This window comes from Coenobita brevimanus, chromosome 14, assembly GCF_032717465.1.
Source record: "Coenobita brevimanus isolate Jiangsu-jjx chromosome 14, ASM3271746v2, whole genome shotgun sequence".
NCBI classification, from domain to species: Eukaryota; Metazoa; Arthropoda; class Malacostraca; order Decapoda; family Coenobitidae; genus Coenobita; species Coenobita brevimanus.
Window position 1 is genome coordinate 17,922,646 of NC_136967.1, and position 72,089 is coordinate 17,994,734.

Below are 72,089 nucleotides of genomic sequence, written 5' to 3' on the forward strand. Positions count from 1 at the left end.
TTTCCTTTCCCATTTCCTTTCCCTGTGTTAGTTCTTCCTATTTCTGTACCTCCCCTTCGTCATTCTCCCAACTCAGTGCTAATCTGTCTTTCCTTCTTTTCTCCTTAATTGTTTGTGTTCTATTTCATTTACGTACCTTTCTTCACTCATCCTTATTAGTTAAGTGCGTTCCCATTTCCTTCATCTAGTCCAATATCCTTCCTTCTTTCTCTTTCCATTTTTTATTCTTCTTCTCTTCGCTACGTTCTTCACTAATTTCTACTCACTTCCTTTTGTCTCTCTTTCTCTTCTACCTCTCTATCGCTCTCCCAACCCATTTCTATTTATTCCTCTTTCCTTCACTTTTTACTCAGTTTTTCCCTCATGTCTCCCTCCATTTTTGTATTATTTTTCCCTGCGTGCCCTTTTTCACACTCTCTCTCCTCCCTTCTCTTCATCTCAATCCCTTCACTGTCCCTATCCATTGCTATTTATTGCTGTTCCCCTCACGTCACCCACCGCCCCCCCTCTTTCTTCCCATCTATCTTTATACCTTTTTTCACGTCTGCCCCTCAACCCTCCCCTCTTCCCTGCCCTTCACTTCATCTTTCTCTATACCTCCTCTCTTTTAAACTCCCTGGATTCGCCTTCCCTTCATCCCAAAATTATATCGTTCTGTTCTTTCCATTTGTATTGCTTTTCCATGCGTACTCTCCTTCACTCTCTTTTCCACATTTCTTTCATCTCTCTCACTTACCTCCTCTTCTTCATTCTCCTTGTGCATTGCTGTTTCTTCCCTTTCCACATCATGTCTCCCTCAATCTTTCTTTTCTTTCCTCCAACCATGCTTGTATTCTTTTTCACTGCGTACCCTTCTTTCTCGCCTTCCTTTCCTTTCCCTTCATCTCTCACACCGCCTTTAATTCTTCACCTTCCCTCACCATTGCTATACCTACTCCCTGCTCCTCTCTCTCCATTTTCCATTACTCCCTGCCTCGCCTATTCACTCTCCTTGCAAATTCCTTTTCCCCTTCCCTTCTTACCCTCCAATTATGCTCCCTTACCTCCTCTCCTCTCTATCCTTCCCTTCTTCTCTGTCCTCCCTCCCATCTTTCTACCATTCCCTTCTCTCCCTCTGTCTACCCATCCCTCCTCCCCCCTCCTCCCTACCATCACCCCGTTCTCCCTCATCTCATGCCTACCCTTCTCTCCACCTCTTCATTCTTCTCTGTCTCTCCTACATCTTTCCCTCCATCCTATCCATCCTCCATTTCTTCCCTCATCTTACCTACCCTTCTTTAGTTCTCTTTGCTCCCTCCTCTCTTCTTTCCTTCCCTCCACCCTACTCTTCCCTCTTACTCTCCCACTTTCCACAGTCATACGTCTTCTCCCTACCCTTTTTTCCTTCTCCTTCTCCTCCTCCTCCACAGTTAATTATCTAGAAGAAAATAATTAAATATTCGCAACACGGATTCAGACATCGTCGTTCATGCTTAACTAGCTTATTGGACTTCTTCCATTATGTTTACTTTAATCATATGACGACTCAAGAGCAGTAGATATACCGGTAATTTATCTCGACTTTCAGTAAGAATTTCACAGTTCTTCACAAGCGTCTCGTAAGCACAACAGAAGCCTGTGTAATAAAAGCAAATACGCAGAAATGGTTACAACACTGGCTTTCAGACCGAAGACAGCGATTTAAGACAAACGGAAAGGAATCAAAGTGGCGTAATGTGATTAGTGGTGTTCCCAAGGGCTCAGTACTTGGACCGATACTTTCATTATCTACATAAACATACATATGTGCCAAAATTACTTAACTTGTGATGAGTTTGTTATAATATTGGTGGAATCGATGAGCCCTTTTAGTAAAGAATTAACTTCTTGAGTCCGAACTGGTGAGCAACTTTGGCTTTCTTCTCACCTCCGTCAGTCGTCCTTATTACGTCTAACTTTTGGGTGTAAGTTACCAACGGCTTCTTCTTCTTCCCGTCCCTCGAAGATTTTGTAGGCTCAGGAGGGTTATGATTGGCCATGGTAGCACTGAGCAGGTGGAGGAAGCACGAGGGGAAAAAAAAAAAAAACTCTCACCCCACCGGAACAGCAGGCCAACAACAGGGAGACGATCCGCTCAAGAGCACGCATCCTTCATGCATAGTGCGGAAGGGAAGAGCTGTGATTGGTTTACAATAAGTGTTATGCATGAATATGATTGGTTTAGTAACTGTCATGCTTCAATGCTTCACTACGATTGGTTAACACCCGGCTAGATGCGCGGGCTTGAGGTAATGGCGGCGCATATTACACGAGGTTTCGGAAAAGCATCACTTCTGAGGCTGCATTCGCAAATTTAGTGAAATTTCCACGAGCTGGTGATACTGCAAACTGTTGCATGATGTAGCCGCGTATTATAAATCTGCTGTTTAGGAGATACGACTGTAATGGAGCGGGGAGTGGTGTACTGTTATACATGAAGGTAAGATCTTATCCAGACATAATTCTTAGGCCCTCTACCAATAACACTGACATACGTACCTCTATGGTCTCACATATTTTTCTTCTGCCGTTCACACTCATCTCACACATACACTCCTATCATGTAACTGACATACACACACACTTACACAGAAAATACACACACACACACACACACACACACACACACACACACACACACACACACACACACACACACACAGAAATGCAAGCAAGCACTCAAACCTTTACTACAGTAACTTCTTTTTTTTTTTTCCCAAGTTGTCATTTCTTTTCGTGTATCATTTACAATTCTAGACTTTACTGTCATTGCATGGGAGAAAAACAATGTTTGCCATGTCTTCCCTGCTTGCCGTAGATTAACCCTTTCACTACGAGATGTCTTCCACAAGCTGAGTAAGACTATCTGGCGGTAACAAAGATAGAGTTACAAAGACGTCCCTGGCAAGAAGTCATCTGTGGAATTTGTTTGTAGCCCCTCTGCGAGATGTCTTCCTTAAGCAGAGTAATATCGTCAGACGGTAACCAGGATGAAATATTATTTAAGCGTCACTTTAATGAAGGGGTTAATGGACACTGTTATTACTGTAGCCTCCTCACTGCGAGAAGTCTCCCCTAAGCTAAAGATCATCTGGGAATAACAAGAATAGAATCTAAGAGTTATCGTACTGAGGAGGTTAACACGGTCGGGTTCGTATGGCCCACTCTCAGTTGAATAAAACTGGTTGTTGTACCTGGAATACAATAGTAAAGTTGCCCTGACTATGAGCTAGTTAATGAAAGGGGAGAGAGTGATATTTGCAGTTGCCCTGAGTTTATTCATGTAGTGCCATAAGGAGAGTCCAACGTGTAGTGTTAACAACCTCATTGCCTCTAAGGGACATTCAAAGGTAAAATTGGAGCTTTCACATTCTTTGATTTACGTTCCAAAAACAGCAATAAGATTTTTCTGCATGTCCCACCTTATGCTTCATACGGTGGGAAAACGAATTCTGATGATGATAAGGATGTGGATGAGGAGGAAGAGACGGAAAATTATGATAAGGATAATGTTGATCATGATGGTGATAATGATGATGATGATGATGATGATGATGAGGAAGAGGAGGAGGAGGAGGAGTTGGAAATGTAGGAGGCGGTGGCTCAATCGGTAGAGAGGTGGCTTGCGGTCCTACCGGACCCAGGTTCAAATCCCGCTGGTGCAGGGAACAGTTTAAGGATTTGAATTTCATAAAAATCAGGCTTTACTGATCTACCAGAAGACCCGCCGACATGTCGTAAAAATACCCCCGCTAATACCAATACACCAGTCCTGTATGAGACAGCCCTAGCATGTATTCAGTATCGACGGTGGGTGTTAGCGCCGAAGTGGTGACATGCAAAGGTGTGCGGTACGTAGGAGGACTACTGGGCCTTGATAGCAGGCTGTGAAGCCTATACCCAGAGTCGGTCACATAAAAAAAAAAAAAAAAAAAAAAAGGAGATGTAAGAGAAGGAGGAGGTAGAGGAGGAGGAGAAGGGTGACGATGACGACGACGATGCTCATAACAGTGATGACAACCAGTTCACTGTTTCCCACATCTGCTTTACAAAGTGCTACACAACACAGTGGTCTTCCTGTGCTTACGTGTATGCTCGTTGGTATGGCAGGCTCTTTGTTGGACGATTTTATTCAGTCGCCGAACTACGACGGCCTGCTTTTATCATTATAATAATAATAATAAAAATAATAATAATAATAATAATAATAATAATAATAATAATAATTATTATTATTATTATTATTATTATTACTACTACTACTACTACTACTACGACTACTAGTAGTAGTAGTAGTACTATTAGTACTAATACTACTACAACTACCACCACTATTACTACTACTACTTCCGTTATTATCATTACTATTTTTATTATTCCCAGACAGTTTTAATCAGCTTACAAGAGACTTTCGAGCTGGTTGAATGAAATACGAGTATACTCTAAGTCCATATCACTACGATGACACACTTTCTAGTTTATATTTATTTTTTCCAGACGATTTGATTCACCTCGGGAATATCTTTCAAACTGGAGGAGTTAGCTTTTAGACTTCACAAACCCCATTCATACGAGAGGTCTTTCATAATCAGAAGATAACAACAGTAAGATACAGTAATACGTCATCATACTAATGGGGTTAATAACTCCCTCAGTACCAGAGATCTATCGTAAGCTAAACTAAATCCTCCGAGTGCAACAAAAATTTAACAGAACAGACATCTCCTCCTCCTCCTCCTGCTTATCATCATCCACACCTCTTTTTCCACCCTTAAATGTGGTGAGAGAGGATTCAAAGAAAGAGAGGGAGAGAAAAAAAGAAAGCTATATAAGAAGAAACTAACCAAAGCAACCTGAAATGAATGAGCCATTCTCTCATTTACTCATCATTCAAGCCCTCGGACTCCTGACCACCTCACAGGCCTGCACATCCACACTTGGGCACTTCATACCACATATCGGTTAGAGTCATCCAGACGACTATCACTTCACCAGGACATAACAGAAGCGCCAAACCCTTGTCATAGACTGCTTCATACGAAATGCTTCCTACCAGCTCAAATCTGTCATTACCCTAGCCTCATCACTCTCCATACCACCCCTTCGCACACTGCCATGGGTAACTTATTCACTGGCTGTCTCTTGGGATGATTCATGTTTTTCACGAAACTTTTTAATTGGAATATTCACTGCCTTTTGGGACGATTCATGTTGTCCACGGAACTTATTAATTCGATTATTCTCTGTCTTTTGATTCACGTTGCCTTCAAAACTTTTTAATTCGAATATTCACTGACTGTCTTTTGAAATGACTCATGTTCTTCACGAAACCTGTTAATTCGAATATTCACTGGCTGTCTCTTGGAATGAATCACGCTGTCCAATGAATTTCGAAACGCAACACCATAGGAAAAAAAAAGTGTGACGCTGGTACTATCAGGCTCAGGACATGACAGATGCCACGACACTCACGATAATGGTATAAGGTATTAAGAAAGCCCGTGGGAACTGGTTAAGAGAAGATGTGGCAATGGGAAGTGTGGGTGGTTATTCTGGATGGCACTGGACATTCTCAGCGCCTCTTCTTTAACGATTTATTTCACACTTTGCACGTGAGTGTCCTCTCGAATATTACAGATGTGTGCTGTGTGGATGCTGAAATAATAAAAATGGCGTGCAAGGGAATGTCAAGGTGAAGAATCGAATATAAATCGCTAAAGAAGAGCAACGAAGTTCTTACATCACGTGGTCGTATTCTAGATGGCTCTGGAAATTTCGTAAGCTGGTAACGCTTGTTCCTCAGCGATTTGTTCTGACTATTACATCTTTTCATCCTCATGTATAATAACTGATCCATAAACTCTCGACACTAAAAACATATTAATATAGACCACATATAAGGGTAACTTTTAAGGCGATATGTATATATTCAGTGTGTGTGTGTGTGTATATATATATATATATATATATATATATATATATAAGACGCTGAAGAAAAACTACCAGGAAGTCTCCTACATGGCAATGTTAAGGACGGTACTTTAAGTGGAATAGGAGGCTTCAGAGTTCCTTTTCCATAGCGATGTATTTTGCACATTACACATTATCTCGTTTACTACTTTACATGGTTTTTATACTAACATAGTGTCCATCAGTAAAATACAAGTTAAGGTGTGATGTGCAAAATAAATCACTAGGTTAGAGGTGTTAAGAAATTTCCTAGGCCAGAGAGATACGCTGCCCTGAGAGGTGTGGCAATGTGTGATGTGACAGAGTGTGGTGTGATGTTTGTGATGTGGCGCTGTGTAGTGCGGCAGTGTGTTAGTGTGTGTGTGTGTGTGTGTGAGAGAGAGAGAGAGAGAGAGAGAGAGAGAGAGAGAGAGAGAGAGAGAGAGAGAGAGAGAGAGAGAGAGAGGACGATTATAAATCTCTATCAAATTAGCAGAAAATAAAGATTTATTCAGGGTTAGAAAAGAATGTGACAAAATTTTCCACGTATTGTGCCTTTAAAAATTATATGTGTAGCAGACAACTGTATTTATGACCCTCAGAAAAAAAAATGTAGATATGTACTTAAAGACCGAAATGTACATATTATATGTGTCGGGGAAAATGTATATATATCATTTTGGTGAAGACAAACGTTGGGCTACATAAATTACATAGCAGTCAATTAATTAGTTAATTAATTAATTAATTCATTCATTCATAAGACAGTAATCAGAAAAAGTAGGTACAGAGAGGAAAGACGGGAACTGGATAATCGTAGATGGGGAGAAAGCGAATGTGAGGCGGACGTTCAGGAATAGAATATACGTCACTGGAAAGAAACACTTGCACACTGCCCACCGCACTGGATGCTAACGTCACGCCCACAGATACCCGTCACGGCATCATTTTCACCTCGTCACCTTAAAGGACCCATCTGCAAATCATCATCATCAACGAAAGAAAATAGATAGACAGATTCACCGATAGAGAGGTAGACAGAGAGGTTACTATGTGAACGTATGTATGTGTAAAATAGTTCCCACACATGTATACATCCGCTCATGCCAATCCAAGTGTTTACAGAGGTCAAGTGTTCAGCCCGGTAACTCAGGTCAAGCAGTGTAATCAGTCTAATGAGCTAGTTAATGCCCCCTGATCAAATTAAGAGCGGTATTTAACTTAAGGAGCGGTTGTGGCACCTGGCGAGACCAGCTAATTACACCTGTTGCTCTCCATACATTAGTTGAGTCACACCTGGAGGAATACCTTTTGGGGAGTTAAGGCCAGGTAGAAGCAGGGAAGAGATGATTGAGAGAGAGAGAGAGAGAGAGAGAGAGAGAGAGAGAGAGAGAGAGAGAGAGAGAGAGAGAGAGAGAGAGAGAGAGAGAGAGAGAGAGAGAGACAGACAGACAGACAGACAGACAGACAGAGAGAGAGGGTGCGGGGAGGAACGAGGGGGGGGGGGATAGAAACAGGAAGGAGAGAAAAGGAGGAAAGAAGGAAGAGATATATTGGAGAAAGAAGGAGAAACGAGAAGAGAAGGATGGAAGAAACGAACATGAGAGAGGGCATCAGTCTTGCCATCTCACACACAAAGGTAAGTTCTTGCTTCAACTGTGGATATACAAAAATTATTTCCAAAACAGCTCATTACACTAGACAGGGGCGATTAAGAGATTTATCTAATGAGGCATCAAATTACTTACTGTACACGGCAACACGAACGGCAGACAAATTATCCACTACGCTAACGAGCCTTTACCCAATGAATTTTCTGGGCGAGCTAGTTGCTGAAATCAATATTTATGTCTTTTTAATGAGACCCAGATATGGGTAGTTTTTCTTCACTAATTAGCTACACTTTTTGCATCGTACGGCGATGCTAGTTGCCGATAGTGACCTTTTTTTTTTTAATGAGAGCTAAATATGTATGGAATTCTTCTCACGATAAGTTAATTGCTGTCTTTCTCTCATGATGCTTGAAAGATTAACGTTCAACCAGATTTATTACTGTTTTTCATAATCTAATGAGCTGAAGATGGGTGGTATCTCATCAAGATAAGTTAATTGCTGTCAGTGAATCTACATGTTTGATTAATTAACCTTGAACCTGCATTTATGGATAAGGTAATTGCTGCCAGTGATTATACGTGCTTGAAAAATTAATATTCAGCCAAAATTTATTAATACTGATTTGAGTTTGATATGAAAATGAAGGCTCTGAGTTTGAAATGAAAAACTGTATAATTCAGAGTTTTGGGGGTCTGATATAAGAAAGTCTGAGGCGGATGGAAGCTCACTCGCCAGCCAGAACGATATCCTCGAAGCTCATCCACACAGGTGAGGGTTGAATGTATCCTTGCCTTATAGGTTCAGTTTTCACATGATGAAATAGGGCCAACCAGTCTAGTTTTTTTTTAGCTGCTCTGGGTTGTCTTAGATTTTTGCGGTTTATTCTGTGATCGAAGTTGGGCATTTCAGAGATGTAAATTGTGTGGGTTTCAATCTTCTCTGGAGTGTAAGCACAAGGACTTGAAAAGGGAGTCAAGATTCTTTTTTTTTTTTTTTTCTTTTTTTTTTTTTTTTTTTTTATCAGATGTAGTATCTTCAGTGTTTGATCTGGAGGAAGAACAGCCACATGGAAAGCGCCATGGAGGCAATTTGCCTGTGGCCACCCTTTACGAGATTACCTTTTGCCAAATGCCTTGATTCTGCAAAGAGTGGCGACAAACAGATTGTCTCCTTGTCGCCCTGTCCTCTGCCATTTGTCTACCCTCTCCCTCTCCACCATATACCTCTCCACTCCATCCCTCCCTCACCAGGGACTGACACAGGATTTTTTTTTTTTTTTGGTGTTGCCCAAATTTTTGTTGGCATTATTCAAGATTCCTTTATTCTCAATAGCCTAAAATATTATTTAGGGGACTTGTGGACCCCCTTGGTTTTTCAGAAGCTGTTTCACAATGTTACTGAATAATGTAGTGAGCCACTTCATTCATTCATTCATTGCCAGACGCCATGTATCCCAAACGGGGTGGCCAAGGGCTTAGAGTTAATTGTTTTACAGGGAGGGGCACTAATCCTCCACCAACCCCACTTGACACGTAGGGAGAACGTTATGCCAACAGCATCTGGTGTTCCCAAGCGGTCACCCATCCAAGTACTAACCAGACCCAACGTTGCTTAACTTCGCTGATCGGACGGGAAGCGGTGTACTCAACGTGGTATGGCCCATTTGATTTTATTTACTTACTCTTGGATTAAGTAAAGCTCGAATGAAAATTTACACACCTGCGGTTTGTTCAGTGCAATACTCTTCATACTTTACATAGAAAAAAAAGAAACGTATGTTTACATTTGTGTATCATCGGGATAAAAACATACAATAATTCTCAACAGGCTGTAACAAAATAGATTAATAAGCCAATTACAATAATCAAAAACTGTCTTGAGCTCCATGTTATATGCTGAACGAAATAACATACAATTGGACAATTAATCACATTCAGTTATTTTGTGCTCACTCACTAGCATGGTTGGAGAGAAGATCCACAAATTGCATTGGTCGGCTGTGTTTCCTTGCAAACACACCAATGGCTTTTGGAATATCGATGGGTACACCATAGTGGATATTCATTACAGTAAGTCTGGTCAGGCGTTCATTTGTCATCGTGCTCCTGAGCCGGGTCTTCAGCCGACGCATGGTAATAAAACTTCACTCATTCTTACAGCTGGTCACGGGAATAGTACATACAAGGCGTAAGATGATCCTGATGGTTGGGAAAAAATCCTCATCTGCAAATGGCAAAGCATCTCGTGGATTGCTAGGTACCTCTTTCTCCCATGCTTTCCATTTCCTCATTCATATTCCTAAGCTCAACTTCTAGTGACGCTTCTCTTGGAGGTCATGGTTGTATGATGTTGCCAGCTGTTGAGTTAACGTCTTGGATCCAGTATCAGATTTCAGGAGAACTGCAAGTACAATCTGCATTCCCTGAATGGCATTCTTCTGGACTGAAGAAAACCTCTTTTTCAACTGTTGGTCTAAATGGTCAAGTAGTGTGATGGTAAAACTGAGTTTGTAGTAGTCTGTTACAGATTCAGTAGGAGCATTGTTTCGGAGTGTCTGTCTACCACACCTCCTGGGGTCTTTGACGTCCAGTTCGAATGTTCCAGCAATGTCTGTCGGTTGCTCAAAGCATCTTTCATGGAAAGAATTGACATCTACCGTCACTGAACTAACCAAGTGTTTGAAATCATCGACATGTTCATAAGCACGGATGATGTCAGTGGCTCTAAGTTGTAGTTTCTTACACAGTCCTTTCGTAGCAAACAACACTTTACTGGTTACAGTCAGTGAGAACACAAATTCAAACTGTGTAATAGACAGGCACAAGCTTCGAGTGGCACTGATAGAGTCCCTATTCCACTCATTGGGTGAGGTCATCATATCCTCCAAGCATGCGATGATTGTAGGTAGTAGATCCAGGAAAACTTCCCTAGCATCATAACATTCGATCCAAAGTGTTCTGTGAACATCGCGTTGTTTGGTTCGGTTGGTTTGGCAGTCATCAGGTCTCATTAGGAAGCCCTCTAGATGATTCTGGCGTTTTGGAGAGTTATTAACAAATATGCTCGCTTCACTGATGACAATCATCATACTGGACACTGGTATGACTTTGCAAGCCTTCATTTACATAAGTAGAACTAATGGGAGTTGCAGTGAATATAAATCTCCTCTGGCTCTGCTTCGAGAACTCGAATAGACTGTAGCACTAGTAGAGCAGGGCAGTACTCCCAAGGTGGATAGAACGCTGATGACAGGGAGAGCTAGAGCTCTCATTTCATCAGCCCTCAGGACTAATTTCTGACCATCACCATTTGCTGAAGTTTTTCAGTGTTTCAGTAACACAGAGAGTAGGCCAACATGCTCTCCAATTCAAGTTTCTCTATCTGTCAACACCAGTCTACATGCACAGTACACGCTACAGTTCCTTTTCAAAATTTAAAATATAAAGGAAAATGGCGCACCAACACCATGCCTCGGAGCCCCCGAGGGGGAAGAACATAAATGCTCCCACCATCGGTCCCTCTCCCGGTGACGAATCTTTGAGCTACCTGGATCCACTGCCTGACTCACTTCTTCATTTCTGCAACATTCACGGCCTTTCCTCTAACTTTGTCTCTGTCGAACATCACCTCTCCTCCTCTACATCTCACCTTCTCTTTCTTACCGAGACTCAGCTGTCTGAGGCAACTGATAGCAAACCCTTTTCTGTATCCTCCTACTTTCTCTATACTCATTTCAAAGCCGAAAGTGGATGTTGTGAAAAAGTATGCAACTACCTATCTTGCTCTCGTGTTCCTGAACTTGATTCTTTTAAATTCTCTACTCTCTGGCTTCGGCTTTCTTGTCTATCTCTGACTAAATATATCTGCACTGTTTCCTTATCCCCTAATTCTACTTACTATGAAAAATTATTCGACTATCTTACTTCTAAAATGGAGCACATTCTATCCATTTCTCCTAATGGAGATTTCAATGTTCTCCACCAACTTTGCTTCTCCTCTCCTTTCACTGATCCACCTGATGAAACAAACCTACATCTTTTCTCTCCTTAATGACCTAGAGCAGCTTATACAGCACCCTACCCATATCCCTGACCGCCTTGGAGTGAGCTCCAACATAATTGACCTCTTCCTCACAACTAATCCTTCTCCTTACACAATTAATCTTTTCTCTCCGCTGGACTCCTCCGATCACAACCTTATTACCTTAACCTGTCCTATCGCTCTGGTACGGCCTGAGGACCCTCCAAAGAAACGTTATATGTGTCGCTTTGGAGTTGCAGATTGGGAGGCCCTCAGGCAGTAATTCTTTTATTTTTCCTGGAATGATTATTGTTTCCATGGCCGGGAGCCATGTGAGTGTGCCTTGTCTATTACGGAGGTTATTCTCTCGGGCATGGAAGCATACACTCCTTTCTCATATCCTTTGACTAATGTAAGAGAGCCTTGGTTTAATCACGCTTGTTTTAATGCTGTCTGCAACAAGGAGAGGGATTATAAAAGGTACTGGGGTCAAACCACCCCTGAATCACATGATTTTTATGTTTCTGCCCGAAATTGTGCTAAATCAGTTCTTCGCTCTGCTAAAAATAATTTCGTCCATATTAAATGCTCTCAACTCTCCAACTCGAATTCTTCCCGCTACTTCTGGCACCTTGCCAAAAACCTTTCTAATAACAATACTTCATCATCCTTCCCTCCTCTCTTCTACTCTGATGGCTCTGTAACTATTTCTTCTACTGATAGAACAGATCCCTTCGCTCAGACTTTCTCCTCCAATTCCATCTTTGACGATTCCGGTGCTGTTCCTCCATCACTTCTCCCCTCTGACTTTCTCATGACTGACATTAAAATGTCTTCAGCGGATGTATTTTTTGCCATCACTGGCCTCGATACTAAGGCATATGGGCCTGATGGAGTCCCTTCAGTTGTCCTCAAGAACTGTGCTTCTGTGCTTACACTCTGCCTAGGTAAAGTCTTTTACCTTTGTCTTTCAACTTGTACCTTTACTTCTTGCTGGAAGATTGATCTCATTCAGCCAGTCCCAAAGAAGGGTGACCATTCCCAACCCTCTGACTATCGTCCCATTGCTATAACATCCTGTATCTCAAAAGTTTTCGAGTCTACTCATAATAGAAAAATTTTGAAGCATCTTTCCTACCACAACCTTCTTTCTGATCATCAGTATGGGTTCCGTCAGGGACGTTCCACTGGCGATCTTCTAACCTACCTTTCAGACTCGTGGTCATTCTCCTTTCGGGACTTTGGCAAAATCATCGCCATTGCACTTGACTTTTCAAATAACTTTGATCGAGTCTGGCATAAATCTTTAATTTCCAAACTGCCCTCTTATGGATTCTGTCCTTCTCTCTGTGCCTTCATCTATAGTTTCCTTTCTGGTCGTTCTATAGCTGCTGCTGTAGACGGCCATCGATTTTCTCCTAGATAGATCAACAGTGGTGTTCCTCAGGGCTCTGTCCTATCACCAACTCTATTTCTTTTATTCATAAATGATCTTCTAAGCTGTCCATCTAATCCTATCCACTCGTACGCTGATGATTCCACCCTTCACCTTTCCATTCGGTTTCCACAATGTCCAGTTCAGCAGTTACTTCAACAAACAAGGGTTGAGGCTATGGCACACCAAATGTCTGACTTGGCTCGTATCTCTAATTAGGGTAAATATAATCTTGTTGTTTTTAATGCATCAAAGACTCAGTTTTTACACCTATCAACCCGTTAAAATTTTCCACAGGAGTACCCACTAGTGTTTAATAATATCCAGCTCAATCCTGAATCATCCTTGAACATGCTTGGGGTTTTATTCAGACGGGACTTATCTTGGAAAGATTATATTGCATCTCTAGTAAGATCTGCGTCCAAGAGATTAGGTGTGCTAAGCCGACTCCGTGCCTTCTTTATCCATGCACAGTTGTTGACTTTATACATGGACTTTTTTCACCCCTGTTTAGATTACAACTCTCATGTGTGGGGAGGCTCCCCACATACTGCTCATCTCAATAGGGTGGAGTCAGAGGCTGCTTGTCTCATCAACTCTCCTCCTCTTACTGGCTCCCTTCAACGTCTGTCTCTTTGCCGCACTGTTGTCTCTTTATCTCTTTTCTCTTGCTACATCAAAGGTCACTGCTCCTCTGAACTGTCTGTTTGCATCCCTCCACCTTTACGACTGGCGCATAACATGCGTCTAGCAACAAACTCTCATACCTTTTCTGTCCAACTCTCTAATGCAAGAGTTAACCGTTACTTCCAGTCCTTCATTTCTGTACCAGGTCAACTCTGGAACTGTCTCCCTTTGTCTGTATTTCCTACTTCCTAGGATCTCCAGTCTTTCAAACGCTGTTTGTCCAGGCATCTCGAAATGAATGGACCTTGAATTTTACTCAATTCTGTATTGCTTTTTTTTTTTTTTTTTTTCTTGGAAGGAACGTTTTGCTGGCCCAGCCTTTGGTTCCTTCTTCCTCGCATTAAAAAAAAAAAAAAAAACATGTAAGTTTGCTACCATGTTGCCTGCCGCATCATAAGACTGCCCACGGAGATTCGCCATATTGAGTCCTTGTTTGTCAGTTATAGTGTACATTAGTTTGTCAACAATGGCACGTCCAGTTGTCCCAGTATCACACTCAACAAACTCCATGAACATTTCTTGGATGTTGTCGAGGGAATCCACATACCTCACAGCCAAGCTGAGCTGTTCATGGTTGGATACATCTGTTGCCTCATCTGCACAAATAGAGAAAAGCATTTTTGATGTCAGTGGTAAAACTATACTGTACTTGCCGACCAATGATAGAAATGAGTTCATTTTGGACTGTTCTCGATGTGTAGGCGTCATTCCCGCTGTATTTCTGTAAATGATTGGTGAGTTGATCGTCACAGTCTCAGGCTCGATGTCTCAAGAAAGAGATGAATTTTCCAGGATTTCGGTCTGGTTCTTTGAAGATATTTTTATTTTGAATCTACACGTCCACGAAGTGCCGCATTCTGCTTCCCACAGAGAATGGATGTGTCATTGATAGACTCCAACAGCTTCCTGTTTGTGGCAATGGTCTCTGCTGCGGCAGAATTCAACTGTGCATTACTGGCAGGTTTCCTCTGTTCCATCACACCGATGAAATCCTGAGCTCTCTGCTGGGTTTCCATGTGATATAAGAGGCCACTGTGTGCTTTCAAGTCACTGTTCCTCTTATGGTACATGTTCCAGTATTGTGTCACAAACTTTCCACCCACAAAAACCTTCCCGAACAAACAACAGTATTTACACAGAGCATCATCATCAGCATTAAAATACACTATCCAAGGGTAATTTATGGTCCACATATCCTGGAAACACACACACACACACACACACACACACACACACACACACACACACACACACACACACACACATACATGACAAGCATTCACACTATAAGACAAGAATAATGCCTGGTCCCCGTTAGAGAGTGAAACAGAAAATTTAGTTGGAATGGAAAAATCATTCCCACTGTGAAGACAACTAATCAGGAAAGAAGGATGTTGCCCGGGCAACTAGGGCAACACCCCTGCTTCCGTCCCTGCTCACCCTTGGGCTCCCCCTCCTCCTCTCCCCGTCCATCTCACGCACATATTGCTCTAGCCTGTCTGAGTCTCCATCCTCACCACCTATTATACCGTCCTTAAATCATTTCAGAAGTTGGTCAACAGTCAGAACAGCAACAAGGTAGTCCAAACCGCCAAGATGAAAGTGCTTCTCTGCCTGACCATCTTGTTGGGAGTATCTCAGGCTGTGGTGAGTCTTACACACACACACACACACACACACACACACACACACACACACACACACACACACACACACACACACACACACACACACACACACAGCCATTACATCGCTTGGGCTGTCACAAACATCACTCACTACAAACACTCCCCCTCTTATGCCATTCGTGCTTCGTCAGCATGAAGAAGGGTTCATTCTGGCTAACACTCTCCCTCCAAGGCTATGGTCAGGATCTGCAGTGAACCTTCTTATTTATAATTTGATTAAGTTATAGTGATGCTTTTGTCATTACTGGCGGGGCTTGTTCAGTTCAGAGATAAATTGTATCTTATTGGCACGTTGATGAACAGAATGAACTCAGACTAACTCCCCTAGTCAGATCTTACATTCGGATTCTAGAGTTACTCACATTCATTTATTTTATTCATTTATTACTTTGTTTAGTTCAGAGATAAACTGTGTCTAGTTACGAGTAGGATGATGAACAGATTGAACACAAATTTAATGCTGCTATTTTGATCTTAGATTTGCATTCCAGGGTGACTCATATACAGTATATATATATATATATATATATATATATATATATATATATATATATATATATATATCTATCTATATATATATATATATATATATATATATATATATATATATATATATATATATATATATATATATATATATATATATATTCTGTTTATTTATTTACTTCAATAACCCCGTCTTTTGTGGCGAAGAATCTCATGGCGATGGAAGAAACAGAAGCAGAATTCGAGGTGGATGACGACACAGTGTTGGGGCTTGAAGAGAGGGCGCTCCCTGTAGAACCATTGATTTGCTATAGCAGAAAGTAAGTGACATTAAACTCCTGATGGCATAGGACGATACGTAGCACCACGTAAGCGATTTGTTTTTCATATTTGATCTTCCGACTGTCTTGGATGCTATGGCAAAGGGTGAGTGATATTCGGATTCTTGTACGTAAGGAGCAAATGTGAGATCTTATGAGACTTCGCTAGTGAAGCACCCTGGCCCGTATTCTCGTCGGTTAAGGACGCTTTTCCGTAGCGATTTAATTTTGGATATGGTTAGTTAGTATCCTTTTGTACGTAATTTATGCAGAATATGACAATACTGAAAGGATTTATAGAACACACAAGAGGACAGTATGGTGAAATAAACAAAAAAGTAAGTCGCTTGGTAAAACTGTTAGGGAGTTTCCTTACCCGACGAGAATATGAGCCCTTGTGCATGAATTCTTACGCAGCTATAAGCGTCATACAGAGCTTCACTAGCACCTTCCATGTGATTATCCTTAGGGTGGGACTGACTGGTTGGGGAAGGAATGAAAGGGCAGTTAGGGAGGGTAAAGGACGGGAGGGCAGGGTAAGGAAGGAAAGGGTAGAGAAGGACAGGGTAGGGGAGGGCAGAGTAGTAGAGGGCATGGCGGGGGAGGGTAGCGCTTCAGGAGACACTCCCACATCAAAAACTAAATCATCAGGCTCAAGGACTCAGTAATTACGCAATCCTCTGAGCCGTAGAGGATTTTTTTGCATTTTATTCTCGTCATCTCATGATTTCCTTCAGCTTATAATGGACGTTTTGAAATGGGAGTTTAGATACAGCATTAATAAATCTCTTCAGTATGAGACGCTTTTCTCAAGGTCAGTAAAATCTTCAGTTAGGAGGAAGACTAAACTGAAGAGCACATCATCCTCAGTTGGCAGCAAGACTAAACTGAAGAGCACATCATCCAGGTTGAGGGGGTTCGCAGTATATCTTTCAACTCAGCTTGGAAGGTTTGATTGTGCTGGAGCCATTGGGCAGTGCTATCTTTGTGTCTGACCTCCTCCCCCTCAGTTCAAAAAGCCATTACTGAGCTGACTGAAAGAACCCATTAACTATTCACATAAGTAACCCAGCCTTCTTCTCAGCTTGGCAAATCAGAGTATGTTGTAGCCAACAGACAATGTTGTCTTCATGCCTAAACCCACCACTTCGATAAGCCCTTACTAAGATGAATAAAAGAACTCATAACTATTCACATAAGTAATCCAACCTTCACCTCAACTTTGCAGGCTTACAGAGTGTGCCTCGAGAGGGGGGACGTGCTATCCACGTTCACAGGTGGATAAGTACTGCAAGGATCTGAGGGAGGGCTTGTGTGATTATGAAGACTGTGTCTGCTGCCTTGGTGAGCACTTAACACCTTAGTTTCTCTGTCTCTGTCTATCTGTCTGTCTCTGTCTCTGTCTGTCTGTCTGTCTGTCTGTCTCTCACACGCACTGTACTGTATGTTTTTTTTTTTTTTTTTTTTTTACATCGAGAGGTGTACCTTCACGTGTTTGTATATTTGTCTCTGCCTAAAAAATGTATCATCCTTGTTAGAAAAAAAAAAAAAAAATAGCCTTCGTTTTCTTCCTACAGATTGTCCGCCAAATCAACTGTGTCCTATTATAACTCCTGAGAAGTAAGAAATAAGACCCTCCAGTCCTAATCTCCACGTGGCAATGACTTGTAAGCACAGTAGTCATCTTTTCTTTTTTACTCTGACAGAAAGAATCCTGTTACATCAATGTGGCTGTGAATATAACTACAGTAGAGAACTACATTATTTTCAATTATGCACAATGTTGTTATTTTGTCCCATGGCACATCTTAAATGTAAATTCAGTGAACTGTAGGTTAAAATTGCTCATCTTCAGTCTACCATCCTCTTTTTGAGGGGGTAAGGAAGAAGTTGAGGGACGTTTGCATAATCAAACGGTGTAGCGACATAGTTATTCTGGATCTGCCACATTTAACAACCACTAGTGTCAGTCTTCAAACACCCATTCACTACTAGGGTGCTCTATGCTGAATGTAAGGTTCTGGAAAAAAAAATAAGGTCTTCGGATAGAATAAGTTATTATAGTGCAAATCAAATTTTAATCTTGATTATCTTTAGTATTACATTGGACTGCTTCTGATTACAGAATGGTAGTCCTGAGAGCTGTTGTCACTGAAGGCTTGGACACCACGTCACTGGACATCAATACGAACCCAGTCACTGAACATGGATGATGGACATGGACCTAATCACTGAACTCAAATACAGACTTTTGACCTCTTCACAGTTGTACTACTCTTCCATAATTGCATCTGGCACTTCAGGAATTTTTGTTAAAAATTTGAAAAAAAAAAAAAAAAAAAAAAAAAAAAAAAATATATATATATATATATATATATAAATATATATATATATATATATATATATATATATATATATATCTAACAGGACCATTGTTTAGCTTTCATTAGGTAGTTCTTGCATGTATACATCCAGGTAGCCCTGTACCTATAAGTTTCTGTTGGCAATTTCTATACTGTTATCATAGCTATTATTCTCTGCCAATATACCACATATTTAAAAATTCAGACATTAAAAAAAACTTTCACTACAAGTCTGTCTCTCTTATTATTATGACAAGCTTTAATCTAATACTATCCAGAAAACCATTCAGAACATTGGTTAACTAATTTTCCGTTTAATATATTTTAGAGCAAGAGCAACAGTTATAATTTTCAGCATTGATAGTATGTTATTCTTCCAAACCATTTCTAATGTTAAAAAAAAAAAAAAAGGTACATGTATAGAAACTAAGGGGAGTGACAAAGAGTGGCTTGGTTGAGAACAAAAGAGCTAATAACAATCCTGTGTGGATGAAATTAGCGAGATGCACAGGACATAAAGCACACATGAATCACTAGTCAGCATTTACACTTGTTGTAAAAATTCTTTCCATTACCTGTACAAATACTTTTTTTTTTTTTTTTGTCCTACAGCTTCATTTGGGTATGATGTGAAAGTAAAGCTATAATTATTTAAACCATCTGTAGAACCAGCTCTGTGCAGACCTTGCTGCACCATCACAAGATAAAGTTTGCCTGCTCTTCTACAACATCTACTTCACACTTACAGAATGTCTATTATTTTCTTCCGTAGCACATCCTAGCCAAAGAAAATCCATGGGCAGAAAAGCAGACAAGTGTTTTTCAGCTTATTATTGTACTGACTCTGAGGATTTCCAAATAGCAGAGTAATAGTACTCTTCCGTTTATTTTCCCTCCGCTTATGAGCTAATGGATGCTTGTTTAACTTGGTAGCGACCTGTGAAGTAAATAAGGTAAAACTATACCCAAATCCACTCTAACCTTGCCACTTAAAAGTTAATTTACTCCACAGTTACTTGGCTTACATCATCTGACTGTCTGACTAGTTTCTTCCCAATTCTCACATGCTTACATTATCACTAGCAAGAAATCCTGGTAATTGAAATATGTTGATATGGCTGTCAAGGAATGACATTCACAAATAAAAAGTAATAGATTATCATTTCTTTATTTTTCTTGTTAATGCTAATATGAAATAAAAATTACAAAATACATTCTACTTCTTGAAGTATCTTGCTTCTGCCCATCTTACTGCTCTGCTGTTGATGTTGGATTGTTTTTTAGAGCACAGGGTACATGTAGAAAGTGACAGGGTCACAAAGTGTGTGGAAATGTGTGGTTATTTATATGGATGATCAAAGTTATATACGGTAGAGGGAAACGAAGGGATTGCGATTTACTTGGCATGGAAGGCCACTTCTTTCTTTCCATCCTTCCTCTTCTGTCTTTCTTTCCTTCATTCTTTCCTCTTCGTTCTGTCTGCATGTGACTCTACACTGAGTGACAAGCAAAATCGTTTTCTGTATCCCAGGACACCATTTACTACGCTTGGTAAACATATAACCAAAGCATGGCGCCTGGTGGTTTGGTGAGCAATTAAGGCGCTCCAATCGGATTGAGCCATGCAGGTTTATAACCAAGGAATGGTTGGGGTTTATTGCCCACGTAATGCCACTCAGGGATGAGTGAGGCTGGTCACTCTTATCTTAAATATCAGGACCAACTTGCCTAGCCCCGGACTCCTAAGCTCATCATGGGGCAACACAGGATTAGATGATGGATGGATGGATGGATGGTCTAGTAGCATTAAGGGAATAACTGTGGACTCAGGCATATCCAGTAATGCACAAGTAAACTGACCTCCATGTGATAAAAATTTTGATTAACCAAAAGGTTCATTACACAGCAATCAACTGTAATTGTAAATGGAATGGCATATTATCAGGATAATTTTGTAACAAACCTGAATTTTCATTCACAGGTGAAAATAACTCTTAAAACGCAAGTCGCACCCTGAAAGGCTTTAGGAAGACAGCCAGCTGAACAAAATGGAATCTTTTATTTTACTGAATACCAAGTTTTCTTCTCTGTAAAGTTGGGATGTTAAATTATTTCCGTTTATAAGACGTAATTAATGTTTGAATTTCATTTCTCCTGTCATCCAGCATTATTCTCAGCTGTCATTATCTTTTCGATTTCCTTGAAAAAAAAAAAAAAATCACCATCGTCTGACAGATGAACATTCTTGGTGTGATTCAATGTGTGCTGAGCAGTATCACTTTTACTACAAAAATAACTTACACACTGACCACAGTCTAGGTTCATCCTACCAGGGTGAGTCAGCATGTTTCTTGAGGTCTCGTTTCCTAGCATACAGTTTTCCACACTTAGTATATTTGAAGTTTCTAAATCTACTATGGGTCAATTGGTGCTCATCAAGGTAACTCTTACGAAGAAACTCCCGGCCACACTCACTACACCTAAATCCTTTCTGTTCTGAGTGAGTGTCTATTGAGACTACACTTCTTTGCAAACACTTTCACACATTCCTCACATCCATAGCTATACTTCAGGGCAGAGTGTGTCAATAAGAGCTCATCTAGGTTACACTTTCTTGCAAACAGTTTACCACATTGATTGCAATGGAAGCTTTTCTCTTGTGTGTGAGTGTGACTATGCTTGAACAGGTCTCTTTTCTTAGCAAACAGTTTCCCACAGTCATCACACTCGAATCTCTTGACCCCCTGACGAATTAGTAAGTGCTCATGTGCCAGGACTCTAAAATGTCTTAATACATAATAGCTAGCAACATACATATATAGTCTAGAGGGTAGGTCAATGTCAAACCTAGAGGCCAAAAGGAAATGACGTTAGCGCCTCTCCAGAATGCCTCTCATCACCAAATAACCCACGAACAGTGCCTCGTGACCATACACACACATACACACATACACACACACAGGCTTTTAGAACATTTCAACAACAGTATAGCACACGGGACACTGCCCCTGCTAAAGGAGAATGTAGGAATCTGAGCTCAGAAGGGGACTGGCCATAGAACCGGCAGGTAGTGGAAAGAGTGAATAAGAAGAGGGGTCCAAGTAGACTTAGTATATTAAGTCCCTGTATAATACATACGCTGCTCAACTTAGACTTTTTCTGAAGATAATAAATCAAGATCAACTCCCTGTTTTCATCTTTAACTCCTCCTGCTCTTCAATTACCAAAATAACTTTAACCAAAACTCAAGACTCACCTATTACAAGATTAAAGACTTACATATATATAAATGTTGGCTACGAAGCTCTAACATTAAATGGTGGCAATAACGATCGACTCTACGTCTATGAAACATCATTTCTACAGAAGCAGGCAAAACTGTCAGCTCTAGTTCTACAGCTGCTTCTTCATTACTACAGTTCTATGATCAAGTAACCACAAGCGAGTATACAATAAGAAGAACGAGTCTTCGAGTCTACGAGTCTACGAGCATACAGTAGCAACGACAAGTTACGAGTGAGGATCAACAAGCTCTATGATTAACTACAAATAACAAGTCTACAAGACAACTCTGTAATCTTCTTCACGAAACTTCAAGCAGCAGCAAGAAGAATAAAAAACAAAACAAGTAAAGGAAAAGAACGACCAGAGCAACAAGCACTAAAACCCCAACACTCTCTCCTGCCTATTTCCATCGCTGACGCAGAGGTCAAGACACACGGCAAAACACCAGAGCCACATTTATAACGCATCTTACCTTTCCTCACTCAGGTTACTCAGTGCTACTCAGTTACACACCACAGCTATCAGTGCGGGAAGCCGATGTCACCATGTATATCTGCTGAGACGACATCACCATGCGTGTTTGCTGAGACAATGCCACGCCAATCAACGTGTGACTGACACCAGGCACTTCTCACCCACTACGCATTACTCATTATTTACATAGCTTCTACTCATACTCATTTATTTCCTCAGTATTGAGTAGGAATTCGACGTTCTACTTGTATGGTGAGGTTCGCCTGTGACTACAGCTGTTAACCACTACATTCATCAGGCCATGGAATTTCCTGAGTAATATCGTCCATCAACACAGCCCTAGAATTACTGAGAGGAGATCTTCATTCAACTCTGCATTTATCTTCCGAGATCGACAGTTGCTTCGGCACGCCTCTCCAATCTATATCAAGTGGGTGTAATTATACTTACTCATTTCTTCTCAGTGCTTAAATTAGGTAAAATCAACTCCTTTATTTATTTTTTATATATACACTTATACACTCACTATCTACCATTTATTACAACTCATTTACTCATCTATTCATTTGGGACATAAACAAAAGACGTATTTCATAACACCATACCTCAGCAACATGAATTCTTTTTAGCTAAATGATATGACAGGAATATTTTTGCCTCCACCCATGTTAATACCAGATGATACACAGTTAGCGCCCACTGCAGATACACAATTAGGAGAGCACCAGGGCAACACACCCATCCTACAAAATTCATCACAAACTAAAGATAAAGAAACAAATACGTCAGTTCCAGATGATGAGTGGCAAACCCCCTGTGATGTAGTGAATGAGGACTTATAGTCTCTGCCTTGCATACCTATGAAAATATGCTTGATATAGTTCATCGTTCAGGGAAAATCTGTTCCACTATTCCCTCACACAACGATAAACAAGTCCAAGTTAAATTAACAGAGTAACCAGTGAAAATGAATACCACAGATCAAGCTCAGATATTCGTTTATCATGAGGATAAAAGTGCCCCGAACTTCTCTGGCACAGAAAAAGATCGCACTGACGTCATTTCATTGATCAATCATTGCAAACAGATCTTCATAAAAAGGCACATTAAAGATGACCAAGAGAAGATTGCTGTTTTTTCCTCTTGGATTAGTCAGGAAAGATGTCCAGCAGGAGACTTGCTAAGGTCAGATAAGCTCCTCAGAGCTAAGACATATGATGAATTTAAAACTGAATTTTTGAAGAAATTTTCTGGAGGTATGAACTTTTTGACAGGTATAATTCCAGAACTACATAAGATTGTAGATCTTGTGAGGGAGCACACTACAAATCATGTGCTCAGTGAAATAACTGCTGATGTCTCCACGATCAAAAGAACATTATTAGCTACCTTATAAAATTCAAACTGGATAACATGAGATGGAAAGATGTCCCCAGACCTCAACGTGGACATCATTGGTTATGTAGCTGCCTTGCGTAAATTACCTGATAGGGCCTTTAAGATCGCCAAGAAGATCGCGTACACCCCAGGCGTGTGCTTACTAGACTTAATGAACGAGGTAGAGATCCAGTGTAGCAAAGCAGGGATGATCGAAACACAATCACATTCTGGTAGAATGAGAGTGCCTGAGACAATATCAGCTGTGAAAACAGCTACAACTACCCCAAACAGAGAACAAAATCGATCGCGAACCGAAAGCAGGCAGAGCAAACAACCAAACATGTCAAGGGTACGATCACAAACACCAAGCTACAGGCAGTTTCATAAGTTTCCACGCAGCCAGAGCAGATCTTGCGCCACAGACACCACTAAATATGGGAAGTCATCTCACAGATCACAATCAGGAGATAGGTCCATTCTATGTCATTATTGTGCAAAACCAGGATACACAAAGAATGAATGCTTTATCAAAACAAAAGAGGATAGACAAAAGACACAAGGATTTGGTCGCTACTGTAGACATCATCGTGCCAAGGTTACTGGACCAGTAACTGCAAAACGGTAGAAAAATTAGTGTCTATGTTCAGATCGGGGGAAGATCAAGTCACGAGAAAATATGAACAAATGTAAAGAAAAGCAAGTCTAAAATTCACATAGGAGGCATGTTGAGAAATGAGTGTATCTTGATACCAGCTGTATGTGAGGATCAAAAAGTTTCCTTATTTTTTAGACACAGGCTCTCCAGTGAACTTAATAACACAAAAAGAAATAAATAGAATTTTTAGAAATAAGAAAGTAACTTTTCTGGAAGAATCTGATTTAGACTTATATACAGTAGATGGCAAACAAATAACAGTAAAAGGTATGATACAGTTAAACATCAGTTTCACAGAGACTACAAGACCATTCTCTGCATTTTTTATATCGTTGAAAACTTAGCAGTTAAAGCTCATATGTTATGAGAACAAAGAAAATAACTTTACTTTCACAAATGAATGGAATAGACTTTGACAATGAATTCATAGAGGTAATACCATCAGAGTCCTCACTGATTAGTAAAAGAGAACCAAAAAAGCATTGGTAATATTAAAAGCTTAAACAAACATACACAAACAGATGAGTGTATAGATCCAATTACACCCCCCCCTCCCCAGCCTCCAGGACTAGAAACCCAAGTAACGGTACTTATTTATCAGTTTTTCCCGCCCATCTCACCAATGATTTAGTTATACCACTTAATTCCTATATGAAAGTTACCATAAAAAACAAGTTACGGAATAGTACTGTTCTTGTCTTAGAAGAATTATGTAAAGGGAGTGTCAGTAGAAAACGCATTATGTCAGATGAATGAAAAAGAACAAACTCAGAAATTCATTATTAATCACATGAATGGGGAAGTACAGTTGAAAAAGGGGACTTGTATAGCTAATAGTGAAAAATGTCCTACCCCCTGTGAAGGAAATAGCTGTAGCTGGAGTGACAAGTGAGATAAAATCTACGGATAGAGAAAGCATAAAAGAGAATTTAATTCACTCAGGTGAATTTGATGAAGAAAATGATTTGTTAACCCTGTTGGAAACACACAGGGACACCGTAGCATTACCCAGAGAACAATTAGAGTGTACTAACCTGATTAATCACAAGATTAATGTGCACCCAGATACACCACAATTTTCGTACCGGCCTACCGGATCCCACAATCTCAGTGTACACTCGCAAACCAGAATGTCGATGAAATGTTAAAACTTGGAATTATTGAGTCATCAGTCTCCCCGTGGAATGCCCCATTATCCTTCGTGCCCAAACGAAATGGAGAAATGCGTGCGATAGTAGATTACCGAAAACTAAACAATCACACTGTCCCAGACCGATTTCCCACGCCATTGCTAAGTGACATCCTACAGAATATTGGACCAGAAAATAATGTATTTTCCACGATCGATCTGGTAAGTGGTTATTATCAAATTCCTGTTGAACAGGAGTCACGTACATACACTGCCTTTTCCACAAATAGAGGACACTATCAGTATAGAAGGATGCCCATGGGACTGAGGACAGCCCCGGGCACATTCCAGCGTCTTATGAATTACGTATTGTCCGGAATTTCAGGACAAGAAATATTTGTTTATTTTGACGATATTATAATCGCAACAAAAGATATCACAGAACATCTCCAGAAATTAATCCTACTCTTACAAAAGCTTGGTGATGCTGGTTTAAAAATTAAGCTCTCTAAATGCAAATCTTGTTTTAAGGAAATAAAATTCTTAGGCTACAGACTAGGTGCTAATGGTATTCACACCACAGATGACAAAATACAAGCAGTGAGAGATTTTCCTGAACACACTACGAATGACGAAGTTAGACAATTTTTAGGTCAAGCTGGGTACTATAGGTCATTCGTACAATAATTCTCTCATATAGCCTTTCTTCTATTCCAACTACTCAAAAAATATGCTATATTCCAATGGGAAGAAGAAAAAGAAACATTTGACAAAATAAAAATAAAACGAACATTTGCACCATGTTTGGCATATCCGGATTTCACAAAACCATTTATTATTTGTACAGATGCATCTCTTAAAGGATTAGGGGCTGTACTCTTGCAAGAAGATAAAAGAGGACAGAATCAACCAATTGCATTTGCCAGCAGACAAATAAAAGATGCAGAGAAAAATGATTGCACTACAGACTTAGAGGCACTTGCATTAGTTTTTGCATTACAAAAGTTTCAAGATTTGGTATATGGTTACGAAATACACTTATTCACCGACCATAAACCGCTAGTGGGTATGTTTAAAGAAAAACTCCTATCTGGGAGAAGAGCAAGATGGAAATGTACGATCGAAATCTATAATGTACGTACATATTCATTATATACAAGGCAAAATGAATCTAGTAGCCGACGCATTATCTAGGAAGCCGAACACAATTCGGGTCGCGGCATTAGATCTCAAAGGAGACATCCAAACCATGATGAGATCGCAAAAGCACAAAGACTTGATCCAATATGGTCTAAAGTTATATACAAGTTAGAAAGCGGAGATGACATACAATTACCCAAACTACATGTACCACTCGAACAATTCACAATAGTCAATAATACTTGATACAAGATCAACCCAGGACAACCAAAACGCCAAAGAAATAATAACCAATTGGTAGTACCTAATGACATGATACCCCAAGTATTACGAACGATACACGATAGCCCACATGCAGGACATCCTGGAAAGGATAGGACATTCAAACAAGCCCAGTTGTTATATTACTGGCCATCATTACGAAAAGATATAAACAGTCATATAGACAGATGCGAATCATGTGCAAAACACAAAGGATACCCAATTTCACCTGCACCGATGAGTAATTACCCTGTACCACATCAACCATGGAACGTTGTCGCGGTTGATTTACTCAAGATGCCATTATCATACAATAATAATCAATACCTATTCGTAGCAACGGATCATTTTTCCCGTTATGTAATTTTAGCCCCAATTAAAGATGAAACAGCAGAGACAGTAGCAAAGGCAATAATAGATAATGTAATATGTCACTTTACTACCCCAAAGGTACTAATAAGTGATAATGGAGGAGAGTTTAATTCTGATATCTTACAAGAAATATGTAAACAATACAATATCAAAAAGGTTAACGTTTTAGCCTATCACCCAGCATCCAATGGGTAAGTAGAGAGAAAAACAAAAAAGTATTAGATCTGCTACGACACATTCTCAATGAAAAATATGCAAGCTGGGATGATTGGAATCCCAGAGTAGAAGCCTCAATTAATGGATCTATAAATAAATCCATAGGTGACGCACCACATTTCATTATACCTGTATATGGGACAGATATAAAACTACATATGAACTCTTAGAAGGTGACAGCCTGCCCATATACAATTACGATGATTACTCTAAACTCCGTTTACGTGAATTCCAGGACATACATAAAAGAGTCAAAAAACAATTAACAAGGTCCAAGGAAGAAATGACGGAGGCATTTAATAAAAAGGCAAGAGACTCGCCTACCAACTTAGGAGACATTGTTTATGGTATCATTCATACGAGAGACAATAAATTATCCCCAAAATTTGAGGGCCCATACAGGGTAACATAAAAGCAAACAAAGTTTTAATTAGGTCACTGTCAAGTGGCGAAGAGAAACAAGTTCATACTGACCATTTAAAACAAGTTTCGAGGGAACTATCCAATAATTATTCAGCCTCGGATACCACCGAACAACCGAACGTAACTCATGAAACCAGTCAAGAAAACAACAATAATTACAAAAATAAATTAAGGTCATTTAACAAACAATCAAACATAGGTGCAGCTGTTCCAATAAAATCTACAGTACATCATTTACGAGATTTAAATATCGATTTAAACTCCTTCTATAAATGAAATAATAATAAAGTTATTGTTCTATGTTACTCAACCGTAACGCACATCATCACTATCATCGACAATAGCATAACCATATTAGAAAATTATTTTGCCGATAGGTAATCGATAGGTAACGATGAAGCGACTTATGCTATGGATTCTCCTCTACATAGCAATAGGAAATGCTCACTCAGACCACCAACACTAACACCAACATCAGTAGTAGTTCATGTACCATTTATAACTGACGACCTGTTCACAGTATACGAAATACATCCCTTCCCTTCTAAGACTAATAACACTTTGGTCATCATCAACATCAACACAGACACCGAACTCATCATGGTCTCCAAGAGACGGAACACTGTCACTTTCGCAAGTGATTCAACAATTGAACGAAAGTGCCGCACATCCTTATATGCTGTTCACCTTTGCCCTGCGTACATTTTCACGTTTCAGCCTACTGAAACAGTCCCTTGTGAAATGGTTATCATAAGAAATCACAATATTCATAATCACTGCAACTTCACTTTTGCTCCAGATAAGCTTGTACACCATCAACACATCGGACACTCACAGTTTTTTTTTTTTTTTTTTTTTTTCACTCATAACACATCAGTTTACATAGTCTGCCCAGATATACAACCATCTCATACTTCAGCATCAGGATTTTACATAGCATCAGACTACTGTGCGGTATTTACACCATCCATGTCCACTTTATCCACCATCAATCACTATGCCATCCTCAATCATACACACAAACATTTCCACCCACTGCCTAATATGGACTTAAATATGAGCACAAGTATTAAGCTGACGTCACCTAAGTCTGAAACTATGCAACTGATCAATGAAACAATGAAGCCCTGGGAAGATTTGAGTTTTGAGTATGTTTAACCCATATTATGTGTATAGCCCAGCACCTACTGTCTTTATAATCTTCTGTATTGTATTTGCAGTAGTGCTGTTTGCAATGCACTGAATGCATGCAAGAATTGCAAATTTGGAGTCAGTATTTAGTAGGGGTAGAGAAAGCATCCAAGTTAACCCCCCTGAATGAAGTGTACATATTTTGTATATAATATTAATTTCATAAAAAAAAGAAGAAGAATGACACATGATATAGAAATATACCAGAATCATTATCTCAATATGAAATATTAGTAGCTCTTACCATAATCTTAACTTTGAACTATTTTTTTGGAATATATGCATTTTACTATTATACATACACATCTTATATAATGTCATACAATAACCAATTTAACCATACGCATTTATTCAATTATGTACACAACTTGTTTAAAATGTAATATTACAGGATGATTGCAATATTACCAGGAATATTATATCTGTACAATATTATAATCAATATTATGCATGAAGAGTGAAGAAGAAGAATATTATGTATTAGTAGATTAGCATATGTCAATGATGATTGCTTTCGGAGGATCGCCAGCTGCGTGACTGAGCGATGTCAGGACTCTAAAATGTCTTAATACATAATAGCTAGCAACATACATATATAGTCTAGAGGCTAGGTCAATGTCAAACCTAGGGGCCAAAAGGAAATGACGTTAGCACCTCTCCAGAATGCCTCTCACCAGCAAAATAGCCCACGAACAGCACCTCGTGACCATACACACAGGCTTCTAGAACATTTCACCAACAGTATAGCACACGTGACATGGCCCCTGCTAAACGAGAATGTAGGAATCTGAGCTCAGAAGGGGACTGGCCATAGAACCGGCAGGTACTGGAGAGAGTGAATAAGAAGAGGGGTCCAACTAGACTTAGTTAGTATATTAAGTCCCTGTATAATATATACGCTGCTCAACTTGGACTTTTTCTGAAGATAATAAATCAAGATCAACTCCCTGTATTCATCTTTAGCTCCTCCTGCTCTTCAATTACCAAAATAACTTTAACCAAAACTCAAGACTCACCTATTACAAGATTAAAGAGTTACATATATATAAATGTTGGTTACGAAGCTCTAACACATGAAGGTAACTCTTGCATAAGTACCCCTTACCACATTCTTCACAAACAAAGCTTTTCTTTTCTGTGTGAGAGAGTATGGTTCGAGAGAGGCTACTCTTCTGTGAGAATTTTTTTCCACAATGATCATAAGAAAAATTATCTTTGACTGCTGAGTGTGTCACCATGTGGTCAGTAAGATTGCTTCTGCGAGACAATCTTCCACAGTCATTAAAGTGGAAACCTTTCACTCCAGTGTGAATAAATGAATGTCTGGTAAGGCTGCTCTGTTTAGTGAAAAGTTTTCCACACACATTACATGAATCTGAAGGTGCTCAACGAGATTGTTCTTGCAAGCAAGCCATCTTCCCCAATGATCACATTCAAAGTTCTTGCCTTCTGTGTGAAGAAGTGCGTGCCTGCTAAGAGTCGTTTTACTAATGAACTGTTTTCCACAATGATGACATTTAAATTTCACACACTGAGTTTCTTCAGCTCCAGCCATCACAGCACTTTACCTTACTGGCTCATAATTTCATCCCTGAATAAAAGATAATCTTGACAGAGGAGGGCAATAATATGAATCTATGTGTCTCATGTCAAGATAGTACAATATCATAAATACATGGTATGGACACATGACACCAGAACCATAATAATACAAATTCACTTATGGAACTACAACGTAGATGTACAGTGTAAATATTTGCTGTACAAATGTGGATGCTACCGGTATACAGATTTTACAGTCAGGGGCGCTACACAGGCACAGTGATTGAAGCATGAGACGAAGAAGTGAAGAAGAGCCTTTCTTCTCATGATGAAGTTATATAGGTAAACAGAATGACTTTTTTTTTGCCTTCTGCATCTGCTCCCTTCCTCTTGGAGCGCAGGTTATGGTCTGCACCTGAAACAAAGCCTGTCATTAACTTCAGTCTTCACACCATATATCATACAGTATTACCATAACATCCTCTTGTCACTGTCCAGGGACTCCACAATTACCTCCATATAAGAAGACTGACAGTTACAATACAGCCTGAAGGAATATAAAATTTGTTCTTGTCTTGCACAATGAAAAGCCTATCAAATGAATGGTCTGTTTATTGATTGTCCAACAGGTTTTGCATGATCCAGCGTTTGTATCAGATTCATGAACAGATAATTAGATGATGATGCTGGAGTGACTGCAGGCTGCTACAGGACTACTTCAGATAGGTACAGTACCAGAATGGGGTGACATCAGACAAGGATGAGATGACTGGACAGGTAAGGGGTTGCTTTGGACAGGTGTAGAGTGGAGTGATTGGATAGGTATGAGGTGACTGGACAGATACTGGGTGACTCTGGACAGATATGGGATGAGTCAACAAAGGTGACTTCAGACAGGTATGGGATGACTTGAGACAGGCATGGCATGGGGTGACTTTGGATAGGTATTGAAAAAGTGTGTTTCCTAATTCATTGGCTTCATTATAAACAGCCTGTCCCAATATTCTAGTGTTGGCTTTGGACACCAGTGAACTTACAAAAAAAATTGCAAAAACCTGCAACAACCCACTATAAACACATTGACAAATGTGAAAATACTATAGCTATATGAATATATAGTATATTAAGCTTTAAAATCACTACACTATGAAAATAAATTATATCATTCTGTTTAGGACCCTTCATGAATAGTTGTCTGGGCCTCTACACTGCCTCCAAGAGAGAGAATAAAATATAAAAAGGCTTTAAATCAAAGTAGTGACAGATGGATAAAAGCAAAACATACTGGAAGAGTTTGGGTTAATAAAATGAAACAGGATGGATATACTGTATATTGAAAATCTGTGGACAGCTTAGAGAGAGTGTTTGGTACAGACTGGAAAAGGATTCGTGGTACCGCAAAGACCTCAGTTAATAAGATAAGTACAGTAAGTAGGTATGTGATGATAGAAAGAGAAGTGGAGGAGACAAGGAAAAGGTGTACAGTATGGGGTGGTTGCAAGAAAGGAATTTGGATGAAAGAACAAAATATATATTTCTATGCTGAGATCAGTAAGCCTAAGGAAATAAGTAAACAGAAGGAAGGTTAAATGATGAACATAGAATGGAAATTTCTCTTATCATAAGAAACTGTGTTAGCAAAATGTGTGAACGCATATAAAAAAACAAAAAAACAAAACAAAAAGGGAAAACTCCCACAAGTTGGAAAGGCTATTTTTCTTTTTTAAGTTAAAGTTTTGGGAACAAGGTTAAAAGCTGATGAAAGTTGCATACACTGTTGCTATCCGAACTAACAGGTTATCAGTGCATTACTAAAAATCTAGTAGGCCTAAACATCATACTTGGTCAGTGGCCAGAGAATTTATGTGTCCAAAGGTATCCCATCGTAGATGCGCCTACAGTTGCGTATGGGGTGACATCCAACAGCAGTTATTCCAATGGCTTTACGCCGTAGAATATAATCGGATATTCTGGGTGTAACTCTGGACACCAGTGAACTCACAGAACTGGGAAAATCTGTAACAATTGAAAATACAAATAAGTCGGCTTCGAAAAGCTTTGGTTAAAACTTCTCTGTCTGGTAAGTTAATATGATAATGCTTCCAACAACAGTTTAACATATTTACTACTGTACAAGTGATTGCCAAGGGAAGTGCTGCAGCTCCCTAAAAATGAATGGGACTTCAACTTCAAAATTCAGTCTGGTGAAATTATACAATTACCATTTTGTCTTCAATGACATTAAAATTGTCTGAGCCAGTAACATTGCAGTACTACTTATGGACCCCGTGCAATGACTTCATCGCGCCAGAAAGGCCGCAAACATGATACACAGGGGCACAGCAGAGCACTGGGGTGTTAGCTGTATTGGGGCAGTCTGTGAGCAGAGAAAAAAAATCATATAAGAATTATTTCCATCAGGTTAGATTTCTGACCGGACTGGCGCTGCTATCAAAGGTGTCCTTTGTCTTGTTATTTATCTTCATTTTTGGACCAGTAATATCTCTTAGACCGGGTTTTCTTGAAGGAGTTTAGTTGTCAAAGATGTTCCTACTGATATATTCTTGTACAGCACATTCCTTGAGTCTGAACGATGGACACATTCAGCCTTGTTGTTCTCTTCTTAAGCCATGTAATTCATCAATGTTGTATGACTGTTTTTTTTATTTAATATTAATGCCGGACCACCTAAAAGTACTGTAAAATCTATGCTCTCTCTCTCTCTCTCTCTCTCTCTCTCACACACAGACAGACAGACAGACAGACAGACAGACAGACACACACACACACACACACACACACACACACACACACACACACACACACACACACACACACAAACACACACCAATTCCATATCTTTCTCACCCCTCTCTACCTCTTATTCTTCCTCTCCCTTCCTCATTCCTTCTCGCTTCTCCTCTCCCCTTCTATCACACCTGCCCACTACCTCTCACCTTCCCCTGTTCCTTAGACTCCCTCTTGCTCCTTCCCCCTCTCCTTATCTCCCTTTTTTTTTTTTTTATGCCTGCTCTCTTACTCTCATTCTTCTTCCTCCTCAGTCTCCTTCCTCCTCTCTTCTTCCCTTCCTCTCTTACCCCTGACCTCTGCCTTTCACCCCTTCCATGTTCTCACTCTCCCTTCCTCTTCATCCCTGCGTTATCACTGACACTTTGCTTCCACCCTTCAATCCTCTAATTTGCCTCCCTCCTTCCTCCCTTTTTCTACTTTGCTCTCCCTCTGTTATAATTTTCTCCATCACCCACCCTCGTTGCCCCTCATTTTCCTTCTCCCTTCCTTGCCATCATTTTTCTCTCCGTTCCTTCATCTTTCCTTCATGTTTCTCCTTGTCTCCTCTTTCTTTTCCTCTTTCCATCTGTTACACCTGCTCTTCATCTCTCATCCTTCCATACCCTCATTCTCCCTCTCCTTCTTCCCTTTCCATCATTTTCCTTCTCTTTTCCTTCATCTCTCCCTCCTTTTATCCCTTCCTCCTATTTCTTTCTCCCCCTCCCTGTGTTACAACTGCTCTTCTTCTCCTACCCCACCCTGCTTCTCACTCTCCTCTCTTCTAAGGAAGCTTCCCTCTGCTCTTCCCTCTCTTATACCTGTTCCCTGTCTCTGTCACCCTTTCCTGCCACTCTTTCTCCCTCTTCTTTCCTCCCTCATCATCAATTTCCCCTCCTCCCTTCCTTTTTTTTTTTTTATGTGAGGAAGAAGGAACCAAAGGCCGCGAGCCCGCCATTATTGTTCCTTCCAATAGAAAAACAATATACAAGACATAGCCAAATTCAAGATCCGATCATTTCGAGATGCCTGGACACAGTGCGTTTGAAATACTGGAGGTCATAGGAAGCAGGAAATATAGACAGAGGGAGACAGTTCCAGAGTTGATCTGTTGCATAAATGAAGGACTGGGAGTAACGATTAACTCTTGCATTAGAGAGTTGGACAGAGATGGGATGAGAGTTTGCTGCTACTGTAGACGGGTGCTACGCGCCCATCATAGAGGTGAAGGAATGCATGGAGACAGTTCAGAGGAGCAGTGACCATTGAAGTAGCGATAGAAAAGAGATAAAGATGCAACTGTGCGACGAAGAGACAGAGGTTGAAGGGATTCAGTAAGAGGAGAAGAGTTAATGAGACGAAAAGCCTTTGACTCCACCCTATTGAGAAGAGCTGTATGTGGGAAGCCTCCCCACACATGAGAGTTGGAGACCACACAGGGGCGGATAAACCCCTGTATAGAGTCAACAATTGTGCAGGGGTAAAGAAGGAACGGAGTCGGCTTAGCATACCTAATCTCTTGGAAGCAGATTATACAAGAGATGTAATATGATCTTTCCAAGATATGTCCTGAGTAAATGAAACCCAAAGCATGATCAATGATGATACAGGATTAGGTTGAATAATATTAAACATTAGTGGGTATACCTGTGGAAGATTTTGTCGGGTTGATATGAGTAAAAACTGAGTCTTTGATGCATTAAAAACAACCAGATTATTTTTACCCCAGTCAGAGATACGAGCCAAGTCAGACATTAGGTGTGCCATAGCCTCATCCCTTGTTTGTTGAAGTAACTGCTGAGATGAGGATTGCGGAAACCGAATGGAAAGGTGATGGCTGGAGTCATCAGCGTATGAGTGGATAGGGTTAGATGTACAGCTCAGGTCATTGATGAATAAAAGGAAGAGAGTTGGTGATAGGACAGAGCCCTGAGGAACACAACTGTTGATAGATCTAGATTCTCTAGAAGAACGATGGCCGTCTAAAACAGAGGCTATAGAACGACCAGAAAGGAAGCTAGAGATGAAGGCACAGATTGAAGGATAGAAGTCGTAAGACGGCAGCTTGGAAATTAAAGATTTATGCCAGACTCGATAGAAAGCCTTTGAGATGTCAGGTGCAATGACAAAGCTTTCACCAAAGTCCCGAAAGGAGGATGACCAGGAGTCTGAAAGGTAGATGAGAAGATCGCTAGTCGAGCGTCCGTGACGGAACCCATACTGACGATCAGAAAGAAGGTTGTGATAGGAAAGATGCCTTAAAATTTTTCTATTAAGAATTGACTCGAAAACTTTTGAGATACAGGGTGTTAAAGCAACTGGACGATAGCTAGAGGGATGGGAATGGTCACCGTTCTTTGGGACTGGCTGAATGACATCAAACTTCCAGCAGGAAGGAAAGGTAAAAGTTGATAGACAAAGGCGAAAGTGTTTGCCTAAGCAGGGTGTAAGCACAGAAGCACAGTTCTTGAGAACAACAGGAGTGACTCCGTCAGGCTCATATGCCTTATTAGTATTGAGAACTGTGATGGCAGAAAATACATCAGCTGAAGACATTTTAACGTCAGCCAAGAGGAAGTCAGAGGGGGTAAGTGATGGAGGAACAGCACCGGAATTGTCTAAGGTGGAACTGGAGGAGAAAGTCTGAAGGAAGAGATCTGCTTTATCAGTAGAAGAAATAGCTACAGAGCCATCAGAGTAGAAAAGAAGAGGGAAGGATGATGAGGTAAAGTTGTTAGAAAGGTTTTTGGCTAGGTGACAGAAGGTGCGGGAAGAATTCGAGTTGAAGAGCTAAATAATGGTCCCTCTCCCCCCCTCCCGGGGGACTCCGAGGCCCTTCCCAAGTCTGTATCTCTCCCTCCCACCCCCCATTTCTCCTGCTGTCCATTTTTCACCCCTCTATTCCTACTCTTCTCCCCTCTTCGTGGCAAACTCCCCCTCTGTTCTCCCCTCTACCTCTCCTTCCGACATCCCCTCCCCTCACTCCTCATGATTTTTAGCTCCTCATTGTACCTCCCCCTTCCCCATCTCTCTCTCTCTCTCTCTCTCTCTCTCTCCATTTTTGTCTTTTTTTCCCTTTACCTCCTCTCCCTCACCCTCAATGCTGTTTGCCCTTCATTTCACTCCATATATTCCTCTGCTCTTGCCTCCCTTCCCTTATCCACCTTCCTCTCCCTCCTTTTCCACTGCTGCCTATCTTTCCTCTATATCTGTCTTCATATGTGATTCCTATCCCCTCACTACCCCTTCTTCCTTTTCCTTTCCATATGTGTTTCCATCCCCTTTCCTCTCCCCTGCGTGTGTTTCCTTTAACATGTTTCTTATAAACTCATTTGATATTCCTCTTTGCTCATATTCATCTATTTTTGTATTTTCCCTTGGACTCCCCTCCTTCACCCTCCATACCCATTACTCATCTCTTCCCTCCATATCTATCTCCACCTGTCTCCCCTCCACTGTCTACCTTCTGTCTCTCCTTTCACTGCTCTTTCTCTTTTTTCCTTCTCCCCCGTCACCAGTGCATGTTTTCTGCTACCTTCCTTTTTTTTTTTTTTTTTATAATTCTCCTTGTTCACTGCTATTCTCTCCTCCCATCTCTCCCCCCATCAGCGTTCTTTGTCATTCCTCTCTTCTTTCACTCTCCCTCTCCATTATTTTCCATTTCCTTAATTCTCTTCCTCCAGTTATTTTTTTCGTTTACCATCATTCTTACTTTACTGTTACTTCCTCCCCCCCCTCTCTCTCTCTGTCTCTCTCTCGCCATTTATATTGCCTTGTACCCTTTCCACCCCTTCTTTCTCATTCTCACCTCGTACTGTTCTCCTCCCTTCCGTTCTCCTTCCATCGGGTTCTCCTTTCATTTATTTATCTTTTTCTCACCCCCTACCCACTGCTATTCCTCTTCCCTCCCTGTCTTTATCCAATCTTGCCTCCTTTCCTCTCTACCTCCTTTTCTTCGCTCCCTCTCCGATTTGCTTTTCCTGACCTTGTCTTCTGTAATTGTCTCCTTGCTTTCCCTGCACTCTTCGTGTTTGCCTATAGCTATTGCACAGCACCCCCCCCCCTTCTCTCTCTCTCTCTCTCTGTTATGTCTTCCCTTGCCTCCCCTTCTTCACTACCCCTGTCGATCGCTGTTTATACCCTTTTTCTTATTACCGTCTCTCTTTTAGCGTGCCCTTTATTTATTTACTTCTTCTTCGTCACTCTTCATAATCGTTGCTAATTTATCTTCTCTCCTTCTCTTCCTCCATTCTTTTTCCTTTTTACTATTTATTCTCATAGCTTTCATCTTTTCCAATATTATTTCCATCTTTTCTTCCCCATGTCTGTTTCCTCATTCTCTCTTTTTATCTGAATCTTCACTCGCTTTTTCCACATTTATTCCCTTCTCTCATCTCCCTTTTCATTGGAATTGCTTCGATCGCTGTTTCTCCCCTTTTCACTGCCCCTGTTTATTCCTATTTGTTTTCCGTCCCTTCATCTTTCCATCCTTTAACGCTTGTGTTATTTTTACATTTCCATCATCACTTTCGCTCCATGCGTCACTGTTTCCCTTCTCCACTTTCCTCTCTTTTTTAAATAACAGAACAGAGGAAGGAAAAACAAATGAATAAGAAAAAAGTCCATGCACCAGATTGCTGGTGTCCTCCTTTCATGAAATATCTGTAACAGTTAGAATTGAACAGCAGTAGGTTTAAGTTTGGAGGGAAACAACTCTGGGGAAGCGAGTTCCAGAGAGATGCAGTTCGGGGAATGAAAGAATTCTGACAATTCTGCAGTATGGCTGAGTGGCATTCCAGTCATGAGCGCTGCCAGCTGCCCGTGTAGCACGAGGGAAGGCATGGAGAGGTGGCACCAGGGATGCAACTTCGTCTGAGCACCTGCTGTAGAAATATCTGTGAAATAACGCAAGGGAGGCAACATTCCTTCTTACTTGTAGGGGAGGTAGTTTATTAGTAAGAGCAGGGTTATTAATAATTCTAACAACTTTGTTCTGAATTTTGTCTACTTGTTTCAATGCAACCTCTCCACATCCGCTCCACAAGGGCAAGCAGTATTCAAGCTGAGAGTGCACATGACTCTTATAAATTATAACTAACTGCTCGTCAGTGAAGAAGTTACGGACTCTGTACAATAATCCAAGTTTCTTTGAGGCGGTTATAGCAAGTGATCTAACATGAGGGGTCCAGCTGAGGGCATTGTTAAGCGAGACGCCGAGAATCTCAATACTTTTGGAAATGGGAATATTTGTAGCATTGAAGGTAATATACGATTTTGGCAATACCTGTCTATTAGTAAATTGTATATATTTAGTTTTACTAGCATTAAATGAGACAACGTTATTTTGTCCCCATTCACTGATCGTGGATAAGTCTTGCTGTAAAAAGATGGCTTTACTGAGGTGAGAGTTAGAGATATCGGACTTTGTAAATGGATGTCTGAGTGTGAATGAACTATGAAGTGTTGAGTCATCTGCATATGAATGGATGGGTTTGTGGGTGACAGAAAAGAGCTCATTAATATGAATGAGGAACGGGGTTGGAGCCAGTACTGATCCATGCGGCACGCCGGCGTTAACTGAGTGGAAAGTGGAATATACATCATCTACTTTTACTCTTATTTTTCTATTGCTGAGATATGAGCAAATCAAAGGAACAAAAGAGTTTAGTCCATAGCATGGGAGTTTGGACAACAGGGAATGGTGTCACACTGTCGAAAGCTTTAGAAATATCCAGGGATACTGCATGAGTTTCATCATATAGGTTAACTGATTGATGGATGGTATGAGTCACGAGATTGAGTATGTCAATGGTGGATCTTTCTTGGCGAAAACCATATTGTCTATCACTAATTAAGTTGTTGGATTCAAGATATTTAACTATGTGCTTATTAATTACAGTTTCAAAAACCTTACCAAAAGAAGATGTGACAGCTATTGGTCTGTAATCAGAGGGGTCAGAGGAACATCCTTTCTTTGGAATTGGGTGGATATTGGCTTCTTTCCATGAATTAGGGAATGAAGAAGTACGTATGTATAGTCTGAATAATTTTGAGAGAACAGAGGCCAGTTCTGGGGAACACTTTTTCAAAACAATTGGCGGAATTCCATCTGGGCCTGGAGCTTTGTTGGTAGGTAAATTGTCTAGGATGGATTTTACATACTGCGTCTGTATTTTAAGTGGAACAATGTCGGGAGAGTCAAGTTCTAGTGCTGGGACATTTTGGGTGGCTTCCTCTAAGGTAGAATTTCTGGCAAATGTACTGGCAAAGATATCTGCTTTCCCACGCGGGTCATTTGTAAGGTTGCCATCTGGAGATTTTATTGGGGGAATGGATGATGACTTGTTAAAATTATTATTGAAAGAATTGAGAGCTGACCAGAATATTCTATTAGGGTTGTTAAGTAGTTTTGATGCTTGGTTTTGAAGAAAGTTTGATTTAGCAAGATATATTACAGCTTTTGCATGGTTTTTAGCAATTTCAAATTAAGAGAGGGATTCAGATGTTTTTGATTTCAAGTAATACTTATATGCTGATGACTTTTGGTATTCTCAAGTCTCACCTTCTTCATCTTCTTACACAACTCCAACAATCGGTCCCTTAATCACAGATAACAGAGAGCACACTGATAATGAAACTATGATGACGAAAATTCTTAATACTTTCTTTGTGTCAGTATTTACAACAGACAATATAGATATGATTCCTGCTATTTCCCAAGCTCCTTAAGAAGAGGGCAACATAATCACTGACATTACTGTTAGTGAGTTGCGACATACTACTTCCAATTAGTAAATTAAAAGAGAATAAAACACCGGGACCGGACAAAATATCTCCACGTGCATTAAAGGAATTGCAGAATGAAATATCAAAGTCTTTATCTGAGCCTTTTAACTTATCACTTAAGAGCAGTAAGGTACCACATGAATGGAAGCTTGCTAACGTAACCCCAATATTCAAAAAAGGCAACAGAGCACAACCAGAAAATTACAGCCCAATAAGTTTAACATCGGTGGTTTGCAAATTGCTTGAAACTATTATCAGAGACAAGTTTGTGAAACAAAAACAATCTCATTAACGATTCGCAACACGGTTTTCGAAATAATCGCTCTTGCCTCACGAATCTGTTGGACTTTTCCAGTGATATACTGAATATGTATGACGAGACTAAATCTGTTTATGTTGTCTACTTCAATTATCAAGACTTCTGACGAAGTTCCACACAAAAGACTCCTCCAGAAGCTAGAGGTACATGGAGTCAGTGACAGTGTTCACGGGTGGGTAGAAGATTGGCTCACAGGACGAAAGCAAAGAGTTTTAATAAATGGAAAAGAGTCAGACTGGATAAACGTTACAAGTGGAATGCAGCAGGATTCAGTGATGGATCCTATTCTTTTTTTTAATATATATAAATATAAATGATACTGATGAAGGACTATGCTGTAAGATTTGAAAAGTTGCTGACGATACCAAAATAGGTAACAGAGCAGGTAGCACTGCAGAGGAAGGCAATTCAGAGATATCTTGATCAACTATTTAACTGGGCCCAAGCATGGCAAATTGATTTCAATATCAATAAATGTAAAGTGCTAAACATCAGCAATAATAATGTAAGAGCTAGTTATAGCATGAATAATGTCCAGCTTGATAAGGTAAACCATGAAAAAGACTTAGCAGTTATAATAACAAACGATGTGAAACCAAGCAAACAATGTACAGAAGCTGTGAGAAAAGACAATAAATTGATTGTATTCATATGTAGAGCATTTGAACATAAATCCGAAAATATCGTCATCACTTTGTATAATTCCTTGGTACTCCCGCACTTGAAGTATTGCGTCAATTTTGGTCACCATATTATAAAAAGGATATGGAGAAACTAGAAAGAGTACAGCGAAAGATGACAAAGATGATACCTAGATTGAGAAATAAACCATACGAGGAACGTTTAGAAACCCTGAATCTCTTTATTCTAACTAAGCGGAGGTTACGAGGAGATTTAATTCAAGTATTCAAAATATTCAAAGAACATGATAACATGGCTATCGATTAATGCTTCACAGTTGATCACTCGAATTACACTAGAGGCAATGGGCATAAAATACGGGCAAACGTTTCCAGTCGCATGAAGCTAAGCATTTCTTCTTTAACAGAGTTGTGAATGTATGGAACAAATTGCCGTCCAATGTGGCAAATTGTAATAAAGTACTAGCCTTTAAATGTCACTTGCATAAGTATCTGTCGTCTCACCCCCAGCTTAATATGTTCACTCCTGAATAAAATGCTTTCTTCCCCCGAGCCTGGATCAATTTAATGAATGCAAATATAATATGAGCACAGACTAGGATATATATATATATATATATATATATATATATATATATATATATATATATATATATATATATATATATATATGCTCGACTCCGGACATGGGCTTCACAGCCTTCTCCCAAGGCCCAGTGGTACTCCTACATACCAGACACTTCTACGTGTCAGATAGCCCTAAGTTACTGGTCACTACTTTTACTTTCGACCTGTGATGGGCTGTGAATACTGAGGGTCCCTGTTAGTGAAGTGACCACAATCGAGATTTTTTTAACGTACCAGGTAACGTCTGTGCTTATCCCGCATAGGAAAGTTCCTTGTCTCAGTGAAGTGAACAGAGCTGGGACCTGATTGACTGCTGCTACCTTAAAAGCGCCAGGCAAGGCTGCCGCACCATCCCTGAACATCCACACTGTGCACTGTGTAATTTCCATGCTGTGTCAACAGAAGCCCCGTTAACTCAACGTACTCGTACATAATGTCATGCGTTATTTATTTATTTATTTGGTTATTCAATTTACTTTACTACTTTCTTTTTCAGGTTATTGAAGCTTGTAGCTTATAGATGAAGTATTATAGAATGTAACTTTTTCTTTGCAGTCTTTCCTGTGGCGGGGGGGACACAACCTGGCCGCACTATGGGGTGGTACTACTACTCTGCGGCCAGGTTGTGTTAGGAAGAATACTGCCACCGTATTCCCTGCGTGTCGTAAAAGGCGACTAAAAGGGGCGGGGTGAGGGGACTAGGGACCCCCTCCTCTGTTTTTTTAGTTCCTAAAAAGAGACAGGCCAGAGAAAGGGATGGGGGATGGAGTTATCCCCGTACCCTGAAGATTGGGTCTATGAATGTGCGTGGATGTAGTACAATTGAGGCTAAAAGGGAGGAGATTGGGAGAATGTTTGTGAGAAGAAAGTTGGATGTGTTAGCTTTGAGTGAAACGAAGATGAAAGGGAAGGGGGAATCTATGTTTGGAAGTGTGAATGGAAGATTGTCAGGTGTTGATAGAGGAAGGGCAAGAGAAGGTGTGGCCTTGTTAGTGAGTCCGGAAGTACAGCAGTGTGTGATTGAATGGAAGGAGGTGTCATCGAGACTGATGTGGGTGAAAGCGAAATTTGAACGTGAGTTGTGGGTGTTTGTGAGTGCATATGGGCCTGGTAGTGAAAGGGATGAACAAGAGAGGGAGTCTTTCTGGAATGATGTTGATGAGTGTCTGCAGAGTTTTGGAGCGAATGTGAATGTGGTAATGATGGGAGATCTGAATGCTAGAGTGGGAAATGTAGCAGTTGAAGGCGTAGTTGGTATGCATGGTGTGCCTGGAAGAAATGAAAATGGGGAACGAATGATAGCGATGTGTGTTGAGCGAGAGATGGTGATTGGGAATACGCTGTTTGAGAAGAAAGATATTTATAAGTATACATGGGTGAGACAGGAGGGTGGAAGGGTTGTTGATAGAGCCTTGATGGACTATGTGGTTGTGTCTAGGAATGTAATAGGAAGATTGTTGGATGTGAGAGTTCTGAGAGGGGAGGGTGGAGGTATGTCTGACCACTACCTGGTGGAGGGAAAGTTAAGAGTAGGTAAGAGATGGGTGAGAGCTAGGAGGGTTAGGTGTGGCAGGGAGGTTTTGAAAGTGAGTGAGTTGGATAAAAGAGAGAAAAAGATAGAGTATCAGGAGAAATTGAGAGATGAGTGGAACGCAGTGAAAGATCGGGAAAATGGCAGCGTGGAGGAGGAATGGCAGTTGTTTAAGAGTGCTGTGGTGGGGCATGCAGAAGAGGTGTGTGGTGTGAGACATGTGGGTGGTGGTGTAAGAAAAGGAAGTGAATGGTGGTGCGAGGAAGTAAGTATGGCTGTGGCTGAGAAGAGACGTGCATATGAAGTGTGGCTGCAGAGGAAGGATGAGATGTCATATGAAAGGTATAAGGAAAAGAGGAATAGAGCGAGAAGGGCTGTGCGTGATGCTAAAGTGGCAGCAGATGAGAGGTGGGGTAGGCGGCTGACAGAGAATTTTCAACAGAATAAGAAAATGTTTTGGAAGGAGGTGAAAAGGGTGCGAAAGGGAGAGTCTGGGAAGGAAGAACGAGTAAAAGCAGAGGATGGAAGGATGTTAATTGAGATGGATGCAGTAAGGAAGAGATGGGCAGAGTATTTTGAAAGATTGTTAAATGTAGAGGAGGAAAGGGTGGCTGAGATTGTGGCAGATAGAAGGGTGCAAGGAATAAATGTGTTGGGAGAGTTGAATGATTCTTTGATCACGAAGGAGGAAGTGGAGAAGGCAGTAAAGGAGATGAAAACAGGGAAAGCTGCAGGTATGGATGGGTGTGCTGTGGAATGCCTGAAGGGTGGTGGAGTGAATATTGTTGACTGGTTAGTAAGATTATTGAATGTGTGCTTTGAGAAAGGTATGGTGCCAGTTGACTGGGCAAGTGCTTGTGTGGTCCCGTTGTATAAAGGCAAGGGTGACAAGTATGAATGTACTAGCTTTAGGGGTATAAGTCTGTTGAGTGTTGTAGGTAAAGTGTATGGTAGAGTGTTAATTATGAGAGTTAGAGAGGGTACAGAGGGAGTGATTAGTGATGAGCAGTGTGGCTTTAGGAGAGGGAGGGGATGCGTTGATCAGGTGTTTGCTGTGAGACAAGTGTGTGAAAAGTATTTAGCGAAAGGCAAGGATGTGTTTTGGGCATTTATGGATTTAGAGAAAGCGTATGATAGAATTGATAGGGAGGCTTTGTGGACTGTTTTAAGATTGTATGGACTTGATGGTAGGTTACTAAAAGGGGTGAAAAGTTTTTATGTAAATAGTAGAGCGTGTGTAAGAGTGGGAAATGCTGTGAGTGATTGGTTTCCCGTGAGAGTGGGGCTGCGACAGGGATGTGTGATGTCGCCTTGGTTGTTTAATATTTACATGGATGGTGTTGTAAGGGAGGTGAATGCAAGAGTTTTAGGTGGTCTGAGTCTGGTAAATGTTGATGGAGGAGAGTGGAATCTGAAGCAGCTGCTGTTTGCAGATGATACTGCACTGGTGACTGATTCAGAGGAGAGATTGAGACAGTTGGTAGAGGAGTTTGGAAGGGTGTGTGAAAGGAGGAAATTGAAAGTAAATGAGAATAAGAGTAAAGTGATGAAGTGTACGAGGTTGATAGATGGTAGGGGGATGAATATAGTTTTGAATGGTGAGTTGCTTGAGGAGGTAGATTGTTTTAAATATCTAGGGTCACATGTTGCTGTGGATGGAAGAATAGATGCAGAAGTGAAGTTTAGAATAAATGAAGTAGGAAAGGTGCTGGGAGGAATGAAAAAAGTGTTTAAATGTCGTTCGCTTAGAATGGATGTAAAGAGAAGGCTGTATGAGGGTGTTGTGGTACTGACTGCATTATATGGGGCTGAAACATGGAATATGGGTGTAGGAGAGAGGAAAAGTTTGAATGTAATGGAGATGAGATGTCTGAGGAGTATGTGTGGAGTGACGCGTATGGATCGAGTGCGAAATGATGAAGTGCGAAGGAGAACTGGAGTTGTTCGGGAGATGGCTGGTAGAGTTGAGCAGAGGGTGTTGCAATGGTTTGGGCATATGGAGAGAATGGATAATGAGCGATTGGTGAAAAAGATAACTAGATCTGATGTGAGAGGTGTAAGACTGAGAGGAAGACCACGAATAGGATGGATGGACAGTGTGAAGAGAGCCCTGGATGCGAGAGGGATGTCTGTTGAGCAAGGAAGAGTGGCTGTGCGTGACAGAAATAAATGGAGAGAAATTGTGAATGAATAAGTGATGACGCAGCCCTGAGGGGATATTCTCCCGCTTTTGGTCTGATCAGCTAGTCAGGTCAGGTGCGGGTAAGGGGATGGGTCTGTTATGATGTGGCAGGGGTAAACCAGTTCTGCTGTCGGGCCCTGCTGTGGATGTCACTGATTGCATTGCGCAGTTGACCCTTGTGCGTTGTGATGCAGTGAGGATCTGTCCGTTCTCCCCTTTGGGGCTAAGATGCGAATAAATGTGTTTGAATGGATGAGTAAATGGAGAGTGAGTCGTCCTGTCTCGGCTACCTCCCTTTCCTTGGGGGAAGCAGCCTAGGTATATAGATAGATAGATAGATAGATAGCATGGTGGTGTTTCTCACTTTTCCTGCCAGTTTTAACTGGATGGTTTGGGGGCGGGGGGAGCCTTCTTGCATTACTATCCTAATCCTTCAGCATATAGAATTAGATCTCGTAGTCATAGTCTACTCTGTAACAATCACCCTCAAAAGGACCATAAGGTCTGTTGGTGTTTGCTTTCCTTTGTACTCCTTTGTACTCTGTTTTTTCCCCTCTCATCCTTCTTTCTTTCCGTTAGCTATTCCTTTTTCTATGCCTCTCCTCCATCACTCACTCTGTGCATTGGTAATCTTGCTTCCTTCCTTCGCCCTCTCCATTTTTATATACTTTTTTCCCCCTCACACGCCTCTCTTCTTTCACCCTTATCTGTAACTATTTGTTCCTCTTTCCTTCGCCTTCTCCATCCTTCCATTCTTCTCTCCGTCCGTGTTAGGTCTCTCTTCCTCAGTCTCCCCTTTCCCACCCCTCCTGTCTCTTGTCATTCCCTCCTTCCCATCTCGCTCTCCATTTTCGTTTTGCCTCTCCCTGCTTCCCCTGTTCCTCAACTCCTGCCGATTACTGTTTATATCCCGTCTCTTTTCCTTTCCCTGTTTTAGTTCTTCCTTTTTCTGTACCTCCCCTTCGTCATTCTCCCAACTCAGTGCTAATTTTTCTTTCCTTCTTTTCTCCTTAATTGTTTGTATTCTATTTCATTTACGTACATTTCTTCACTCATCCTTATTAGTTAAGTGCGTTCCCATTTCTTTCATCTAATCCAATATCCTTCCTTCTTTCTATTTCCATTTTTTATTCTTCTTCCCTTCGCTACCTTCTTCACTACCTTCTACTCACTTACTTTTGTCTCTCTCTCTCTTCTACTTCTCTATCGCTCTCCCAAACCATATCTATTTATTCCCCTTTCCTTCACTTTTTACTCTGTTTTTCCCTCATGTCTTCCTCAATTTTTGTATCATTTTTCCCTGCGTGCCCTTTTTCACACTCCTTCTTCTCCCTTCTCTTGATCTCAATCCCTTCACTGTCCCTATCCATTGCTATTTATTGCTGTTCCCCTCACTTCACCCACCGTCCCCCCCTCTTTCTTCCGATCTATTTTTATGCTTTTTTTTTTTTTTTCATGTCTGTCCCTCAGCTCTTCCCCCTTCCATGCCCTTCACTTCATCTCTCTCTATACCTCCTCTTTTTTAATCTCACTGGATTCGTCTTCCATTCATCCCAACCTATATCGTTCTGTACTTTCCATTTTTGTTGCTTTTCCATGCATACTCTTCGTCACTCTCTTTTCCACATTTCCTTCATCTCTCTCACTTACCTCCTCTCCTTCATTCTCCTTGTGCATTGTTTTTTTTCTTCTCTTTCCCCCCCATCTCTCCCACAGTCTTTCTTTTCTTTCCGCCAGCCATTCTAGTATTCTTTTTCACAGCGTACCCTTCTTTCTCGCCTTCCTTTCCCATCCCTTCATCTCTGCCATTGCCTCTTACCCTTCATCTTCCCTCACCATTGCTATTCCTACCCCCTGCTCCTCTCTCTCCATTTTCCATCACTCCCTGCCTCGCCTATTCAGTCTCCCTGCACATTCCTGTTCCCCTTCCCTTCTCACCTCCAGTAATGCTCCCTTACCTCCTCTCCTCTCTATCCATCCCTTCTTCTCTGTCCTCCCTCCCATCCTTCTACCATTTCCTTCTCTCCCCTCTGTCTACCCATCCCTCCTCCCTACCATCACCCCGTTCTCCCTCATCTCATGCCTACCCTTCTCTCCACCTCTTCATTCTTCCCTGTCTCTCCTACATCTTTCCCTCCTTCCTATCCATCCTCCATTTCTTCCCTCATCCTACCTTCCCTTCTTTCGTTCTGTTTGCTCCCTCCTCTCTTCTTTCCTTTCCTTCACCCTACTCTTCCCTCTTACTCTCCCTTTTTCCACACTCATACGTCTTCTCCCTACCCTTTTTTCCTCCTCCATCTCCTCCTCCTCCACAGTTAATTATCTAGAAGAAAATAATTAAATATTCGCGATGTGGAATCAGACATCGTCGTTCATGCTTAACTAGCTTACTGGACTTCTTTCATTATGTTTACTTTAATCATATGACGACTCAAGAGCAGTAGATATACCGGTAATTTATCTCGTCTTTCAGCAAGCATTTAACAGTTCATCACAAGCGTCTCGTAAGCACAACAGAAGCCTGTGTAATAAAAGCAAATACGCAGAAATGGTTACAACACTGGCTTTCAGACCGAAGACAGCGATTTAAGATAAACGGAAAGGAATCAAAGTGGCGTAATGTGATTAGTGGTGTTCCCAAGGGCTCAGTACTTGGACCGATACTTTCATTATCTACATAAACATACATATGTGCCAAAATTACTTAACTTGTGATGAGTTTGTTATAATATTGGTGGAATCGATGCGCCCTTTTAGTAAAGAATTAACTTGTTGAGTCCGAACTGGTGAGCAACTTTGGCTTTCTTCTCACCTCCGTCAGTCGACGTTATTACGTCTAAGTTTTGGGTGTAATTTACCAACGGCTTCTTCTTCTTCTTCCCGTCCCTCGAAGAATTTGTAGGCTCAGGAGGGTTATGATCGGCCATGGTAGCACTGAGCAGGTGGAGGAAGCACGAGGGAAAAAAAAAAAAAAAAATCCTCTCACTTCTCCGGAACAGCAGGCCAATAACAGAGAGACGATTCGCTCAAGAGCGCGCATCCTTCATGCATAGTGCGGGAGGGAAGAGCTGTGATTGGTTTACAATAAGTGTTATGCATGAATATGATTGGTTTAGTAACTGTCATGCTTCACTACGATTGGTTAACACCCGGCTAGATGCGCGGGCTTGAGGTAATGGCGGCGCATATTACACGAGGTTTCGGAAAAGCATTACTTTTGAGGCTGCATTCGCAAATTTAGTGAAATGTACGAGCTGGTGATACTGCAAACTGTTGCATGATGTAGCCGTGTATTATGAATCTGCTGTTTAGGAGATTCCACTGTAATGGAGCGGGGAGTGGTGTACTGTTATACATTAAGGTAAGATCTTATCCAGACATAATTCTTAGGCCCTCTACCAATAACACTGACATACGCACCTCTATGGTCTCACATTTTATTCTTCTGCCGTACACACTCATCTCACACATACACTCCTATCATGTAATTGACATACACACACACTTACACAGAAAATACACACACACACACACACACACACACACACACACACACACACACACACACACACACACACACACACGCACGCACACAGAAATGCAAGCAAGCACTCAAACCTTTACTACAGTAACTTCTTTTTTTTTTTCCCCAAGTTGTCATTCCTTTTCGTGTATCATTTACAATTCTAGACTTTACTGTCATTGCATGGGAGAAAAACAATGTTTGCCATGCATTCCCTGCTTGCCGTAGATCAACCCTTTCACTACGAGATGTCTTCCACAAGCTGAGTAAAAATATCTGGCGGTAACAAAGATAGAGTTACAAAGACGTCCCTGGCAAGAAGTCATCTGTGGAATTTGTTTGTAGCCCCTCTGCGAGATGTCTCCCTTAAGCAGAGTAAAATCGTCAGACGGTAACCAGGATGAAATATTATTTAAGCGTCACTTTAATGAAGGGGTTAATGGACACTGTTATTACTGTAGCCTCCTCACTGCGAGAAGTCTCCCCAAAGCTAAAGATCATCTGGGAATAACAAGAATAGAATCTAAGGGTTATCGTACTGAGGAGGTTAACACGGTCGGGTTCGTATGACCCACTCCCAGCTGAATAAAACTGGTTGTTGTACCTGGAATACAATAGTAAAGTTGCCCTGACTATGAGCTAGTTAATGAAAAGGAAGACAGCGATATTTGCAGTTGCCCTCAGTTTATTCAGGTAGTGCCATAAGGAGAGTCCAGCGCGTCGTGTTAACAACCTCAATGCCTCTAAGGGACATTCAAAGGTAAAATTGGAGCTTTCACATTCTTTGATTTACGTTCCAAAAACAGCAATAATATCTTTCCGCTTTTCCCACCTTATGCTTGATACAGTGGGAACCGAATTTTGATGATGATAAGGATGTGGATGAGGAGGAAGAGACGGAGAATTATGATATGGATAATGATGATGATGATGGTGATGATGATGATGATGATGATGATGATGATGATGATGATGATGACGATCATGATCATGATGGTGATGATGATGATGATGATGATGATGATGATGATGATTAGGAAATGTAGGCGGAGTAGGAGTAGGAGGAGATGTAAGAGAAGGAGGAGGTAGAGGAGGAGGAGAATGGTGACGATGACGACGACGATGCTCATAACAGTGATGACAACCAGTTCACTGTTTCCCACATCTGCTTTACAAAGTGCTACACAACACAGTGGTCTTCCTGTGCTTACGTGTATGCTCGTTGGTATGGCAGGCTCTTTGTTGGACGATTTTATTCAGTCGCCGAACTACGACGGCCTGCTTTTATTATCATTATGATAATAATAATAATAATAATAATAATTATTATTATTATTACTACTACTACTACTACTACTAGTAGTAGTAGTAGTAGTAGTAGTAGTCGGTAGTAGTAGTAGTAGTAGTAGTAGTAGTAGTAGTAGTAGTAGTACTATTAGTACTACTACTACTACAACTACCACCACTATTACTACTACTACTTCCGTTATTATCATTACTATTTTTATTATTCCCAGACAGTTTTAATCAGCTTACAAGAGACTTTCGAGCTGGTTGGATGAAATACGAGTATACCCTAAGTCCATATCACTACGATGACACACTTTCTAGTTTATATTTATTTTTTCCAGACGATTTGATTCACCTCGGGAATATCTTTCAAACTGGAGGAGTTAACTTTTAGCCTTCACAATCCCCATTTATACGAGAGGTCTTTCATAATCAGAAGATAACAACAATAAGATCCAGTAATACGTCATCATACTAATGGGGTTAATAACTCCCTCAGTACCAGAGATCTATCGTAAGCTAAACAAAATCCTCCGAGTGCAATAAAAATTTAACAGAACAGACATCTCCTCCTCCTCCTCCTCCTTATCATCATCCACACCTCTTTTTCCACCCTTAAATGTGGTGAGAGAGGATTCAAAGAAAGGCAGGGAGAGAAAAAAGAAAGCTTTATAAGAATAAACTAACCAAAGCAACCTGAAATGAATGAGCCATTCTCTCATTTACTCATCATTCAAGCCCACGGACTCCTAACCACCTCACACACCTGCACATCCACACTTGGGCACTTCATACCACATATCGGTTAGAGTCATCCAGACGACTATCACTTCACCAGGACATAACAGATGCGCCAAACCCTTGTCATACACTGCTTCATACGAAATGCTTCCTACCAGCTCAAATCTGTCATTATCCTAGCCTCATCACTCTCCATACCACACTTTCGCACACTGCCATGGGTAACTTGTTATTCACTGGCTGTCTCTTGGGATGATTCATGTTGTTCACGAAACTTTTTAATTGGAATATTCACTGCCTTTTGAGACGATTCATGTGGTCCACGGAACTTGTTAATTCGAATAATCTCTGTCTTTTGATTCACGTTGCCTAAAAAACTTTTTAATTCGAATATTCACTGACTGTCTTTTGAAATGACTCATGTTCTTCACGAAACCTGTTAATTCGAATATTCACTGGCTGTCTCTTGGAATGAATCACGCTGTCCAATGAATTACGAAACGCAGCACCATAGGGAAAAAAAAAGTGTGACGCTGGTACTATCAGGCTCAGGACATGACAGATGCCACGACACTCACGATAATGGAATAAGGTATTAAGGAAGCCCGTGAGAGCTGGGTAAGGGAAGGTGTGGCAATGGGAAGTGTGGGTGGTTATTCTGGATGGCACTGGACATTCTCAGCGCCACTTCTTTAAAGATTTATTTCACACTTTGCACGTGAGTGTCCTCTCTAATATTACAGATGTGTGCTGTGTGGATGCTGAAATAATAAAAATGGCGTGCAAGGGAATGTCAAGGTGCAGAATCGAATATAAATCGCTAAAGAAGAGCAACAAAGTTCTTACATCACGTGGTCGTATTGTAGATGGCTCTGGAAATTTCGTAAGCTGGTAACGCTTGTTCCTTAGCGATTTGTTCTGACTATTACATCTTTTCATCCCATGTATAATAACTGATCCATAAACTCTCGACACTAAAAACATATTAATATAGACAACATATAAGGGTAACTTTTAAGGCGATATGTATATATTCAGTGTATATATATATATATATATAATGAGCGATTGGTGAAAAAGATAACTAGATCTGATGTGAGAGGTATAAGACTGATAGGAAGACAACGAATAGGATGGATGGACAGTGTGAAGAGAGCGCTGGATGCGAGAGGGATCTCTGTTGAGCAAGGAAGAGTGGCTGTGCGTGACAGAAACAAATGGAGAGAAACTATGAATGAATAAGTGATGCCGCAGCCCTGAGGGGATATTCTCCCGCATTTGGTCAGATCAGCTAGTCAGGTCAGGTGCGGGTAAGGGGATGGGTCTGTTATGATGTGGCAGGGGTAAACCAGTTCTGCTGTCGGGCCCTGCTGCGGATGTCACTGATTGCATTACGCAGTTGACCCTTGTGCGGTGTGGTGCGTCGAGGATCTGTCCGTTCTCCCCTTTGGGGCTAAGATGCGAATGAATGTGTTTGAATGGATGAGTAAATGGGGAGTGTGTCGTCCTGTCTCGGCTACCTCCCTTTCCTTGGGGGAAGCAGCCTAGGTATATATATATATATATATATATATATATATATATATATATATATATATATATATATATATATATATATATATACATATATATATATATATATATATATATATATATATATATATATATATATATATATATATATATATATATATATATATATATATATATATATATATATATATATATATATACATATAAGGCGCTGAAGAAAAACTACCAGGAAGTCTCCTACATGACAATGTTAAGGACGGTACTTTAAGTGGAATAGGAGGCTTCAGAGTTCTTTTTCCATAGCGATGTTTTGCACATTACACATTATCTCGTTTACTACTTTACATGGTTTTTATACCAACATAGTGTCCATCAGTAAAATACAAGTTAAGGTGTGATGTGCAAAATAAATCACTAGGTTAGAGATGTTAAGAAATTTCCTAGGCCAGAGAGATACGCTGCCCTGAGAGGTGTGGCAATATGTGATGTGACAGAGTGTGGTGTGATGTTTGTGATGTGGCGCTGTGTGGTGCGGCAGTGTGTTAGTGCGTGAGAGAGAGAGAGAGAGAGAGAGAGAGAGAGAGAGAGAGAGAGAGAGAGAGAGAGAGAGAGAGAGAGAGAGAGAGAGAGAGAGAGGACGATTATAAATATCAAATTAGCAGAAAATAAAGATTAATTCAGTGTTAGAAAAGAATGTGACAAAATTTTCCACGTACTGCGCCTTCAAAACTTATATGTGTAGCAGACAACTGTGTTTACGACCTTCAGAAAAAAAAAAAATGTAGATATGTACTTAGAGACCGAAATGTGCATAGTGTATGCGTCGGGAAAAATGTACATATATCATTTTGGTGAAGACAGAAAGGCGTTGGGCTACATAAATTACATAGCAGTCAATTAATTAATTAATTCATTCATTCATTCATTCATTGATAAGACAGTAATCAGATAAAGTAGGTACAGAGAGGAAAGACGGGAACTGGATAATCGTAGGTGGGGAGAAAGCGAATGTGAGGCGGACGTTAAGGAAGAGAATATACGTCACTGGAAAGAAACACTTGCACACTACCCACCGCACTGGATGCTTACGTCACGCCCACAGATACCCGTCACGGCATCATTATCACCTCGTCACCTTAAAGGACGTCTCTGAAAATCATCATCATCAACGAAAGAAAATAGATAGACAGATTGATCGATAGAGAGGTAGACAGGTTAATATGTGAACGTATGTATGTGTAAAATAGTTCCCACACATGTACGAGTGTACATCCGCTCATGCCAATCCAAGTGCTTACAGAGGTCAAGTGTTCAGCCCGGTAACTCAGGTCAAGCAGTGTAATCAGTCTAATGAGCTAGTTAATGCCCCCTGATCAAATTAAGAGCGGTATTTAATTTAAGGAGCGGTTGTGGCACCTGGCGAGACCAGCTAATTACACCTGTTGCTCTCCATAAATTTGTTGAGTCACACCTGGAGCAATACCTTTTGGGGAGTTAAGGCCAGGTAGAAGTAGGGAAGGTATGATTGAGAGAGAGAGAGGGGGGGCGGGGCGGGAGGGACGGAGCGGGGGATAGAAACAAGAAGGAAAGAAAAGGAGGGAAGAAGGAAGAGAAATATTGGAGAAAGAAGGAGAGACGAGAAGAGAAGGATGGAAGAAACGAACATGAGAGAGGGCATCAGTCTTGCCATCTCACACGCAAAGGTAAGTTCTTGCTTCAGCTGTGGATATGCAAAAATTATTTCCAAAACGGCTTATTACGCTAGACAGGGGCGATTAAGAGATGTATCTAATGAGGCATCAAATTACTTACTGTACACGGCAACACGAACGGCAGACAAATTATCCACTACGCTAACGAGCCTTTACCCAATGAATTTTCTGGGCGAGCTAGTTGCTGAAATCAATATTTATGTCTTTTTAATGAGACCCAGATATGGTTAGTTTTTCTTCATTAATTAGCAACACGTTTTGCATCATACGGCGATGCTAGTTGCCGATAGTGACCTTTTTTTTTTTAATGAGAGCTAAATATGTATGGAATTTTTCTCACGATAAGTTAATTGCTGTCTTTCTGTCTTGATGCTTGAAAGATTAACGTTCAACCAGATTTATTACTGTTTTTCATAATCTAATGAGCTGAAGATGGGTGGTATCTCATCACGATAAGTTATTTGCTGTCAGTGAATCTACATGTTTGATAAATTAACCTCGAACCTGCATTTATGGATAAGGTAATTGCTGGCAGTGATTATACGTGCTTGAAAAATTAATATTCAGCCAAAATTTATTAATACTGATATGAGTTTGATATGAAAATGAAAGCTCTGAGTTTGAAATGAAAAACTGTATAATTCAGAGTTTTGGGGGTCTGATATAAGAAAGTCTGAGGCGGATGGAAGCTCACTCGCCAGCCAGAACGATATCCTCGAAGCTCATCCACACAGGTGAGGGTTGAATGTATCCTTGCCTTATAGGCCCGTTTTCACCTGATGGAACAGGGCCAACCAGTCTTTTTTTTTTTTTTTTTTTTTTTTTTTTATAGACTGTTCTGGGTTGTCTTAGATTTTTGCGGTTTGTTCTGTGATCGAATTTGGGCATTTTAGAGAGGTAAATTGTGTGGGTTTCAATCCTTTATGGAGTGTATGCACAAGGACTTGAAAAAGAAGTCAAGATTTTTTTTTATTTTTTTTATTAAATGATGTATCTTCAATGTGTGACTTGGAGGAAGGACAGCCACATGGAAAGCGACGTGGAGGCAATTTGCCTGTGGCCACCCTTTACGAGATTACTTATTGCCAATGCCTTGATTCTGCAAAGAGTGGTGACAAACAGATTGTCTCCTTGTCGCCCTGTCCTCTGCCATTTGTCTATCCTCTCCCTCTCCACCATATACCTCTCCACTCCATCCCTCCCTCACCAGGGACTGACCCAGGATTTTATTATTATTTTTTTTTGTTGCCCAAATTTTTGTTGCCATTATTCAACACTGCTTTAGTCTCAATACCCTAAAATATTATTTAGGGGACTTTTTGACCACGTTGGTTTTTCCACAGCTGTTTCACAATGTTACTGAATAATGTAGTGAGCCACTTGATTTGATTTATTTATCCTTGGATATTGCAAAAACGGATTAAGTAAAGCTCGAATGAAAATTCACACACCTGCGGTTTGTTCAGTGCAATACTTTTCATACTTTACAAAGAAAACAAGAAACGTATGTTTACATTTGTGTATCATCGGGATAAAAACATACAATAATTCTCAACAGGCTGTAACAAAATAGATTAATAAGCCAATTACAATAATCAAAAACTGTCTTGAGCTCCATGTTATATGCTGAACGAAATAACATACAAATGGACTCTTAATCACATTCAGTTATTTTGTGGCCACTCATTAACATTGTTGGAGAGAAGATCCACAAATTGCATTGGTCGGCTGTGTTTCCTTGCAAACACACCAATGGCTTTTGGAACATCGATGGGTACACCATAGTGGATATTCATTACAGTAAGTCTTGTCAGGCGTTCATTTGTCATCGTGCTCCTGAGCCGGGTCTTCAGCCGACGCATGGCAATAAAACTTCACTCATTCTCACAGCTGGTCACGGGAATAGTACATACAAGGCGTAAGATGATCCTGATGGTTGGGAAAAAATCCTCATCTGCAAATGGCAAAGCATCTCGTGGATTGCTAGGTACCTCTTTCTCCCATGCTTTCCATTTCCTCATTCATATTCCTAAGCTCAACTTCTAGTGACTGCTTCTCTTGGAGGTCATGGTTGTATGATGTTGCCAGCTGCTGAGTTAACGTCTTGATTCCAATGTCAGATTTCAGGAGAACTGCAGGTACAATCTGCAGTCCCTGAATGGCATTCTTCTGGACTGAAGAAAACCTCTCATTCAACTGTTGGTCTTAATGATCAAGTAGTGCGATGGTAACATTGCGTTTGCAGTAGTCTGTTACAGATTCAGTAGGAGCATTGTTTCGGAGTGTCTGTCTACCACACCTCCTGGGGGCTTTGACGTCCGGTTCGAATGTTCCAGCAATATCTGTTGCTTGCTCAAAGCATCTTTTAAGGAAAGAATTGACATCTACCTTCACTTAATTAACCAAGTGTTTGAAATCATCGACATGTTCATAAGCACGGATGATGTCAGTGGCTCTGACTTGTAGTTTCTTACACAGTCCTTTCGTAGCCAACAACACTTTACTGGTTACAGTCAGTGAGAACACAAATTCAAACTGTGTAATGGACAGGCACAAGCTTCGAGCGGCACTGATAGAGTCCCTATTCCACTCATTGGGTGAGGTCATCATATCCTCCAGGCATGCGATGATTGTAGGTAGTAGATCCAGGAAAACTTCCCTAGCATCATAACATTCGATCCAAAGTGTTCTGCAAACATCGCGTTGTTTGGTTCGGTTGGTTTGGCAGTCATCAGGTCTCATTATGAAGCCCTCTAGATGATTCTGGCGTTTTGGAGAGTTATTAACAAATCTGCTGGCTTCACTGATGACAGTCAACATACTGGACATTGGTATGGCTTTGCAAAGCCTTCATTATACATAAGTAGAACTAACGGGAGTTGCAGTGAATATAAATCTCCTCTGGCTCTACTTCGAGAACTCGAATAGACAGTAGCACCAGTCGAGCAGAGCAGTACTCCCAAGGTGGATGGAATGCTGATGACAGGAAGTGCTGGAGCTCTCATTTCATCAGCTCTCAGGACTAGTTCCTGACCATCCCTCTTTTCTGAACGTTTTCAGCGTTTCAGTAACACAGAGAGTAGGCCAACTTGCTCTCCAATACAAGTTTCTCTATATGTCAACACCAGTCTACATGCACAGTACACGCTACAGTTCCTTTTCAAAATTTAAAAATAAAAAGGAATATGGCGCACCCACACCATGCCTTGGAGCTCCCGGGGGGGGGGGAGCATAAATGCTCCCACCATCGGCCCCTCTCCCGGTGACGAATCTTTGAGCTGCCTGGATCCACTGCCTGACTCACTTCTTCATTTCTGCAACATTCACGGCCTTTCCTCTAACTTTGTCTCTGTCGAACATCACCTCTCATTCTCTACACCTCACCTTCTCTTTCTTACCGAGACTTAGTTGTCTGAGGCAACTGATAGCAAACCCTTTTCTGTATCCTCCTACTTTCTCTATACTCATTTCAAAGCCAAAGGTGGATGTTGTGCAAATGTATGCTACTACCTATCTTGCTGTCGTGTTCCCGAAATCGATTCTTCTAAATTCTCTACTCTCTGGCTTCGGCTTTCTTGTCAATCTCTGACTAAATATATCTGCACTGTTTACTTATCCCCTAATTCTACTTACTATGAAAAATTATTCGACTATCTTACTTCTACGATGGAACACATTCTATCCATTTCTCCTTTCTTTGAAATCTCCATTCTAGGAGATTTCAATGTTCTCCACCAACTTTGGCTCTCCGCTCCTTTCACTGATCCACCTGATGAAACAAGCCTACATCTTTTCTCTCCTTAATGACCTAGAGCAGCTTATACAGCACCCTACCCATATCCCTGACTGCCTTGGAGTGAGCACCAACATAATTGACCTCTTTCTCACAACTAATCCTTCTCCTTACACAGTTAATCTTTTCTCTCCGTTGGACTCCTCCGATCATAACCTTATTACCTTAACCTGTCCTATCGCTCTGGTACGGCCTGTGGACCCTCCAAAGAAACGTTGTCTGTGGCGCTTTGGAGCTGCAGATTGGGAGTCCCTCAGGCAGTAATTCTTTTATTTTCCTTGGAATGATCATTGCTTCCATGGCCGGGAGCCATCTGAGTGTGCCTTGCGCATTACAGAGGTTATTCTCTCGGGCATGGAAGCATACACTCCTTTCTCATATCCTTTGACTAATGTAAGAAAGCCTTGGTTTAATCACGCTTGTTTTAATGCTGTCTGCAACAAGGAGAGGGCCTATAAAAGGTATTGAAGTCAAACCACCCCTGAATCACATCATTCTTATGTTTCTGCCCGGCATTGTGCTAAGTCATTTCTTCGCTCTGCTAAAAATAATTTCGTCCATACTAAATGCTCTCAACTCTCCAACTCGAATTCTTCCCGCTCCTTCTGGCACCTTGCCAAAAACCTTTCTAACAACAATACTTCATCATCTCTCCCTCCTCTTTTCTACTCTGATGGCTCTGTAGCTATTTCTTCTACTGATAGAGCAGATCCCTTCGCTCAGATTTCTCCTCGAATTCCATCTTAGACGAGTCCGGTTCTGTTCCTCCATCACTTCTCCCCTCTGACTTTCTCATGGCTGACATTAAAATGTCTTCAGCCATTGTATTTTTTGCCATCACTGGCCTCGATACTAAGGCATATGGGCCTGATGGAGTCCTTTCAGTTGTCCTCGAGAACTGGGCTTCTGTACTTACACTCTGCCTAGGTAAAGTCTTTTACCTTTGTCTTTCAACTTGTACCTTTCCTTCTTACTGGAAGATTGATCTCATTCAGCCAGTCCCAAAGAAGGGTGACCATTCCTAACCCTCTAACTATCGTCCCATGTCTTTAACATCCTGTGTCTCAAAAGTTTTCGAGTCTATTCTTAACAGAAAAATTTTAAAGCATCTTTCCTATCACAACCTTCTTTCTGATCGTCAGTATGGGTTCCGTCAGGGACGTACCACTGGCGATCTTCTCACCTACCTTTCAGACTCGTGGTCATCCTCCTTTCGGGACTTTGGCAAAATCATCGCCATTGCACTTGACTTTTCAAAGAATTTTCATCGAGTCTGGCATAAATCTTTAATTTCCAAACTGCCCTCTTATGGATTCTGTCCTTCTCTTTGTGCCTTCATCTATAGCTTCCTTTCTGGTCGTTCTATAGCTGCTGCTGTAGTCGGCCATCGTTTTTCTCCTAGATCTATCAACAGTGGTGTTCCTCAGGGCTCTGTCCTATCACCAACTCTATTTCTTTTATTGATCAATGATCTTCTAAGCTGTACATCTAACCCTATCCACTCGTACGCTGATCATTCCACCCTTCACCTTTCCATTCGGTTTCCACAATGTCCAGCTCAGCAGTCACTTCAACAAACAAGGGTTGAGGCTATGGCACACCAAATGTCTGACTTGGCTCGTATCTCTAATTAGGGTAAAAATCATCTTGTTGTTTTTAATGCTTCAAAGACTCAGTTTTTACACCTATCAACCCGTCAAAATCTTCTACAGGAGTACCCACTAATGTTTAATAATATCCAGCTCAATCCTGAATCATCCTTGAACATGCTTGGGGTTTCATTCACACGTGACTTATCTTGGAAAGATCATATTGCATCTCTTGTAAGATCCGCTTCCAAGAGATTAGGTGTGCTAAGCCGACTCCGTGCCTTCTTTACCCCTGCACTGTTGTTGACTTTATACATGGACTTTATTCACTCCTGTTTAGATTACAACTCTCATGTGTGGGGAGGCTCCCCACATACATCTCTCTTCAATAGGGTGGAGTCAGAGGCTACTAGTCTCATCAACTCTCCTCCCCTTACTGGTTCCCTTCAACCTCTGTCTCTTTCCAGCACTGTTGCCTCTTTATCTCTTTTCTATTGCTAAGTCAATGGTCACTGCTCCTCTGAACTGTCTGCTTGCATCCCTCCACCTTTACGACTGGCACATAACACGCGTCTAGCAACAAACTCTCATCTCTTTTCTGTCCAACTCTCTAATGCAAGAGTTAACCGTTACTCCCACTCCTTCATTTATGCACCAGGTCAACTCTGGAACTGTCTTTTGTCTGTATTTCCTACTTCCTATGATCTCTAGTCTTTCAAACGCAGTGTGTCCAGGCATGTCGAAATGAATGGATCTTGAATTTTGCTCTCTTCTGTATTGCTTTTTTTTTTTTTTTTTTTCTTGGAAGGAACGTTTTACTGGCTGAGCCTTTGGTTCATTCTTCCTCGTATTAAAAAAAAAAAAAACATGTAAGTTTGCTGCCATGTTGCCTGCTCCATCATAAGACTGCCCACGGAGATTCGCCATATCGAGTCCTTGTTTGTCAGTTATAGTGTACATTAGTTTGTCAACAATAGCACGTCCAGTTGTCCCAGTATCACACTCAACAAACTCCATGAACATTTCTTGGATGTTGTCGAGGGAATCCACATACCTCACAGCCAAGCTGAGCTGTTCATGGTTGGATACATCTGCTGCCTCATCTGCACATATAGAGAAAAGCATTTTTGATGTCAGTGATACAACTATACTGTACTTGCCGACCAATGATAGAAATCAGTTCATTTTGGACTGTTCTCGATGTATAGGCGTCATTCCCGCTGCATTTCTGTAAATGATTGGTGAGTTGATCGTCACAGTCTCAGGCTCGGTATCTCAAGAAAGAGATGAAGTTTCCGGGTTATTGGGCCGGTTCTTTGAAGATATTTTTATTTGAATCTACACGTCCACGAAGTGCCGCATTCTGCCTCCCACAGAGAATAATTGTGTCATTGACAGACTCCAACAACTTCCTGTTTGTAGCAGTTGTCTCTGCCGCGGCAGAATTCAACTGTGCTTTACCGGTAGGTTTCCTCTGTTCCATCACACCGATGAAATCCTGAGCTCTCTGCTGGGTTTCCATGTGATATAAAAGGCCACTGTGTGCTTTCAAGTCACTGTTCCCCTTATGGTACATGTTCCAGTATTGTGTCACAAACTTTCCACCCACAAAAACCTTCCCGAATAAACAACAGTATTTACACAGAGCATCATCATCAGCATTAAAATACACTATCCAAGGGTAATTTATGGTCCACATATCCTGGAAACACACACACACACACACACACACACACACACACACACACACACACACACACACACACACACACACACACACAAGACCAGCATTCACACTAGAAGAAGAAAATGCCTGAGCATCGTTAGAGAGTGAAACAGAAAATTTAGTTGGAATGGAAAAATCACTCCCACTGTGAAGACAACTAATCAGGAAAGAAGGATGTTGCCCGGGAAACTAGATCAACACCCCTGCTTCCGTCCCTGCTCACCCTTGGGCTCCCCCTCCTCCTCTCCCCGTCCATCTCACGCACATATTCCTCTAGCCTGTCTGAGTGTCCATCCTCACCACCTATTATACCGCCCTTAAATCATTTCAGAAGTTGGTCAACAGTCAAAACAGGAACAAGGGAGTCCAAACCGCCAAGATGAAAGTGCTTCTCTGCCTGACCCTCTTGTTGGGAGTATCTCAGGCTGTGGTGAGTCTTACACACACACACACACACACACACACACACACACACACACACACACACACACACACAGCCATTACATCGCTTGGGGTGTCACAAACATCACTCACTACAAACACTCCCCCTCTTATGCCATTCGTGCTTCGTCAGCATGAAGAAGGGTTCATTCTGGCTAACACTCTCCCTCCAAGGCTATGGTCAGGATCTGCAGTGAACCTTCTTATTTATAATTTGATTAAGTTACAGTGATGTTTTTGTCATTACTGGCGGGACATGTTCAGTTCAGAGATAAATTGTATCTAATTACGCAGGTTGATGAACAGAATGACCTCAGACTAACTCCCCTAGTCAGACCTTAGATTCTGATTCTAGAGTTACTGATATTTATTTATTTTATTCATTTATTACCTTGTTTAGTTCAGAGATAAACTGTGTCTAGTTACGAGTAGGATGATGAATAGATTGAACACAAATTTAATGCTGCTATTTTGACCTTAGATTTGCATTCCAGGGTTACTCATATATATATATATATATATATATATATATATATATATATATATATATATATATATATAGATATATATATATATATATATATATATATATATTTATTTACTTCAATAACCCCTTCTTTTGTGGCCAAGAATCTCATGGCGATGGAAGAAAGAGAAGCAGAATTCGAGGTGGATGACGACACAGTGTTGAGGCTTGAAGAGAGGGCGATCCCCATACGACCACGGATTTGCTACAGCAAAAAGTAAGTGACATTAAACTCCTGATGGCATAGGACGATACGTAGCACATCGTAAGCGATTTGTTTTTCATATTTGATCTTCCGACTGTCTTGGATGCTATGGCAAAGGGTGAGTGATATTCGGATTCTTGTACGTAAGGAGCAACTGTGAGATCTTATGAGACTTCGCTAGTGAAGCACCCTGGCCCGTATTCTCGTCGGTTAATGACTCTTTTCCTTAGCGATTTAATTTTGGGTATGGTTAGTTAATATCCTTTTGTACGTAATTTATGCAGAGTATGGCAATACTGAAAGGATTTATGGAACACACAAGAGGACAGTATGGTGAAATAAACAAAAAAGTAAGTCGCTTGGTAAAACTGTTAGGGAGTTTCCTTACCCGACGAGAATATGAGCCCTTGTGCATGAATTCTTACTCAGCTATAAGCGTCATGCAGAGCTTCACTAGTACCTTCCATGTGATTATCCTTAGGGTGGGACTGACTGGCTGGGGAAGGAATGAAAGGGCAGTTAGGGAGGGTAAAGGACGGGAGGGCAGGGTAAGGAAGGAATGGGTAGAGAAGGACAGGGTAGGGGAGGGCAGAGGAGGAGAGGGCATGGCGGGGGTGGGTAGCGCTTCAGGAGACACTCCCACATCAAAAACTAAATCATCAGGCTCAAGGACTCAGTAATTACGCAATCCTCTGAGCCGTAGAGCATCTTTTTGCATTTTATTCTCATCATCTCAAGATATCCTTCAGCTTATAATGGACATTTTGAAATGGGAGTTTAGATACAGCATTAATAAATCTCTTCAGTATGAGACGCTTTTCTCAAGGTCAGTAAAATCTTCAGTTAGGAGGAAGACTAAACTGAAGAGCACATCATCCTCAGTTGGCAGCAAGACTAAACTGAAGAGCACATCATCCAGGTTGAGGGGGTTCGCAGTATATCTTTCAACTCAGCTTGGAAGGTTTGATTGTGCTGGAGCCATTGGACAGTGCTATCTTTGTGTCTGACCTCCTCCCCCTCAGTTCAAAAAGCCACTAGTAAGTTGACTGAAAGAACCCATTAACTATTCACATAAGTAACCCAGCCTTCCTCTCAGCTTGGCAAATCAGAGTATGTTGTAGCCAACAAACAATGTTGTCTTCATGCCCAATCCCACCACTTCGATAAGCCCTTACTAAGATGAATAAAAGAACTCATAACTATTCACCTAAGTAATCCAATCCTCACCTCAACTCTGCAGGCTTACAAAGTGTGCCTCGAGAGGGGGGAAGTGCTATTCTCGTTCGTCAGTGGTGGATACGTACTGCAATGATCTGCAGGAGGGCTTGTGTGCTTCTGAAGCCTGTGTCTGCTGCCTTAATCGTGAGCACTTACCTCCTTATTATCTCTATCTCTGTCTGTCTGTCTGTCTGTCTGTCTGTCTCTCTCTCTCTCTCTCTCTCTCTCTCTCTCTCTCATGCTTTACTGTATTTTTTTTTTTTTTTTTTTTGCGACAGGTGTACCTTCACGTGTTTTTATATGCATCTCTGCCTTAAAAGCATCATCCTCGATCAGAAAAATATAGCCTTCTTTTTCTTCCTACAGAATGTTCGCCGAATCAACTGTGTCCCTAAGAAGTAAGAAATAAGACCCTCCAGCCGTAACGTTCAGGTGGCAGTGACTTGTAAGCACAGTAATCCATCTTTTCTTCTATACACTGACAGAAAGAATGCTCCTACACCAACGTGCCTGTGAATATAACTACAGTAGAAGACTACATTATTTTTAATCATGCACAATGTTGTTGTCTTTTTGGCACATCTGAAATATAAATTCAGTGAACTGTAGGTTAAAACTGCTCCTCTTCAGTCTACCATCCTCCTTTTGAGGGGGTAAGGAAGAAGTTGAGGGACGTTTGCATAATCAAGCGGTGTAGCCACATAGTTATTCTGGATCTGCCACATTAAACAACCACTAGTGTCAGCCTTCAAAAAGCCATTCACTACTAGGGTGTTCTATGCTGAATGTAAGGTTCTGGAAAAAAAATACGGTCCTCTGATAGAATAAGTTAATATTATAGTGCTAATCAAATTTTAATCTTGATTATCTTTAGTATTACACTGGACTCCTTCTGATTACAGAATGGCATTCCTGAGAGCTGTTGTCACTGAAGGCTTGGACACCACGTCACTGGACATCAATACGAACCCAATCACTGAACATGGATGATGGACATGGACCTAATCACTGAACTCAAATACAGACTTTTGACCTCTTCACAGATGTACTACTTTTCCATAAATGCATAACTGGCACTTCAGGAATTTATGTTAAAAATTTGAAAAAAAAAAAAAATCATCTAACAGGACCATTGTTTAGATTTCATTAGCTAGTTTTTCAACGTATACATCCAGGTACCCCTGTACCTATAAGTTACTGTTGGCAATTTCTATACTGTTATCATAGCTATTATTCTCTGCCAATATACCACATATTTAAAAATTCAAACATTAAGAAAAAACTTTCACAAGTCTGTCTCTCTTATTATTATGACATGCTTTAATCTAATACTATCAAGAAAACCATTCAGAACATTGGCTAACTACTTTTCCGTGTAATAGATTTTAGAGCTAGAGCACCAGTTATAAGTTTTAGCACTGATAGTATGTTATTTTTTCAAACCATTTCTAATGTTAAAAAAAAGGGTACATGTATAGAAACTAAGTGGGGGTGACAAAGAGTGGCTTGGTTGAGAACAAAAGAGCTAATAACAATCCTGTGTGGATGAAATTAGCGAGATGCACAGGACAAAAAGCGCACATGCATCACTAGTCAGTATTTACACTTGGAGTAAAAATTCCTTCCATTACCTGTACAAATACCTTTTTTTTTTTTTTTGTCCTATAGTTTCAGTTGGGTATGATTTGAAAGTAAAGCCATAATCATTTAAACCATCTGTAGAACCAGCTCAGTGCAGACCTTGCTGCACCATCACAAGATAAAGTTTGCCTGCTCTTCTACAACAGCTACTTCATGCTTACAGAATGTCCATTATTTTCTTCCGTAGCACATCCTAGAAAAAGAAAATCCATGGGCAGAGAAGCAGACAAGTGTCTCTCAGCTTATTATTTTACAGACTTTGAGGATTTCCATATAGCAGAGCAATAGTACTCTTCCTTTTATTTTCCCTCTGCTTATGAGCTAATGGATGCTTGTTTAACTTGGCAGCGACTTGTGAAGTAAATAAGGTAAAAATATACCCACATCCACTCTAACCTTGCCACTTAAAAGTTAATTTGCTCCACAGTTACTTGGCTTACATCATCTGACTGTCAGACTTGTTTCTTCCCAATTCTCACATGCTTACATTATCACTAGCAAGAAATCCTGGTAATTGAAATATGTTGATATGGCTGTCAAGGAATGACATTCTGAAATAAAAAGTAATAGATTATCATTTCTTTATTTTTCTTGGCAATGCTAATATGGAATAAAAATTACCAAATACATTCTACTTCTTCAAGCATCTTGCTTCTGCCCATCTTACTGCTCTGCTGTTGATGTTGGATTGTTTTTTAGAGCACAGGGTACTTGTAGAAAGCGATAGGAGCACAAAGTGTGTGGAAATGTGTGGTTATTTATATGAATGATCAAAGTTAAATATGGCAGAGGGAAACGAAGGGATTGCGATTTACTTGGCATGGAAGGCCACTTCTTTCTTTCCATCCTTCCTCTTCTGTCTTTCAGTCTTCATTCTTTCCTCTTCCTTCTGTCTTCATGTGACTCTACACTGAGTGATAAGCCAAATGGTTTTCTGTATCCCAGGACACCATTTACTACGCTTGGTAAACATATAACCAAAGCATGGCGCCTGGTGGTTTAGTGGGCAATTAAGGCGCTCCAATCGGATTGAGCCATGCAGGTTTATAACCAAGGAATGGTTGGGGTTTATTGCTCACGTAATGCCACTCAGGGATGAGTGGGAGTGGTCACTCTCATCTTAAATGTCAGGACCAACTTGCCCAGCCAGGGGCTACTACACTTCTCATGGGGCAACAATGGATTGGATGGTGATGATGATGATGATGATGATGATGATGATGATGAGTATTAAACAAACCTCAGTCTGTCTGATTGAACAGACGGATAAACCACAGAGAAGCAATCGTCCATGAAGGGCTGGTCCATGCAGTGAACCAATGTTTCCTTGTGCTGGGAGTAGTCTGGAGATTTGGTTCCCAGATGGACGTCTACATTTGTGTTCCAACACAGTTAACAGGGACACCATAGTAGTCTCCAAATCACCTTTGTATTTGGTTATATGGTTACCATCCCAGTGTCGTAAATGGCTTCCAGGGATACAGGAAACCATTAGCTTTGTCACACACTGTAACGCCACTTAAACGAAGACAGAAGAGTATAAAAAAATAACAAGAAGAATGGGAGAAATGGGAAGGATAGGGGCAGACACAGAAAAAGAATGATAAAGATGAAAAAAGAAGTATGCAGCACTACATTAAGTGAGAAGATGATGGTCAGCACTACCTACCGCCAGGAGTTATTGTAACAATGATATATAGATGAAGGAAAGAGCGATAATGAGAGCAGCGGAGGAAGAACAATAGGGAAATATATTTGGGCTGCAAAGACAAGGGAGAGAAAAAGCAGGTGTTACAGATGAGAGATGCACAGCAACGCCATCCACTAATCAAAGAGAAAAGACTCTTAGATTGTATAGCCACAGAGGCAAAACTGAAGATATGTGAGTGAAGTAGACCTGGTGGGACATTAAGATAATGGCCTTCGGTAAGTGAATTTTTGCGAGAGAGGAAGTTGAGCAAGCAAGAGGCGTGAGTAAAAGACAGGAATAAATGGATCCAGTTTCAGGGGAATTATAACGTGAACCGTTTCTCTTTTTTTTTTTTTTTACCCAACTGACGTAACAACTCTACCCTACAGCTTTAACAGGCTGTGGGTAGCAAAGCATACGTGACAGAGTTAGGGCACTGAAAGGCATGGCTAGTATGTGTCAGAATGTATGTATCATTTCATTCAGCACTGTACTGTATGTAATACCTTCTTTCCCGTATACTGGTATTATTCTTTATACTGGATCTCAGCCACTCATCAATGATAAAATGATAACCAACATGAAATGACGACCAGGTACCAGATGCTCTCTGTTTGCCCACTACAGTACTGACATCTTTTTATATTTGGTTTAAAGCAGATATCACATATACTGTTTACTTATCATCTAGTGACTTGGAATGTGAGAGCTTCCACTTTTAAGAATGAGATAATTATAATTAAACAAACCTCAGATAACACTGACAGGACAGCTTCTCTCATTAGACATACATCATTTATAAAACCACTGATTGAGCCTGTGCCGGTTTATATCCAAGGAGTGGTTTGGGTTTATTGCTCACGTAATGCTACTCAAGGATGAGTGAGTCAGGTCACTCTCATCTTAAATATCAGGACCAACTTGCCTAGCCCTGGGCTCTTAAGCTCATCATGGGGCAACACAGGATTAGATGATGGATGGATGGAGAGATGGTCTAGCAGCATCAAGGGAATATCTGTGGACTCTGGCATATCCAGTAATGCACAAGTAAACTGACTTCCAAGTGATAAAAAATTTGATTAACCAGAAGGTTCATTACAGAGCAATCAACTGTAATTGTAAATGGAATGGCATATTATCAGGATAATTTTGTAACAAACCTGAATTTTCATTCACAGGTGAAAATAACTCTTAAAACGCAAGTCGCACCCTGAAAAACTTTAGGAATACAACCAGATGAACAAAATAGAATCTTTTATAATACTGAATACCAACTTTATTTCTCTGTAAAGTTGGGATGTTAAATTATTTCCATTTATAAGACGTAATTAATGTTTGAATTTCATTTCTCCTGCCATCCAGCATTACTCTCAGCTGTCATTATCTTCTTGATTTCGTTGAAAAAAAAAAAAAAAAATCACCATAGTCCGACAGATGAATATTCTTGGTGTGATTCAATGTGTGCTGAGCAGTATCACTTTTACTACAAAAATAACTTACACACTGACCAAAGTCTAGGTTCATCCTACCAGCGTGAGTCAGCATGTTTCTTGAGATCTCGTTTCCTAGCATACAGTTTTCCATACTTAATATATTTGAAGTTTCTAAATCTACTATGGGTCAACTGGTGCTCATCAAGGTAACTCTTACGAAGAAGCTCCCCACCACACTCACTACACCTAAATCCTCTCTGTCCTGAGTGAGTGAGTAAGTGTCTATTGAGACAACACTTCTCTGTAAACACTTTCTCACATCCCTCACATCCATAGAAATACTTCAGGGCAGAGTGTGTCAATAAGTGCTCATCTAGGTTACACTTTCTTGCAAACAGTTTACCACATTGATTGCAATGGAAGCTTTTCTCTTGTGTGTGAGAGTGACTACAGTATGCTTGGACAGGTCTCTTTTCCTAGCAAACAGTTTCCCACAGCCATCACACTCGAATCTCTTGACCCCCTGATGAATTAGTAAGTGCTCATGGAGGTACCTCTTACATAATAACTCCTTATCATATTCTTCACATACAAAGCTTTTCTTTCCTGTGTGAGAGAGTGTGTCGAGAGAGGCTACACTTGTGTGAGAATTTTTTTTCACAATGATAAGAAAAATTATCTTTGACTGCTGAGTGTGTCACCATATGGTCAGTGAGGTTGTTTCTGCGAGACAGTCTTCCAGAGTTATAACACTGGAAACCTTTCACTCCAGTGTGAATAAATGAGTGTCTGCTAAGGCTGCTCTTTTTGGTGAAAAGTTTTCCACACTCATGACATGAATCTGAAGGTGCTAAACGAGATTTCTCTTGCAACCGAACCGTCTCCCCCACTGATCACAGTCAAAGTTCTTGCCTTCTGTGTGAAGAAGTGCATGCCTGCAAAGAGTCTTTTTACTGATGAACTGTTTTCCACAATGATCACATTTAAATTTCACACACTGAGTTTCTTCAGCTCCAGCCATCACAATACTTTACCTTACTGGCTCATAATTTCATCCCTGAATAAAAAATAATCTTGACAGAGGACGGCAATATTATGAATTTATCTGTCTCATGTCAAGGTAATACAATATCACAAATACATGGTATGGACACATGACACCAGAACCATAATAATAATAATACAAATCCTCATATGGAATTATAATGTAGATGTACAGTGTAAATATTTGCTGTAGAAATGTGGATGTTACAGGTATACAGATTTTACAGTCTGGGGCACTACACAGTCACAGTGATTGAAGCATGAGACGAAGAAGTGAAGAGGAGCCTTTCTTCTCATGATAAAGTTATATAGGTAAACAGAATGACTTTTTTTGCCTTCTGCATCTGCTCCTTTCCTCTTGGAGTGCAGCTTATGGTCTGCACCTGAAACAAAGTCTGTCATTAACTCCAATCTTCACACCATATATCATACAGTATTACCATAGCATCATCTTGTTACTGTCTATGGGCTCCACAATTACCTCCATGTAAGAAGACTGACAGTTACAGTACAGCCTCAAGGAATATAAAATTTGTTCTTGTCCAGCACAATGAAAAGCCTGTCAAATGAATGGTCTGTTTATTGATAGTCCAACAGGTTTTGCGTGATCCAGCGTTTGTATCAGATTCATGAACAGATAATTAGATGATGATGCTGGGGTGACTGCACGCTGCTACAGGACTACTTCAGATAGGTACAGTACCAGTATGGGGTGACATCAGACAAGGATGAGATGACTGGACAGGTAATGGTTGGCACTGGACAGGTGTAGAGTGGAGTGATTGGATAGGTATGAGGTGACTGGACAGATACTGTGTGACTTTGGACAGATATGGGGTGAGTCAAGAAAGGTGACATCAGACAGGTATGGGATGACTTGAGACAGGCGTGGCATGGGGTGATTTTGGACAGGTATAGGATTACTTTGGAAAATTGTGTTTCCTAATTCAATGGCTTTACAGCCTGTCCCAACATTCCAATGTTGACTTTGGACACCAGTGAACTTACAAAAAAAAAAAAGGTAAAAACCTGCAACAACTGAATACTGTAAACATATTGACAAATGTGAAAATACTATAGCTATATAAATAAATAATAAGTATAGTTTTAAAAACACTACACTCTGAAAATAAATTATATCATTCTGTTTAGAACCCTTCATAAATAGTTGTCTTGGCCTCTGCACTGCTCTTACAATGACTTTGTAACTTCTTGTAGTGAAGTTTTGTAGATCAGTTATATATATACTAGACTCGTGGATGAGCGGTTGTTATACTTGAGTAGTTTTGTAAGTAGATAATCTTTGTTCTCTTTTTGTCATGCAATGACAGGAGAGGTAAAGATGAGTATGGGACTATTTTTATTTGTCTTGGAAATATTAACAAAGTCTCTCACACACGAGTGAAGTATAGAGTCCCGCGAGCTAACCTCCTTGTCTCGCTCTCTCTCTCTCTCCCTCTCTCTTCCACCCTCTCGCCCATGTTGCTAGGCTCCTTCTCCCTACTACCTCTCGGTTCTATAGCTAACCTCCTTCTGAGCTCTGCTTCCTAAATTCTGGTGTAGCAGGGGTCGTGTTACGAGTGTTACACTGTTGTTGGAATGTTCTAGAAACCTGTGTGTGAGGATGTGTGTATGTGTGAGTATGGTCACTAGGCGCTGTCGTGTGCCTGTAAAGCATTCATTGAGTTAGAGTGTGTAAGCATGTTTATCATTGCTCGATTCTCGCAGACACAATACCTCTGACGTGCTGCTTCTATGTGTCTATCTATCTATATATCTATCTATTAACTTTTCTATAATTACTTGTATTTATAATATGGAGTCCTAACATTGCTCGGTCACGCCGCTGGAGGTCCTCCGACAGTAATTATCATTGACATATGCTAATGTATTAGTACCTAATATTGATTATAATATTGTATACATATAATATTCATAGTAAATTGCAATGATCTAGTAGTATTACATTTTAAACAAGTTGTATACATATCTGAATAAATACAATGATTGTTGTATGACATTTTGTAAGATGTGTATTTATAACAGACATACACATATAATTGTGCAATGGTAATACAGCTAGGTTATTACATTACATATTGAGTTATCCCTTTAGTAATGTCTAATATTTCACCTAACTTGTATGATGATTTTTGTAATACAGAATTGTGGTAAAATTGTATGACTTTACATAATATTGTAGTAACATTGTGGTAATACATAATTGTATTGTAATTGTTACATTGTAGTAACATTGTAGCAATACATAATTGTAACATTTTATGAATTGTTACACAATATTGTGGTAATGCATAATTGTGTTGGCCTTATAATTGTAGTTACATTTTGTTAATGCAACTGTTACATAATTGTGTTGGCCTTATAACTGTAGTTACATTTTGTTAATGCAACTGTTACATAATTGTGTTGGCCTTATAACTGTAGTTAAAGTTACATAAAAGT

At 40.6% G+C, this 72,089-nt stretch overlaps 3 protein-coding genes and 1 non-coding gene across 5 annotated transcripts; 2 read left to right on the forward strand and 2 right to left on the reverse strand.

Moving 5' to 3' along the window:
* The first annotated feature begins 8,228 nt into the window (after window positions 1–8,228).
* LOC145389470 (uncharacterized) lies at window positions 8,229–19,455 on the forward strand. 2 transcript variants are annotated; one of them, XM_080264765.1, is made up of 6 exons: window positions 8,229–8,349; window positions 15,272–15,370; window positions 16,105–16,217; window positions 17,446–17,561; window positions 17,795–17,884; window positions 18,343–19,455. In XM_080264765.1, exons 2-5 carry the CDS (start codon window positions 15,320–15,322, stop codon window positions 17,839–17,841), a joined length of 327 nt encoding a protein of 108 aa, XP_080120891.1. In that variant the 5' UTR covers window positions 8,229–8,349; window positions 15,272–15,319; the 3' UTR covers window positions 17,842–17,884; window positions 18,343–19,455. The 2 variants fall into 2 exon arrangements, with proteins under 2 accessions (XP_080120891.1, XP_080120894.1); XM_080264768.1 differs by lacking the exon at window positions 17,795–17,884.
* On the reverse strand, window positions 9,129–9,248 carry LOC145390541 (5S ribosomal RNA). Its single transcript, XR_013895686.1, has one exon. It is a non-coding gene; the product is annotated as a 5S ribosomal RNA (ribosomal RNA).
* LOC145390061 (52 kDa repressor of the inhibitor of the protein kinase-like) lies at window positions 9,893–14,793 on the reverse strand. Its single transcript, XM_080265138.1, has 3 exons — window positions 14,592–14,793; window positions 14,099–14,319; window positions 9,893–10,612 (listed from the first exon to the last, which is right to left on the reverse strand). Exons 1-3 carry the CDS (start codon window positions 14,791–14,793, stop codon window positions 9,893–9,895), a joined length of 1,143 nt encoding a protein of 380 aa, XP_080121264.1.
* Window positions 19,456–55,030: 35,575 nt separating the features above from the next.
* On the forward strand, window positions 55,031–66,033 carry LOC145389482 (uncharacterized). Its single transcript, XM_080264778.1, has 6 exons — window positions 55,031–55,054; window positions 61,760–61,858; window positions 62,500–62,612; window positions 63,841–63,962; window positions 64,185–64,263; window positions 64,721–66,033. Exons 2-5 carry the CDS (start codon window positions 61,808–61,810, stop codon window positions 64,211–64,213), a joined length of 315 nt encoding a protein of 104 aa, XP_080120904.1. The 5' UTR covers window positions 55,031–55,054; window positions 61,760–61,807; the 3' UTR covers window positions 64,214–64,263; window positions 64,721–66,033.
* Window positions 66,034–72,089: the final 6,056 nt, after the last annotated feature.

Coding starts and splice junctions, on each gene's coding strand:
- LOC145390061 (XM_080265138.1), bottom strand. CDS start 14,793: ATGTACCATAAGAGGAACAGTGACTTGAAAGCACACAGTGGCCTCTTA. Junction 14,320..14,591: donor CAATGACACATCCATTCTCT/GTGGGAAGCAGA, acceptor CTATTTGTGCAG/ATGAGGCAACAGATGTATCC. Junction 10,613..14,098: donor ATGATGCGGCAGGCAACATG/GTAGCAAACTTA, acceptor CCAAAACGCCAG/AATCATCTAGAGGGCTTCCT.
- LOC145389470 (XM_080264765.1), top strand. CDS start 15,320: ATGAAAGTGCTTCTCTGCCTGACCATCTTGTTGGGAGTATCTCAGGCT. Junction 15,371..16,104: donor TGGGAGTATCTCAGGCTGTG/GTGAGTCTTACA, acceptor TTTGTGGCGAAG/AATCTCATGGCGATGGAAGA. Junction 17,562..17,794: donor AGACTGTGTCTGCTGCCTTG/GTGAGCACTTAA, acceptor TTCTTCCTACAG/ATTGTCCGCCAAATCAACTG.
- LOC145389482 (XM_080264778.1), top strand. CDS start 61,808: ATGAAAGTGCTTCTCTGCCTGACCCTCTTGTTGGGAGTATCTCAGGCT. Junction 61,859..62,499: donor TGGGAGTATCTCAGGCTGTG/GTGAGTCTTACA, acceptor TTTGTGGCCAAG/AATCTCATGGCGATGGAAGA. Junction 63,963..64,184: donor CTGTGTCTGCTGCCTTAATC/GTGAGCACTTAC, acceptor TTCTTCCTACAG/AATGTTCGCCGAATCAACTG.